The sequence below is a fragment of the Ornithorhynchus anatinus genome, chromosome 6 (assembly GCF_004115215.2).
Source record: "Ornithorhynchus anatinus isolate Pmale09 chromosome 6, mOrnAna1.pri.v4, whole genome shotgun sequence".
NCBI lineage: Eukaryota > Metazoa > Chordata > Mammalia > Monotremata > Ornithorhynchidae > Ornithorhynchus > Ornithorhynchus anatinus.
This window is the reverse complement of record NC_041733.1, coordinates 11,519,130-11,588,452: the sequence shown is the minus strand read 5'-3', so window position 1 is coordinate 11,588,452 and position 69,323 is coordinate 11,519,130. Positions and strand designations below refer to the sequence as shown.

At 48.9% G+C, this 69,323-nt stretch overlaps 3 protein-coding genes and 1 non-coding gene across 4 annotated transcripts; 3 read left to right on the top strand and 1 right to left on the bottom strand.

Annotated features, from left to right (window-relative positions):
- Positions 1–18,448: 18,448 nt before the first annotated feature.
- PRPS1 (phosphoribosyl pyrophosphate synthetase 1) lies at positions 18,449–27,511 on the top strand. The gene is made up of 7 exons (XM_029067673.2): positions 18,449–18,629; positions 23,551–23,734; positions 24,103–24,201; positions 24,450–24,574; positions 25,528–25,701; positions 26,499–26,658; positions 27,319–27,511. The coding sequence occupies exons 1-7, from the start codon at positions 18,508–18,510 to the stop codon at positions 27,409–27,411; spliced, it is 957 nt and encodes a 318-aa protein (XP_028923506.1). The 5' UTR covers positions 18,449–18,507; the 3' UTR covers positions 27,412–27,511.
- Positions 27,512–29,247: 1,736 nt separating this feature from the next.
- Positions 29,248–42,802, top strand: SLC25A53 (solute carrier family 25 member 53). The gene is made up of 2 exons (XM_029067861.1): positions 29,248–29,310; positions 41,703–42,802. Exon 2 carries the CDS (start codon positions 41,764–41,766, stop codon positions 42,670–42,672), a length of 909 nt encoding a protein of 302 aa, XP_028923694.1. The 5' UTR covers positions 29,248–29,310; positions 41,703–41,763; the 3' UTR covers positions 42,673–42,802.
- LOC114812981 lies at positions 37,333–37,470 on the bottom strand. The gene has a single exon (XR_003760594.1). It is a non-coding gene; the product is annotated as a small nucleolar RNA SNORA7 (small nucleolar RNA).
- A 9,112-nt stretch (positions 42,803–51,914) lies between the features above and the next one.
- TMSB15B (thymosin beta 15B) lies at positions 51,915–56,158 on the top strand. Its single transcript, XM_001513731.5, has 3 exons — positions 51,915–52,012; positions 53,914–54,018; positions 55,676–56,158. The coding sequence occupies exons 2-3, from the start codon at positions 53,919–53,921 to the stop codon at positions 55,711–55,713; spliced, it is 138 nt and encodes a 45-aa protein (XP_001513781.2). The 5' UTR covers positions 51,915–52,012; positions 53,914–53,918; the 3' UTR covers positions 55,714–56,158.
- The last annotated feature ends 13,165 nt before the right edge of the window (positions 56,159–69,323 follow it).

The window sequence follows — 69,323 nt, the reverse complement described above, 5'->3', positions numbered from 1 at the left end:
CCTGATTTCCAATATGTCCAGCCCGCACATTTTACTCTTCTAATGCCAACCTCCTCACTGAACCTCAAGCTCAACTGTTTTGCCACTGACCCCTAACCCATGTACTGCCTCTGGCCTGAAACCCTCTCCTTCTTTGTATCATATATACAATCACTCTACCCAACTTCAAAGTCTTATTGAAGGCACATCTCCAAGAGGCCTTCCCCAACTAAATCCTCATTTCCTCTTCTCCCACTCCCTTCTACATCACCCTTGCCCTGGGATTTTCACCCACTCTCAGCCCCGCAGCAATAATGTACATACCTATAACATTTATTTCTATTAACGTCTGTCTCCCCCTTTAGACGATAAGCTTGTTTTAGCCAGGAAATGTGCTAACTCTGTTAGCGCTCTACCAAGCACTTATTACAGCATTCTGCCCACAGTAAACAGTCAATAAATACAACCGAATGATAATAATAATAACTGTGGTATTTGTTAAGCATTTACAAGGTGAGTAGCACTTTACTAAACGGTGGATTAGATTCAAGATAATCGCATCAGGCAGTTCCTGTCCCCTATAGAGTTCTCAGTCTAAGTAGGAGAGATAAATAGGTCATTCGCTCTTCTAAGCACCGGGGAAGATACAATATAAACAGATTGGACACAGTTACTGTTCCACTTAAAGCACAGTAACAGAGTATCTAAAGTTTGAATCCCCTGACCATTTGAAATGGGCACTTCTTGGATCAGCCTGTGGTTTGTGGCCAAATCTCTGCTAGACTGTAAACTCCTTGAGACCTTAGAAGCTTTGTGCTCTCAGTCGAAGCCTAATGAATACTCCTCATTGAGTCAATAATAAAAGCAAAGGGACTAGTCCAAGCTACATATCAAACCAGATATATGCACCAGCTTTCTTATGGTCAAGGATTGATTTAAGCTCCGCCGCTAATAGACCTCAGGGAACTGAGCCCTGAAGCCGTGTTACAGAACTGGGTCCAGCTGAAGTGAGTTGCTTGTAATCACAATTATATAAAATGGGTGCAGAAGGAGAGTTGTTTTTACTTTTTATGACTTGAGAGTCACAGGGCGATTGGTTGCTCTCTGGGAGCTAGTGGCTGACTTGTGGTTTTTCTCACAAGACACATGGTGTTGCTTTCTGGCAGGATGTTGAGAGGTAAGGTCAAAGATCTTTTGATTCACAGTGATGGTATTTTTTTAAGTGCTTATTATGTGTCAAGCACTGTCTGAGCACCGGGGTAGATGCTCAATTTGGACACTGTTTCTATTCCTCAAGGGGCTTGCAGGCTTAATCCCCACTTTACAGAAGAAGTAACTGAGGCCCAGAGAAGTTAAGAGATTTGCCTAAAGTAACTCAGCAGAGAAGTAGTAAAGCTGGGATTAGAACCCAGGTCCTTATTTATGTTCCCTCTCAAACCTGTCTTCCCCCTGACTTTTTACTGTAGATGGCACCACCATCCTTCCTCTCTCAAGCCTGTAATGTTGGTGTTATCCTTGACTCTCTGTCTCTCTCTGTCTCTCTCTCCATATTCACTTTATCACTAAATCCTGTTGGTTCTATCTTCAAAACAGCACTAAAGTCTGCCCTGCCCTTTCCATTCAAATTGCAGCCATGTTAGTATAATCACTTATCCTCTCCTTGATTATTGTATCAGCTTCCTTGCTGAGCTCCCTGCCTGTCTCCCCACTCCAGTCCATACTTCACTCTGCTGCCCATTCCTACAGAAATATTCAGAACATGTTTCCCCAGTCCTCAAGAAACTCCAGTGGTTGCCCATCCATCTCTGCATCAAAAAGAACCCCTCACCATTGGCTTTAAAACACTCAATCATCTTGCCCCCACCTAACTCATCTTGCTACTCTCCTTCTACAACCAAGTCCACACCCTTTGCTCCTCTAAAAACTAACCTTCTCAATGTATCTCGATCTCACATCTTACCACTGATCCCTCGCCCACTTCCTGCCTCTGGCCTGGAATGCTCGGCCTCCTCAAATCCAACCGACAATTATTCCCTGTGCCTCATTACACCCTCCGCCCCTCCCCCCCCCCCAGCCAACCCATTCAAAATCTTATTGAAGGCATTTCTTCTCCAAGAGGCCTTCCCTGAAGGAAGACCCCACCCCCCTCCTCTCCCCCTTCCTTTTGCCTCACCCTGACTTGCTCCCTTTATTCATTCTCCTGCTCTCAGCCCCAGAGCACTTATGTACCTATCTGAAACCTATTAATGCCTGTCTCCCCCTTTAGACTGTAAGCTCATTGTTGGCAGGGAACATATGTTTATTGCTATATTGTGCTCTCTCAAGCACTTAGTACAGTACTCTGCACACAGAAAGTGCTCAATAAATATGATTGAATGCATGAAAGATCCTTCTGACACCCAGGCTCATGTTCTTGTGCCCACTTTGTTATTAATAGGGTTTCTTTTGTTATCTTCCCCTAATTTTTAGTATGACAGTGAAAAAGGCCACCCCCTACCTCATCTTACCCATACTTATTAAGTTACTGTGTACTGTGCTTAACAATAGCTTATAAAGTGGGTGAGGTTTGCTGTTTTATTTTGGGATCACAGGTTGTATCCATTCTCTCTCCCTGTTGACTCGTAATGCGTGTCGCTGGTCCTAGTAGGGATGGATGAGAGTGTGGATGGCTCAGAGCAAGCCCTCACTGCTACTGCAGAAACAGCTCCAACCTGTGTCCTGCTAGTGTTGACATACTTGGCTTAGCTACTTGGTGGCTGTAAGCTTGTTGTGGGGAGGGAGTGTTTCAGTTTATTGTTGTACTCTCCCAAGCATGTACAGTGCTCTGCATACAGTAAGCACTCAATAAATATGAACAGAGGAGTTTGAATAATGTTCTATAACCGAATGACAGTTGTTGGGGGCAGCTGGCAAAGATGCATTATGGAGTCTTCATGGAAATGTCCCAGAGAACCTCTCAGTGAGGCAATCCCTACACCAAAGACACAACCTCATCATTTGCAGAGTTGCCTATGACACCTTTATGTATAGTGGGTGTCTGAGTGGAGTTCAAAATGATACCGGTTCATGAGAATGACGTTCCTGCCTCTGTAGCAGTGACCCACATCCTCCTCTTATACCCCTTGTGGGTTAGCTAGCAAGCACCTTCTGCCTTTAGGGTGTGTTTCTAAGCCACCGTTCGTAGATCTGAGAGGGACCTTTACTTATCTCATCTGAATTAAACTCTTCCTTGCCCATCGGTATGACATAATGGTGCCCAAGGGCAAACAGAACTCTTCTCTATTCCCATCCTCCTCACCCACCTAAATCTGTCATAATAATAGTAATAATAATAATGGCGGCATTTTTAAAGTGCTTACTATGTACCACCCTGCGAAGCAGTGTGCCTTAGTGGAAAGAGCACGGGCTTGGGAGTCAGAGGTCATAGGTTCTAATCCCAGCTCCGCCACTTATCAGCTGTGTGACTTTGGGCAAGTCTCTGTGGCACAGTTACCTCATCTGTAAAATGGGGATTAAGACTGTGAGCCCCATGTGGGACAACCTGATTACCTTGTACCAACCCTAGCGGTTAGAACAGTGCTTTGCAAATAAGTGCTTAACAAATACCATAATTTATAATAATTATCATTATTACAAAAATTGTTCTAAGTGCTGGGGTAAATAAAAGGTAATCAGGTTATCCCATGTGGGGCTCACAGTCTTAATCCCCATTGTATAGATGAGGTAACTGAGGCCCAGAGAAGTGAAGTGACTTTCCCAAGGTCACACAGCAGACAAGTGGTGGAGCTGGGATTAGAACCCACATCCTCCGACTCCCAAGTCCATGCTCTTTCCACTAAGCCATGCTGCTTCTTGGGTCATGGGTCAGGGACAGTGGATTTGGAAGGCAGACATCATTAACTCTGAGCCCCGTCTGATCTGGTTATCTTGTATCTACCCCCATATAGTACTTGGCACATAGTAAGTGCTTAATAAATACCATAATTACTCTTATTAGGTCCCACACCATGCTGAGGTTTTTTTTTTCCTGATTAATTTTTCTTCTCTTCAGGTTCATTTGTAATTACTGAGCACTTACTGTGTGCAGAGCACTGTACTAAGCGTTTGGAAAGTACAATTCAGCAGTAGAGAGAGACAATCCCTGCCCACACCAGATTTGCAATCTAGAGGGGGGAGAGACAGACATCAAAACAAGTAGCAAGTAAAAACAAGTAACAATACAGACAAGCAACAAATTTAAAAAAAAAACAAAACCCAAAAACCTCTATCATCTCAGTGCTTGTGTACTCTAAGTGGTTATTCATTCTGTTGTGACCCTCTCCTCTATTGGATTGCAAACTTCTTGAGGGCAGGGATCCTTTCCTATGTTTATTGTGCTCCCCTAAGCACTTAGTACACGGCTTACAATCAGCTCTCCCAGTAGCAGCTTTTCAGTTTTTCCAAAAAAGGCATTGTTTATATCTGCTCACTTCTGGCCTCCCAACTCCATTTCGTTTGCAATCAACCTTACTTATTGAGTGCTTACTGTGTCCAGAGCATTTGGGAGACTACAATTAGAATAGAGGTTCCCTGCCCACAGTGGGTTTACAGTCTTGAGGGGAAGGTAGAGATTAATAAAATAAACTACAAATAATAATGGCATTTTAAGCACTTACTATGTGCCAAGCACTGTGGCTCACTGCAAAGAGCCTGGGCTTGGGAGTCATAGGTCATGGGTTCTAATCCTGTCTCTGCCGCTTGTCTGTGTGACCTTGGACAAGTCACTTAACTTTTCTGTGCCTGTTACCTCATCTGTAAAATGGGGATGAAGACTGTGAGTCCTACGTGGGACAACCTGATTACCTTGCATCTACCTCAGCGCTTAGAACAGTGCTTGGCACATAGTAAGCACTTAAAGACCAACATTATTATTATTATTATTAAACATGGGGCTCACAGTCTTAATTCCCATTTTACAGATGAAGTTAAGTGACTTGCCCCAAGTCACACAGCTGACAAGTGGCAGAGCTGGGATTAGAATCCATGATCTCAGACTCCCAATCCCATGCTCTTTCCACTGAGCCATGCTGCTTCTCTACCTACGTAAGTGCTGTGGGGTTGAGGGAGAGGTGAATAAAGGGAGCAAATCAGGCTATGCAGAAGGAGTAGGAGAAGAGGAAATAAGGGTTTAGTCAGGGAGGGCTTTTTGGAGATGTGCCTTCAGGAAGGCTTTGAAGGTGGGGAGAGTAATTGTCGGATATGAAGAGGGAGGGTGTGCCACGACATGGGTGAGAGGCCAGCAGTGAGATAGATGAGATGGAGGTACTCCAAGTGGCCCATTTATCTTCAATCAGGAATAATGATGCTACTTAAGCACTATATGCCAAGCACTGTCCTAAATGCTGGTGTAGATGAAAAATAATCAGATTGGACAAAATCCCTGTCTACATGGGCTAACAGTCTAGGGGGGAGTAGAACTTAATTCCCATTATTAAAAATGAGAACTCAAGGAGAGTTCCACTCATAATAAATAAGTGCACAACTACCCTATTAAAGGGTGGGAAAGGAAATGAACTGGAGCAGACACTATAAATCACTTCATAATACAAAAGAAAGATGATATATTACATGACATGGATGTGAGACACTCACCTGGGCTGTACAGTTGCACTACACAGAGATACCAGGATCTTCCAGCTGCCCTGTTCCCAAGTAATGGGCTCTAAGGCTCAGATCCCTAGTCTTTTCTTTGTAATAATAATAATTGTGGTATCTATTAAGCACTATGTGCTAAGCACTGTACTAAGCGCGGGGGCGGGATGGGAGATGGGGGTAACAAGCAAATCGGGTTGGACATAGTCCCTGTCCCATTTGGGGCTCACAGTCTCATTCTCCATTTACAGATGAGGGAACTGAGGCCCGAGACGTGAAGTGACTTGCCCAAGGTCACACAGCTGACAAAGTGGCAGAGCTGGGATTAGAACCCATGACCCCCTGTCTCCCAAGCCTGTGCTCTAGCCACTATGCCATGCTGTTCCCACCCTCAGTGCCAGCCGAAGACATGTGTTCAGCCCCTGTGCTTAATTATTATCAAATGAGGGCTGAATTAATGAAAATGATAATTGTAGTATTGCTTACTACAATTGCATCAAACCCTGTTTTAAGCGCTGGGGTCTTATGCTATCGAGTCATTTCTGACCAATAGCGACTCCTTGGACACATCTCTCCCAGAACGCCCCACCTCCATCTACAATCACTGTGGTAGTGGATCCATAGAGTTTTCTTGGTAAAAATATGGAAGTGGTTTACCAATGTTTCCTTCCACCCAGTAAACTTGAGTCTCTGTCCTCGACTCTCTCCCGTGCCGCTGCTGCCAGCACAATTGAGTTTTGACTTGTAATAGGTTGCCTTCCACTTGTTAGCCACTGCCCAAGCCAGGAAGGGAAATTCATTCATTCATTCAATCATATTTATCGAGCGCTAATTGTGTGCAGAGCTTCTGCTTGATTCTTCCTTCCATAGCCAAGACTGGTAGACTCCTGGAAACTCTCCAGGAGCGATCCTGAGAAGGGTAGATAGAAGATAATCAAATCAGACACAGTCCCTGTGCCTCATGGGGCTCACAGTCTTGATCCCCCATTTTACAGATGAGGTAAACTGAGGCTCAGTGAAGTGACTTGCCCAAGGTCACACAGCAGAAATGTAGCAGAGCTGGGATTTAGAACCCTTATCCTCTGACTCCCAGGCCCATGCTCTTTCCACTAGGCCATGGAGCCGACTGGTGTAGGTCCCAGTCAAGCTGGAGTCCCAGGAGCTGCACAAATCCCCCACTGATACCTCTGGGCCACTGACTTGTTTACACCATCCTAGGGAGGGGACTGGGGGAGGTCTGGGGGGGGGGGGGGGGGTAGCGAGGGTCTGCCTCCACTGTATCTCTAACACTGGTTACCAGGTGGCTCGAGAAAGGGGGAAACAAGGCTAGAACTCCTGCAGCCCTTCATTACTATTGTTATTTTGATGGCATTAATCAATCAGTGATCATCTTTGAGCACTTGATCTGACCTCCTACGAAGAGCTGTCTACAGAGGGAATTGATTAAGTGTTTACTGTGTGCTAAGCACAGAGGAAGTGACATCAGGTAAAGACCCTGCCCCACAGGGCCTCATAGCCCACCATCTTTTACCGATGAGTTCAAGTAATGCAGAAGACCAGTGTGAGAGCTGGACTTGAACCCAGGCCTCCTGACTCCTTGTCCTGTACTCTTTTTACTAGCCTCCACTGCTTCACTATCATCTTAGAGGGGAGGACTGGGGGAAGAGAAACTTTTTAACCTTATTGAACTCCAGTGAGGCTTGGGATTTTTGTTCAAACCGAGGACAGTGGGGTTTGTTTTTTTTTTTTTTGAGGGGGGGTCCTTAAAATCTGGTGGTGGTGAGCTCCTTGTGGGTAGGGAATGCATTGTGTCTGCACTTCAATCACTGGTATACATTAAGCAGTGTGAGAAGCAGCATTCCTTAGTAGAAAGAGCACGGGCTTGAGAGTCAGAGGTTGTAGGTTCTAATCCTGGTTCTGCCAATTGTCAGCTGAGTGACTTTGGGCAAGTCACTTAGCTTCTCTGTGCCTCAGTTACCTCATCTGTAAAATGGGGATTAAGACTGGGAGCCCCACCTGGGACAACCTGCTTACCTTGTATCTACCCCAGTGCTTAGAACAGTGCTTGGCACAAAGCGCTTAACAATACCATTATTATTATTATTGAGTACTTATTGTGTGCAGAGCACTATACTGAGTGCTTGGAACAGCATGATACAACAGAGTTGATAGACATTCCCTGACCACAGTGAGTTTGCAGTCCAGAGGAGGAGACAGACATTAATATAAACTCTATTTCCCATGTGCTTAAGTAATATCCACTGTACTCAATAATTACTATTCCCACAGGCCTGGAAGTCAAGGGACCTGATTCCTAATCCTGGCCCCACCCCTTGTCATCTGTGGGACCTTGGATAAATCACCCAACTTCCCTATGCTGCGGTTTCCTCATCTGTACAATGGAATTAATAAAATAATTATGGTATTTAAGCACTTACCATGTGCCAAGCACTGTTCTATTAATTAAAATACCTGTTCCCCATCATCTAGGCTGAGAGCCCCCAGTGGACAAGGATTGGGTCTGACTGATTAATCTGTACGTACCCCAGAGCTCAATGTAGTGTTTGGCATATACTAAAGTCTTAACAAATGTTGTAATTACTATTATTACAAATGACCGGTTTCTGCTGAGGATGGTGGGAAATGATGCTGTGTAGACAGTAGCGTGCTTAATGAATAATGGATGAGGCCCCTTCATTATCCTCCTGTCCCCTAAGGGAACACATCCAGTTGATTATTTCACTTAATTAAATCTAGCACCCTTTTATGCATTTGTGTCGGTGCCTGTTCAGATTATAAACTTCAAGCTTTGTACATTGCTTGGCCCCTAGATAACAATAATAATAATAATAATTATGGTATTTAAGTGCTTATTATGTGCCAAGCACTGTTCTAAGCTCTGGGGTAGATATAAGGTAATCATGTTGCCTCCCCGTAGGGCTCACAGTCTTAATCCCCATTTTACAGATGAGGTAACTGAGGCACAAAGTGAAGGGACTTGCCCAAAGTCACGCAGCTGACAAGTGGTGGAGCCGGAATTAGAACCCACGACCTCTGAGTCCCAAGCCCGGGCTCTTTCCATTGAGCCATAAAGCCAGTGGTAAGGAGTTTGTGCTTTTCTGCACTTGGATCTGTCACCTTTGGACATTTTATATTTGCCCCAACCCCACAATGCTTATATACCTAGCTTTAAATTATGTATTATAAATTCATTTCTATTATCTGTCTCCCCTTCTATACTGGAAGTATGTTATATGCAGGGAATGTCTACTAATTCTGTTATATCCTCCCAAATGCTTAGTACAGTGCTCAGGAAATACCGTTGAATGAAGTGGATGGGCAACCACTGGAAGTTCATTCAGTGGGAAAACATGGACTGAACCTTATGTTGAGAAAAATAATCTGGGCATCAGAGTGACTGTAAACGCCTTGTGGGCAGGGATCGTGTCTACCAACTCTATTGTCATCTCCCAAGAGATTAATACTGTGCTCCTCTTTCCCCCACCCCCTACGCATAGCTCAATAAAAACCGTTAACTGATTGACTGCCACTTGTAAATAAATAGTGGAATAGGATGGGAAGGTAGTGCGGTTTACTGGAAAGAGCACAGGCTTGGGAGTCAGAGGACATGGGTTCTAACTCTGGCTCTGCCACTTTTCTGCTGTGTGACCTTGGGCAAATCACTTAACTTCTCTGTGCCTCAGTTCCCTCATCTGTAAAATGGGGACTAAGACTGTGAGCCCCACGTGGGACAACCTGATTACCTTGTATCTACCCCAGCGCTTAGAACAGTGCTTGCCATAGAGTAAACGCTTAACAAATGCCATCATTATTATTATTCTGCCAATTGCTTGCTGTGTGATCTTGGGCAAATCACCTAACCTCTCTGGGCTTCAGTTCTCTAGTTCGCCGCCCTCTTTAGACTGTGAGCCCCATGTGGGACAGGGACTGTATCCAACCTAATTTACTTGTCTACTAGCGCCTGGAACAAACTTAAGATCATAGAGCTTTCCCAAAACCCCACTTTTCTCCTGACCCCTTTGACTGCATTTCTGGAGCAAAGCCACAATCGGGACATAGGAGTTAAAGGAAAAAGAACCCTTATCCCTCTTGCACTCTTCTGCTGCCTGAACAGTGTACTTCTATGTTTATTCATGTTATTTACCCAGCGCTTAGCACAGGAGAAGGACTACACGGAACGCTGGGTTAAGGATCTTGATTCTTAAGGAAGCCCACCGAAGTCCACGGGGGCAGGAGAGGACAGATCTCCTGGCTGAGAAATACTGGGAGGAATTGAGAGTGGAGGGAAGAAACCTTACAAAGCCATCTCCTGCAAAGTCTTTCATCTCTCCTCACCACCACAAAGGCTGGGAGTCCCAGGACTGAAAGAACAGTGCTTTGCACATAGTAAGCGCTTAAACACCATCATTATCATCAAATAATTACTCCAGTAAACGCTCACAAGAATACTGATGGTAATAATAATGATGGCATTTGTTAAGCACTTACTATGTGCAAAGCACTGTTGTAAGCGCTGGGGTAAGCAAGGTCATCAGGTTGTCCCACGTGGGGCTCAAAGTTTTAATCCCCATTGTACAGTTGAGGGAACTGAGGCACAGAGAAGTTGTGACTTGACCAAAGTCACACAGCTGACAAGCGGTGGAGCTGGAATTTGAATCCATGACCTCTGGGTCCCCAGCCCGTGTTCTTTCCACTGAGCCATGCTGCTTCTCTGATTGCCCATTTCCTTGTTCACCTGAGAAGCAGCGTGGCTCAGTGGAAAGAGCACGGGCTTTGGAGTCAGAGTTCATGGGTTCGAATCCCGGCTCGGCCACTTGTCTGCTGTGTGACTTTGGGCAAGTCACTTAACTTCTCTGTGCCTCAGTTCCCTCATCTGTAAAATGGGGATTAAGACTGTGAGCCCCACGTGGGACAACCTGATTCCCCTGTGTCTACCCCAGCGCTTAGAACAGTGCTCGGCACCTAGTAAGCGCTTAACAAATACCAACATTATTATTATTATTGTTCGGGTGCATGAGACATTTCAGCTCTAACGAATGTTCTTACCCTCCCTCTTCATTTCCTTTAAGTCTCTTCCTCTGCATCTTCACTACAAATCATTTATTTTTCTCTTGCCCGCCTCCTCCACCCCCACCCAACCTTTTCCTCACTTCCTCCTTAATCTATACTACCCATTGAGAGCCGAGGTGGAAGCCAAAACTCTTGTTTAAAGAATTATAATAATAATAACGGTGGTATTTAAGTGCTTACTATGTGCAAAGCACTGTTCTAAGCGCTGTGGGGGGGGGCGGGAATAGGTGATCAGGTTGCCCTAGGTGGGGTTCACAGTCTTACTCGAGAAGCAGCGTGGCTCAGTGGAAAGAGCCCGGGCTTGGGAGTCAGAGGTCATGGGTTCGAATCCCTATCTGTCACTTGTCAGCTGTGTGACTGTGGGCAAGTCACTTAACTTCTCTGGGCCCCAGTTTCCTCACCTGAAAATGGGGATGAAGACTGTGAGCCTCACGTGGGACAACCTGATTACCCTGTATCTCCCCCAGTGCTTAGAACAGTGTTCTGCACATAGTAAGCACTTAACAAATACCAACATTAATCCCCATTTTACAGATGAGGTAACAGGCACAGAGAAGTGAACTGACTTGCCCAAAGTCAACTTTCCCTTCCCTTCTTTTAATTTTGGGCTTTATTTAACGACTAGATTAATGGCGACGTGGTGTCAAAGTACTCTTTAGGAGTTTACGGATATAATAATAATAATAATGTTGGTATTTAAGCGCTTATTATGTGCAGAGCACTGTTCTAAGCGCTGGGGTAGATTTACAGGGTAATCAGGTTGTCCCACGTGAGGCTGTCTTTATCCCCATTTTACAGATGAGGTAACTGAGGCACAGAGACATAACTTGCCCACAGTCACACAGCTAAGTGGCAGAGCAGAGATTCGAACCCATGACCTCTGACTCCCAAGCCCGTGCTCTTTTCACTGAGCACGCTGTTGTACTCTCCTAAGCGCTTAGTACAGTGCTCTGCACATAGTAAGCACTCAATAAATACCATTGATTAGTAAGAGTGGGTCGTCTGCATTTGTACCTCCAGGCGAAACTGTTTCTGAACGGGGAAGCAGGTGAACTGGGCCTATTGTTGCCTAGTTGGAGAAGCAGTGTGGCTCAGTGGAAAGAGCACGGGCTTTGGAGTCAGAAGGCATGGGTTCGAATCCCGCTCTGCCACTTGTCAGCTGTGTGACTGTGGGCAAGTCACTTCACTTCTCTGGGCCTCAGTGACCTCATCTGTAAAATGGGGATGAAGACTGTGAGCCCCACGTGGGACAACCTGATTCCCCTGTGTCTACCCCAGCGCTTAGAACAGTGCTCTGCACATAGCAAGCGCTTAACAAATACCGACATTATTAGTTAGAAAACTCTCACTTCTTTCAAGTGGCTATCAGACTGCCCCTAGGCTAATTTCGGGAAGAGGAAGCAAGATTCTTCAGGATTAGTATTTTCCCAAAGCTTTCTCTGGTGCTTAGACGCCGCTTTGAACCTGAGGAGCGGGTGGGGCTCTCCTCTCCTCCTCAGCTTCACGTCACAACCTTCCCCTCCGCGTTGTGCTAATGCGAAGAGGCTGAGCAGATGTCGAAAACGGATCAGAACAACAAAGCACATTTGGTTCAAAGGCTGTTTAGATCCAGACGGGCTCCGAATTGAGTGCCAACTCCCGTCTTGAAACTGACCTCCTTGCCTTCATGGTTCAGCTTCGAGAGGCTTCTTGTATTCTGTCCGGCTTCTCTGATGTTGAGACTTCAAAGCGTGGCTGAAATTGGAGCCTGGGAGATTTAGGCAAGACCGAAATGGTACAAGTTGTTGTTGTTTTCGTTTAATCATTTATTCTACGGTTGGTTAAATCCCTGGCAGTCAGAAGCCAATAAAATTAGCTCTTGAATGTTATTGTTGGCTCTAACCTAGGTCTGATGTTCTAATGGCTACACGTTACCTGGTTGCTATTTTTTAAATGGTGTTTAAGCAGGTACAGTGCCAAGCACTGTTCTGAGCGCTGGGGTAGATGCAAGGTTATCAGGTTGGACACATTCCCTTTCCCACATGGGGCTCACAGTCTGGTAAGAGGGAGTAGGGTTTAATTCCCACTAAAGCTTCAGCCTTCGTGGGTCATTTTGACCTTTTTAATTTACTCTCCCTCACCGTCCCAAGGTTGAAGTCTGGAAAGATTTCCCAGGATTTCAGGTGCAGGGCCACTTTAGGGGCATTTGAAGTTAAGGAACCTCTCCATGCCTCAAATGGTCAAGGTAAAAAGGTGGCCTAATGGAAAGGGCACGGGCCTGGGGGTTAGATGACCCGCGTTCGAATCCAGCTCTACTACTTGTCTGCTGTGTGACCTTGAGCAAGTCACTTTTCTGCCTCAGTTCCCTCATCTGCAAATGGAATACCTGTTTTTCTTACTTAAACTGTTGGTCAGCTGTGGCACTGATTACCTTGTATCTACCCCAGTGGTTAATACAGTGTTTGGCACATTTCATTCAATAGTATTTATTGAGAGCTTACTATGTGCAGAGCACTGTACTGAGCGATGGAATAGTAAGCACTTAACCAGTACCGCAATTATGACATATCTACCGTGCGGTACTTTCTCAAGCACTTAGTACAGTACTCGGCACACAGTTCTTAAATATCATTGATTTATTATTGGTGTTGAATTTAAGTGACTCAAAGGTCATAGCATGGGAGGGCAGGGATTAGAAGCCAGGACCTGACTCCCTACTTTTTTCAATAGGCATCGCTGCTCAATTATGCCGTGATTAAACTGTATATGGGAGTTCTCTATGTTTTGGTTTTTTGTTTTTTTTTTAAAAAAAAACATTTACACGGTACTTTGCATTGTGATGACCCATTTTACCACTCGACTGGCGGGAAGAGAAAGTGAGCAGTCTAGTGCAAATTATTGGCTTTAAAATCAATTCCTTTTTATAAATTCTCCGGAGACTCAATTAGGTGGGATTAGTGAAGGTGACAAAGAGAATTCACCAATCCCTCCCCATCCCCCTTTAGATCCAGTTTTGTCCCTCATTGTATATCTCAGATTGGGGTGCTAGATCCTTCTTTGTTTAACTGTCAAATTTATTACCAGGTGCAGTCTTTAATGCTGAAGATAAAATGGGTCACTTCGCCTCTCTGCAGGGCTGCCCAGAACCCTCCACTTTCTTCCCAAACCACCTCTCTGCCCCCTGCCCATGTAATAATAATAATAATAAAATAATAATGTTGGTATTTGTCAAGCGCTTACTATGTGCAGAGCACTGTTCTAAGCGCTGGGGTAGACACAGGGGAATCAGGTTGTCCCACGTGGGGCTCACAGTCTTAATCCTTATTCCTTAAGGATTCCTTAAGAATTCCTTAACTCCCATTCTCTCCTAGACCCCCTCCAATCTGGCTTCCGTCCCCTCCACTCTACCGAGACTGCTCTAAGGTCACCCGTGACCTCCTTCTTGCCAGATCCAATGGCTCCTACTCCATTCTGATCCTCCTTGACCTCTCTGCTGCCTTTGACACTGTCGACCATCCCCTCCTCCTCCATACCTTATCTCACCTTGGCTTCACGGACTCCGTCCTCTCCTGATTCTCCTCTCACCTCTCTGGCCGGTCATTCTCGGTCTCCTTCGCCGGAGCCTCCTCCCCCTCCCATCCTTTAACTGTTGGAGTTCCTCAAGGGTCAGTTCTCGGCCCTCTTCTGTTCTCCATTTACACTCACTCCCTCGGTGAACTCATCCGCTCTCACGGCTTTGACTACCATCTCTACGCAGATGACACGCAGATCTACATCTCCGCCCCTGTCCTCTCCCCCTCCCTTCGGGCTCGCATCTCCTCCCGCCTCCAGAATGTCTCCACCTGGATGTCCGCCCACCACCTAAAACTCAACATGAGCGAGACTGAGCTCCTCATCTTCCCTCCCAAACCCGGTCCTCTCCCAGACTTCTCTATCACCGTGGATGGCACGACCATCCTTCCCGTCTCTCGGGCCCGCGATCTCGGTGTCGTCCTTGATTCGTCCCTCTCGTTCACCCCACACATCCTATCCGTTACCGAGACCTGCCGGTTTCACCTCTACGATATCGCCAAGATCCGCCCTTTCCTCTCCACCCAAACGGCTACCTTACTGTTACAGGCTCTCGTTATATCCCGGCTAGACTACTGTGTCAGCCTTCTCTCTGACCTCCCTTCCTCTGCTCTCGCCCCGCTCCAGTCTATTCTTCACTCCGCTGCCCGGCTCATCTTCCTGCAGAAACGATCTGGGCCTGTCACTCCCCTTAAACAACTCCAGTGGTTGCCTATCGACCTCCGCTCCAAACAAAAACTTCTCACTCTAGGCTTCGAGGCTCTCCATCACCTCGCCCCTTCCTACCTCTCCTCCCTTCTCTCTTTCTACCGTCCACCCCACACGCTCCGCTCCTCTGCCGCCCACCTCCTCGCCGTCCCTCGGTCTCGCCTATCCCGCCGTCGACCCCCGGGTCACGTCCTCCCGCGGTCCTGGAACGCCCTCCCTCCTCACCTCCGCCAGACTGATTCTCTTTCCCTCTTCAAAACCCTACTTAAAACTCACCTCCTCCCAGACTGAGCTCCTCTTCTCCCTCTACTCCCTCTGCCACCCCCGCTTTACCTCTCCGCAGCTAAACCCCCTTTTTCCCTCTGCTCCTCCACCTCTCCCTTCCCATCCCCACAGCACCGTACTCGTCCGCTGAACTGTATATATCTTCGTTACCCTATTTATTTTGTTAATGAATTGTACATCGCCTCGATTCTATTTAGTTGCCATTGTTTTTACGAGATGTTCTTCCCCTGGACTCTATTTATTGCCATCGTTCTCGTCTGTCCATCTCCCCCGATTAGACCGTAAGCCCGTCAAACGGCAGGGACTGTCTCTATCTGTTGCCGACTTGTTCATCCCAAGCGCTTAGTACAGTGCTCTGCACATAGTAAGCGCTCAATAAATACTATTGAATGAATGAATGAATAATCCCCATTTTACAGATGAGGTAACTAAGGCACAGAGAAGTTAAGTGACTTGCCCACAGTCACACAGCTGACAAGTGGCAGAGCTGGGATTTGAACCCATCACTCTGAATCCAAAGCCCAGGCTCTTTCCACTGAGCCACGCTGTAATAATAATGTTGTTTTTTGTTAAGCGCTTACTATGTGCCGAGCACTGTTTTACACGCTGGGGGAGATAAAGGGTCATCAGGTTGTCCCACCTGAGGCTCACAGTTAATCACCATTTTGCAGATGAGGGAACTGAGACAGAGAAGTGAAGTGACTCGCCCACAGTCACACAGCTGACAAGTGGCAGTGGCAGAGCCAGGATTTGAACTCATGACCTCTGACTCCCATTATTATTATTATTATTATTTGTTAAATGCTTACTATGTGCCAAGCACTGTTCTAAGCGCTGGGGTAGATTCAAGGTAATCAGGTTGTCCCACCAGGGGCTAACAGTCTTAATCCCCATTTTACAGATGTAAAACTGTAAACCCCACAGATTAATAATGGTGATATTTAAGTGCTTTCTGTGTGCCAAGCACTGTTCTGAGCGCGGGGGGCGTGGGAAATACAAGGTGATCAGGTTGTCCCACATGGGGTTCCCAGTCTTCATCCCCATTTTACAGATGAGGGACTGAAGCCCAGAGAAGTGAAGTGAATTAAGCCAGTAAGCCCCACGTGGGCAACCTGATTCCTTGGCATTTTCCCCAGCACTTAGAACCGTGCTTGGCACGTAGTAAGGGCTTCATAAACACCATTACTATTAATAATAATGATAAAAATCATGTCACCTTATCTACCACTGCTTTGACTTCACCCCAACTTTTCTGCTGGTGCACCTTTTCTTATTAGGTGCAGTGTCCTGCACCTCATAAGCAGAGAAAAGCAGCGTGGCTCAGTGGAAAGAGCCCGGGCTTGGGAGTCAGAGGTCATGGGTTCAAATCCCCGTTCTGCCACTTGTCAGCTGTGTGACTTTGGTCAAGCCACTTCACTTCTCTGTGCCTCAGTTCCCTCATCTGGAAAATGGGGATGAAGACTGTGAGCCCCGGGTGGGACCTGATTACCCTATATCTACCCCAGCACTTAGAATAGTGCTCGGCACATAGTAAGCGCTTAACAAATACCCACATTATTATTGTTATTCATTCAATAGTATTTATTGAGCGCTTCCTATGTGAGAAGCAGAGTGGCTCAGTGGAACGAGCCCGGGCTTGGGAGTCAGAGGTCACGGGTTTGAATCCCAACTCTGCCACTTGTCAGCTGTGTGACGGTGGGTAAGTCACTTCTTCTCTGTGCCTCAGGTCCCTCATCTGTAAAATGGGGATTAAGACTGTGAGCCTCACATGGGACGACCCGATTACCCTGTATCTCCCCCAGCGCTTAGAACAGTGCCCTGCACATAGTAAGTGCTTAAATACCAAAATTATTATTATGTGCCAAGCACTGTTGGAATGTACAGTAACTCTGGGCCTCAGTTCCCTCATCTGTAAAATGGGGATGAAGACTGGGAGCCCCACGTGGGACCACCTCATCACCTTGTATTCATGCAATATTGAATAGTATTCAATTGTCTCCTCTCCAGCGCTTAGAACAGTGCTCTGCACATAGTAAGCGCTTAATAAATACCAACATTGTTATTATTATTATTATGTGCCAAGCACTGTTGGAATGTATAGGAACTCGGCCTCAGTTCCCTCATCGGTAAAATGGGGATGAAGACTGGGAGCCCCACGTGGGACAACGTGATGACCCTGTATTCTATACTGAATAGTATTCAATTGTCTCCTCCCCAGCGCTTAGAACAGTGCTCTGCACATAGTAAACACTTAAATACCAAAATTATGTGCCGAGCACTGTTGGAATGTACAGTAACTCTGGGCCTCAGTTCCCTCATCTGTAAAATGGGGATGAAGATTGGGAGCCTCACGTGGGACAACCTGATGACCCTGTATTCAATATTGAATAGTATTCAATTGTCTCCTCCCCAGTGCTTAGAACAGTGCTCTGCACATAGTAAGCGCTTAACACACACCAACATTATTATTATTATTATGGGCCGAGCGCTGTTGGAATGTACAGAAACTCTGGGCCTCAGTTCCCTCATCTGTAAAATGGGGATGAAGATTGGGAGGCTCACGTGGGACAACCTGATGACCCTGTATTCAATATTGACTAGTATTCAATTGTCTCCTCCCCAGCGCTTAGAACAGTGCTCTGCACATAGTAAGCGCTTAACACATACCAAACATAGTAAGCGCTTAACACATACCAAGATTATTATTATGGGCCGAGCGCTGTTGGAATGTACAGGAACTCTGGGCCTCAGTTCCCTCATCTGTAAAATGGGGATGAAGACTGGGAGCCCCATGTGGGACCACCTCATCACCTTGTATTCATGCAATATTGACTAGTATTCAATTGTCTCCTCCCCAGCGCTTAGAACAGTGCTCTGCACATAGTGAGCGCTTAATAAATGCCTTCATCATTATTATTCTGCTCCCTCTGGAGGGGCGGGGGGGGGGGGTCCTCTCGGGGAGGCCCCGCCCCCTCCGGCCGCAGCAGCCAATCATCTCCCGAGCCACCGCCCCCCCTCCGGAGCGCAGCCAATCAGCGCGGGCGGAGGGCGGGCCTCGAGGGGAAGCCCCGCCCCCCGGGCCGGTGGCTATTTAAGGGTGGGCGCGGGGCGGGCGGGGGAAGATGGCGGCGTAGCGAGGCCGAGCGGTCCCTTCTCGCCCCCCCCCCTCCCCCCCCTCCAGCGCCACAGCGGCTCGTGTGGCGGCGGCCGGAGGTGGCGGCGGCGGCCATCGCGGAGCGCGCGGCCCGCGGCGACGCGGCGGAGATGCCGAACATCAAGATCTTCAGCGGCAGCTCCCACCAGGACCTGTCGCAGAAAATCGCCGATCGCCTGGGCCTGGAACTGGGCAAGGTGGTGACCAAGAAGTTCAGCAACCAGGAGACCTGGTGAGGGGGCGGGGGGGGGGGGGAGGGGGGTGGGGAGCGGTCCTCGCGGCCGCCTCCCGCCTGGGCCGCCGAAGGGGCTGCCGGGACTTGTAGTCCCGGGCCCGTGGGGGGGGAGCCGCGGCGGCGGGGCTGGGGACTACGATTCCCGGCGTGCCCCGCGCGGCGGGCTGGCCGGACCGAGGCCCGCGCGGGCGCGCGGGGACGCGCTCACTCGGACCCGAGGCGCGGGGGGAGATAGAGACCCTCGGCGGGACGTACCAAGGGCCGCCCCTTGCGGGGGGGGCATCGCCATTATTATTCTGTTCTGCTGGATAGTAATAAGAGTGATGGTGTTGCTTAAGCGCATGCTATGTGCTAAGCGCTGGGGGGAAGGAATACAAGGGGATGAGGTTGTCCCACGTGGGGCTCCCAGTCTTCATCCCCATTTTCCAGATGAGGTCCCTGAGGCCCAGAGAAGTCAAGTGACTTAAGCCCGTGAGCCCCACGTGGGGCCACCTGATTCCCTTGCATCTCCCCCAGCACTGTTCTAAGCACAGCTAATACATGCTAATGAGGTTGTCCCACTTATTTAGATGGGGTCTCATTCTTCATCCCCATTTTCCAGATGAGGTCCCTGAGGCCCAGAGAAGTCAAGTGACTTAAGCCCGTGAGCTCCACGTGGGGCCATCTGATTCCCTTGCATCTCCCCCAGCACTATTCTAAGCAATGCTAATCGGCTAATGAGGTTGTCCCACTTATTAAGGTGGGATCACATTCTCCATTCCCATTCTCCAGACGAGGTTACTGAGGCCCAGAGAAGTCAAATGACTTAAGCCCGTGAGCCCCACGTGGGGCCATCTGATTCCCTTGCATCTCCCCCGGCACCGTTCTAAGCACTGGGGTAGATACAAGCTAATCAGGTTGTCCCACTTACTAAGGTGGGATCACATTCTTCATTCCCATTTTCCAGATGAGGTCACTGAGGCCCAGTGAAGTGACTTACCCAAAGTCACACAGCTGACAGGCGGCGGAGCCGGGATTAGAACCCACGACCTCTGACTCCCCAGCCCGGGCTCGTTCCACCGAGCCACGCTGCGGGACACGTGGCCTTGTGCAGCCCCCATCTCCCCTTCGGGCCTGGGGTTCTCAGCCATTGACCTTTCGAAGGGGGGTGGGGGGACATCAGAAATGGACGCAGTGACTGGATTTCCAGGAGCTCCCCTGCTTTGGGATGATGATGGCATCTTTTAAACACTTACTATGTGCGAAGCACTGTTCTAAGCAGTGGGGAGGATACAAGGTGAGCAGGTTGTCCCACGTGGGGCTCACAGTGGGAGCCGGCAGAGGGATGTGGGGGGGCAGGTAAATAATCCCTTGATTTAAATAATTTAAGGATTTAGAGAAGCAGCGTGGCTCAGTGGAGAGCCCGGGCTTGGGAGTCAGAGGTTCTAATCCCGGCTCCGCCGCTTGCCAGCTGTGTGACTTTGGGCAAGTCGCGTCACTTTTCCGTGCCCCAGTGACCTCATCTGGAAAATGGGGATTAAAACTGGGGACAACCTGATCACCTTGAATCCCCCCAGCGCTTAGAACAGTGCTTTGCACGTAGTAAGCGTTTAACAAATGCCACCATTATTATTAAATATCCCTTGATATATATTGGATACGAGGTAATCAGGTCGTCCCAAGTGGGGTTCACGGGCTTAAGTCACTTGACTTCTCTGGGCCTCAGTAACCTCGTCTGGAAAATGGGAATGGGGCTTCGTATTCTTTCGTATTTGAGCGCTTACTATGTGCAGAGCACTGTACATTCCAAGCACTTAGTCTAGTGCTCTGCACTAAATACGACTGAATGAATGTACACTATACCGAGTGCTTGGAGCGCTACATTAAGCGCTCATTAAAATACCATCAAATGAACGATTAGGGAGTGATCCTCCTTAGCCCTGCAGGCCGTGCTCAATTGGAAGGTACAGTTTGGCAACAGATAGAGACAATGCGTGCCCAACAACGGGCTCACAGTCTAAAAGGGGGAGATAGACAGCAAAACAAGTAGTCAGGCATCAGTACTATCAAAATAGATCAAAAGAATCATAGATATATACACTTTATTAATAAAATAGAGAAATATATACACAAGTGCTGTGGGGCAGGGAGGGAGTTGGGCGATGGGGAGAAGGAGCAGAGGAAAAGCAGAGGAGCATGATGTAGCTGGTAGGTGTGATTCGTGCCCTCAAGGAATTGAGGAAACAGACCCAGCAGCCAAACTGCAGCAAATATTAAGGAAAAATTCACTAGTTTGTCCAAATAGGTGCTGTTAACAAGGGGTGGATTTAGTGCTGTAGGTGATGGAGCAGACTAGTTATTCGGAGGATCTGATCGTGTCTCGTTTCACTGTTTCTTTTGATACTTGTTCCAAATTGTAGCAACTCAGTTGCTGATGGCTGGAGATTTTGGCGTGGTATACCTGCCTATTTTGCCAGAAGGTTAGCACTTCCAGAAATGGAGGACTCGAAAGCTGGCTGAGTGCTGAGATTTGTTGCCAGAGCCTATAGGACTTGAAAGGTGGCTGAAAGATTGAGGAAGAAGTACTAATATAATAAAAGAGCACATCCTTAACATTAATGCAAGACCCTTTAGTGTCTGTTGAGCACTTACTGTATGCGGAGAACTGTACTATGCTCTTGAGAGAGTAGGGAAGGAGCATGGTTTAGTGGAAAGAGCACAGCTTGGGTTCATTCATTCAGTTGTATTAAGTGCTTACTATGTGCAGAGCACTGGACTAAGCACCTGGAAAGTACAGTTTGGCAACAGAGACAACCCCTACCCAACAATGGGCTCACAGTCTAGAAGGGGGAGACAGACAACAAAACAAGTAGGCGTCAATAGCATCAAAATAGATTAATAGAATTATAAATATATACACATCTAATCCCAGCTCCGCCACTTAGCTGTGTGACTTTGGGCAAGTCACTTCTCTGTGCCTCAGTAACCTCACCTGGAAAGTGGGGATTAAGACTGAGCCCCACGTGGGGCAACCTGATGACCTTGTATCTACTCCAGCGTTTAGAACAGTACTTGGCACACAGTAAGCGCTTAACAGATATCATCAACACACTACAGCAGTTGGGAGACATGTTCCCTGCCTGCAGCAAGCTTAAGTGAGGTATGTGGAGTCTCCTGAAAAATTACCTGTGCAATCAGGGTGTCCTGTATAAGATGGTGTCTCTTGCTAATAACTATGTTGATAAACTCCCCTCACCTCCACTAGAAGACAGAGTATAGTATCCAGTGGAGAGTTTGGTGGTAAATGCTGTATCTTCAGTGACATCCCTGTCTAAAGTACCATTTCTGAAGGGAACCCCTCCCTCAATTCCCAGCGCCTTGTAGAGGTGTGTTCACTGTAAACTAGGAGTTAAGTAGCCCTGTTAAATCTCAAAATGGCAATTACCAGCCCTTTCAGGAAACTGCCCCTTTAGCCCCTTCTAGCATCAGGACTCCTTTTCATCAAGGTAAATGTTTGTAGTGAATCGTCCTGCACATCCTGTTCTCCAGTAGTGCCAGGTAATGTCTCAGAACAGACAAATAAAATTGCTGAAAGGCCAACGTTCCGATCACAGAGCAGGAAGCCAAGTTCGCTCGTCTGTTTGTACTCAGGTGTTCTAGGGCTCAGCAGCATTTAAAACTGCTGGACAGCAACACGTAGTGTCAAAAAATAAAGCTGAGTTGATAGTACTAGTAGGTGCTAACTAAATGGGCTTCTTGCCCAGCAGTTCTGTGGTACTGCAGTAGCAGTCTGATTTATTTATTTTTTTTTGTGTGTGTAAGCAATTGTGGTTACTGTCTGATCGTCCAATCTCATGTGGCACATTGCATAAAATCTACAATGTCTCCCTGGGAAACTTTGGGTTCTTCAAGGTGAGGGATGGTAACGTAGAGTCAACTTTTGGAGGCTTGCAGATAAGAGGCTAGTTGAGCAGGGGGGAGTTCATGACATAAATCTGTGAATGCAGCAGTTTGGCACTAGCTTGGCAGGCCCTGTGCAGTTGATGCTGAAGCTCTGGCAGAGTGGCTTCTGAGATCATTATCTTTGTTTCCAATTGTATGAGTTTTTATTCTGTTTGGCCTAGGGTTCCCGCTGTTCCCAGAGCTCCCTAAAGCCCTCAGCCTCAGAGGGCAACCCCTGCCCCCCATCGAGAGGAAAAGCAATTATTAGATTTTGGGGTTTGTTTTTTTTTTTTTCAATGATCTCAGAATCTTCCTGAGCCTAAAGTTGGGTGTCAGGGGCCATCTACAAATCCCTAACATCAGAAATGTAGAGCTGGAAAGGATTGGGGGGAGGGTAGGCAGCGCAGTAGGGTGGGACGGGGGAGGGGTGGGAGAGAGGTACAGACCGCTCTCCCTGCCAGGCAGCGGAGTCCAACTTGAGCAATAGACGGCTGGCATTTATGCCCTACGTCAGCTTCTGTCACCAACCCACACCTTATTGGGCCTTCCAGTGATGGTGTGAAATGAGCCCTGGTTTTTAGAGGCCCACAATTCCTTGCTGAAAAGCCTGTTCCAAACAGCATGACCAGGGAAAAAAAGACATCTGAAAAAAGGAAAAAAAAAACAGGGTTAGGCTTGGACAAGCAGAGGCAATGGGCCTTTAGTAAACATTGCTCTTTGACTTCAAGAGGAGAGACTTCGGAAAACTGTAGCCTTGTACATCTAGTGGAGTAACGTTTGGGCGTAGATCCTATGTGCCTGATAATCTAATTTCCCTTTTTAAATCTTGGACAGATGGGACACTAGGAATGCTAAGCAAGCTTGCCCTTATCCCGGCATTGGGTAGACATGAATTCAGTCAAAAAAAATCTGATCATTTTAAGCATAAGGCACTTGTTGGGGAACAGGTGTTCATCATTTCAGCGTGTCTTCACTTTTACACTCTCCTTTCATACAGCGTGGAAATTGGTGAGAGCGTCCGTGGCGAGGATGTGTACATTGTGCAGAGTGGCTGCGGAGAGATCAACGACAACCTGATGGAGCTCCTCATCATGATCAATGCCTGCAAGATCGCTTCAGCGAGCCGTGTCACTGCAGTCATCCCCTGCTTCCCGTATGCCCGCCAGGACAAGAAAGATAAGGTAGGCAAGAGAGGGGCATGGCAGCTGTGGTTTGCCCACATAACCTCAGAGTTGCCCACTGATGAGAAGCAGCGTGGCTTAATGGAAAGAGATTGGGTGTGGGAGTGAGAGGTTGTGGGTTCTAATCCCAGCTCTGCCACTTGTCAGCTGTGTGACTTTGGGCAAGGCACTCAACTTCTCTGTGCCTGTTACCTCATCTGTAAAATGGGGATTAAGATTGTAAGCCCCTCATGGGACAACCTGATTACCTTGGATATATCCCAGTGCTTAGAAGAGTGCTTGGCACATGGTAAGCACTTAACAAATACCATCATCAGGTGTTTGCGAACTCTAATGGACACTCTTCTCCCCTTCTCTCCCATCTTTAGAGTCGAGCCCCGATCTCTGCCAAGCTTGTGGCCAATATGTTGTCTGTAGCAGGGGCAGACCACATAATCACCATGGACTTACATGCTTCTCAAATCCAGGTATGAATGAACCGCAAAGCTTGCCGAGGATGATGGATGCTAAGACTTTCGAGGGGAGAGGGCGGGGAAGCAAACGAGAGCCCAGTGCCTCACAAGCTGGAAAGCACTACCAAGACTGGTGATATGGAGGTGTGATGAATGTTGGTCATCGGAGGGTCCTAACTGTCCCCAGTTTGTGAGGAAGAGTGAGATCAGCCATCTGGAGCTGACAGCGTGTATGCTCATTTTGTCCCTGCCCTTTTTCTCAGGGTTTCTTTGATATTCCTGTGGATAATTTATATGCTGAGCCAGCTGTCCTGAAATGGATCAGAGAGAACATTGTCGAATGGAAGAACTGCACTATTGTTTCACCTGATGCTGGTGGAGCTAAAAGGTAGGCTTGATTTTGGCAATTTCAATATCTCCGTCCCTGCTAGGCCCCTGAGTTGTGTTGGCCCTTTTACAGCTACTCAGTCGGAACTTCTGTCATGGATGCCTTAGTCTATGCTCCAAGCAACTTTAGTTGGAGTTGGGTATACAGCAAGCTTAGGATGTTTTCAGATCTCATCTGGTTGGGTATGTCCGTCTATGCTTGCTCTGACTCGAATGTAGGTTTGTAACTTGGAGTATGTTAGGAGTCCCATCGTCGCCGCTCCCCCCACCTCCCCACCCCCTGAGTCACAGCCACCCAGTCTTCCCTGAGAGATGGTTGTCAGCCAAGTTGGTCCCGAACAGGTATTCAGTCACCACTTCCAGATGAGGTAACTGAAGCACCAAAAAGTTGTGACTTGCCCCAGGTCACAGAGTAGACAGTTGACGGACCTGGGATTATAACCAAGGTCCTCTGACTCCTAGGCTCTTTCCATTAGGCCGTGCTGCTTTTAATGACACCGAGGAGCATGTTGATCCATGTGATAGAACCACAAGCAACAAGCAGAGCAGGAGTAAATTGACATCCCCAAATTCCAGGTTATCAATCAGTTGCTCCCAGTTTAAACTTTGTTGCTTCTTGCAGAGAAGTCACTCCCTGAACACTTGAAAGATTGACTTGTCTGGGAAGTTTAAAAGTCTCGGTGGAAACAGTCCATAATAAGGTTCTCGGGGTGTACATGTACCAAGTGTTATTTGTCCCTACTGAGTTTAGATTGTTAATGGATTGAGGATGTGGAGTGGGGAGGTCAGAATCAATCCCAAATGGCTCGGATCTAAATTAGGATAGTCAAGAAATCAAGGGATAAGTCTACAAACCTGGTGACACTCCTTACTGTACTCTTGGGAGTGGGTTCCCATCTGGAGGGGCTTGCAATGCCATACTGGTATTTACCTCTAAATCCCCTTGTCTTCCAGGGTCACCTCTATTGCTGACCGGTTGAATGTGGACTTTGCACTGATACACAAGGAGCGGAAGAAGGCCAATGAAGTGGACCGGATGGTGCTGGTGGGTGATGTGAAGGACCGAGTGGCCATTCTAGTAGATGACATGGCTGACACGTGTGGCACCATCTGCCATGCAGCTGATAAGTGAGTAGGGGTGGGCGGTTCTAAGACGATGGTTTGAAGCATACAGCTTTGATTCCCTCTTCCCCCATCACCTCCCCTCAGCTGAGCCCCCTTTCCCTCTGCTCCTCCCCCTCCCTCGTTCCCCTCCCCTCGGCACTGTGCTAATTTGTATATATTACTACCCTATTTATTTTGTTAATGAGGTGTACATCCCCTTGATTCTATTGTGATAATGTGGTCTTGTTTTTGTTTTGTTCTGTTTTGCTCTGCTGCCTGTCTCCCCAGATTAGACTGTTAGCCCGTCATTGGGCAGGGATTGTCTCTACCTGTTGCTGAATCGTACATTCCAAGCGCTTAATACAGTGCTCTGCACATAGCGCTCAATAAATACTACTGAATGAATGATTTTACAAAAAGATCCACGTGGGTGGCATTCCTTTGCACTTGTTACACAGAGTTTCCAAATGCCCCCACAGCAAATCCGAGGGTTGCATGTGGCAGCAATATTTTACCCAGAGAAACAACCACCTTACAGAACCGTTGAGGCTATTGGTGACAATATAAATGGGAAACACATCTGTGTCATTGAATAGACCCTCATTTTGAAGGCATTTTCTACCTTGGGCTTGGTTTAAGGAAATTTAAAGGCTCTAACCAGTGGCGAGCATGAGGAGTTAATGTCATTGTTCCCTAAAACTTTTATACATCTTTCTTTTTTTTTTTAGTTTGAGGAGTTGTTTCCCCGTGACAGTCATACAGCCCAAGGGTCTCCAAGGGGACCAGTGTGACTGATTATTTTGTTCATGTCCACATTCTAGACTCTTATCAGCTGGAGCCACCAAAGTTTATGCTATCCTAACACATGGAATCTTCTCTGGACCTGCCATTTCTCGAATCAACAATGCTTGCTTTGAGGCTGTAGTGGTTACAAACACAATACCTCAGGAGGACAAGATGAAGCACTGCCCTAAAATCCAGGTGAGATTATAGTCTTGATTAAATCTGGCCTCATAGACTGAAACTTGGAAGTGAAGGGGCTGGGAGTGGGCCAGATGCTGAATCTTCATTCCCCAGCATAATAATAATAATTATAGTATTTGTTAAACACTGTGCCAAGCACTGTTCTAAGCACTGGGGTGGATACAAGGAAATCAAGTTGTCCCATATGGGGTTCACACTCAATCCCCATTTTACAGATGAGAGACACTGAGAAGTGAAGTGAGTTGCCCAAGGTCACACAGCAGACAAGTGACAGAGTTGGGATTAGAATCCACGCCTTTGACTCCGTGCTCTTGCCATCCTGCTTCTCCTGTCTCCAGGGAGGTGGACCCTGGGTTTGGGGCTGGGATCTTAGTGTTGTTTAATCTTTTTTGACAAGGCTCTTCAGCCTTTCAAATGTACATTATGATGTCAGGCAGCACAGGCTGTGCTGTAGTTACCTAACAAATCTCAATTTTGGGTACAGTAGTATACCTGAAGAGTCATTCTCAAAGTGGGGGGGGTCAACTAAAAATTTCACGTTCCAAGGGATATAAGATGCTGATGCTGATGTTCCTATGAACCGTTGTCTTTGATACTTGCAGCTCAGCCTAGGTGACCCCAACTAACATGGCTCTTCTCTATTCTCTCCCTATCCAGGTGATTGACATCTCCATGATCCTCGCAGAGGCCATCCGGAGGACACACAATGGAGAATCTGTGTCCTATCTGTTCAGCCATGTCCCTTTATAACAGATTCCCATGTGCAACTTCTGTGGCTTTTTTTTTTTAAAAAAAAAAACAAACCAAAAGTGATTTGGTGTATTATAAAAGGTTCAGTAGCTTTGTTCCAGTGCTGTTATCCACACTTGCTCCATAATGATCGGGCTTACTGAAGCTGACCTAAGACCTAGAAGGAATTGCTGGGATGCTCTCATTAGTATGTGAAATAAGCCTGCAGCTCTTAACTAGATCCGTGGAGAGCAGAACTGACACAAGCAGCTGGTGCAATGAAGGCTGGGGAGGGGTTTGGGGGGGTGGATGAATTATTTGGGGGGGTGGGGGAGGGAGAGTAGATTACTATGCATGCAAACCCTGCAGCATTTATTTTTTAAACGTAAATGAGTTCTCCAAAGACTACAGTCAGAGCCTCAGGCTACCTCTATCCTACCATTCTGCCTACTGCAGAGTTCCCTGGAAGACCACCATGGGGCTCTTCCTTTAAATCCCTGAAGATTGGTTGGCGCCACTGAACGATGGGGCAACAATCCTTTTGGAAGAGGGCCTGGGGAGCCTTGAAGTCACACATTTTTGGACTGTGAAGTATTGGCCCTCATAGCTTTTGGTTTTAAAACTCCCATGCTAGATGTTCTTGGGAGATCCAAATGACTGGGTTTTTTGAGAAATCAAAATATCTCTCTGAAGCAAGGCAAATGTGCCTGCATTTCATCTCTTTTCTCTGAAAATCATACTCATCCCCTGTTCTTAAGCCCTCATCTCTGGCTGACTTGACTTTGATTTGCTGCTAACCAAAGCAAGGAGCTCCACTATTGTGAAGGAGGGTAGTTAGGTTTGTTTTGTTTTTTTGGTTGTTTCCTTCTATAAAATCTTTTCTTGCCCTCAGCTCTCCAAATCTAAATAGTGGAGAAAGCTTAGGTCCCTGCATAGTTACTGGGTAGCAAGAACTGAAAGGGGAGGGTATTCTTACTTCCTTTTGAGGGTGTGGGCTGCGCACTAGGGGTAAGGGAAGGAAACGGTTGAGACTGGTTGCCTTGGCAGGGGTTATTGAAGCTGCTGTTCCCACGGTGGGCTGAGCCCAAAGGCAAGATAGTTCCCCTGGCTTGAAGCCCCCCCATAGGCTGATGTTGGAGGGAGGAGATGCCCAAATTGACTTATACCGTCTTTTGGTGGGAAAATTCTTCACAGGAGATGGAAGGGGATGGGGGAGCTAGGTGGAAATGTGCAAAATATCAAGTCAGGGTTAGGTCAATCTCTGATGGTGCCTTTTTGTTTGAAAACCCTTTTCTCCCTTCACTGGAACTCACCTGTATCAAGTGGGACGACAAGGATGGGTGTTGTCTTTTACAGGAGGCCAGTGACTGTGCAATTCACTGTGGGCTAGGTTCTGCAGGAGGTGGGTCTTGGAGGAGTGACCCCCCCCCTTCTCCAATAAAGCTGTACTGCCAAGCCTGGCCCGACTCCCAACCATCTGCGAGGATTTGGCATTTTGTGTCAAACCACAAAACTTCAATGAAGGAATTAAAAAAAGCCTTTTTAAAAAGCAAACTGGAGTCTCTGCGCTTTGTATGAGGGTCATCAGCTGGTGTGGGTGCACGAGCCTGGGGTGGAGCGAGGCGGGGAAAGAGAGATGGGGCCGTGCGGCAACCGCAGCACGCGGCGCAGCCCCGGAGCGCGTCTGTCCCCGGCCCGGTGACCGCAGCCGCGGCGGCCGCAGACAAAGGCCGTGAGTGGCGGTCGGCGGGGCCAATCGCCTGGTGCCGGGGGTGGGCCTCGGGCTCGCCGTTGCTCGCAGTGGCTGGCCGTGGCCCGCCGGCAGCCTGGTGCTGAGCCCGGCATCCGAGCGGCGAGCGGAGCTCCGCGGGAAGGACCGGCTCGAGAGCCCGCCGGCCGAGGGAGAGGCTGCAGCAGAAGGTAGAACACAAAAGAGCAGCATGTGGAACCACGTGTCTCTCTCTCCCCCTCCCTCCCCAAGTGGTTTGCAATCCCACCTTCTAATAATAATGCTAATAATGGCACTTGTTAAGCACTCACTACTAATAATGATGGCATTCAGGTGCTTACTACTAATAGGGATGGCATTTGTTAAGTGCTTACTACTACTAATGATGGCATCTGTTAAACACTACTAATAATGACTTTTGTTAGCATTTACTACTACTAATGATGGCATTTAAGTGCTTATTACTACTAATGATAGTAATGATGGCACTTGTTAAGCGCTTACTATGTGCCAAGCACTGTTCTAAGCGCTGGGGAAGATACAAGGAAATCAGGTTGTCCCACTTGGGGCTCACAGGCTTCATCCCCATTTTACAGATGAGGGAACTGAGGCCCAGAGAAGTGAAGTGGCTTGCCCAAGGTCACCCAGCAGAATTAGAATCCACATCCCCTGACTCCCACCCTGTGCTCTTTGCACTTAACCACACTGCTTCTCTAAATTCGCTGTAAATTCCTTGGGGCAGGGAGTGCATCCACTAACTCTTGTATGGTATCACTCAAACGCTTAATACAGTGCCCTGCACGCAGTAAGTGCTGAAATTAAGGCCATTGATTGGAAGCAAGTGATTTGCCCAAAGTCACACAGCTAAACTGTGGCAGAGCTGGGATTAGAACCCACGACCTCTGACTCCCAGCCCTTGCTCTTTCCACTATGCTACGCTGCTCCCTCCCCTCCCTTCCTTGAAGGCTCAAAGACATCTTTCAGGTACCCCGCTTCACCCTTCCCACTCCCTCCTTCCCTAAAGCAACGCTGAACAGCGCCGAGCAATTCCCGTGCACATCCCCATCTAAAGTGGCAGGGCCTTGCTCTGGGAAAGCACGGAGTTTGGAGTGAGACGAGCAGGCGGAGAGCAGAAGACCCCAGACTCACAACTGCCTCTAGCTTTGCTTTCCCCTAGACTGCAAAATAATAATAATTTTGGGATTCAAGAGCGTACTAAGTACTGTTCTAAGCCCTGGGTAGATACAAGGTAATCAGGTTGTCCCACATGGGGCTCACAGTTTTCATCCCCATTTTACAGATGAGGTAACTGAGGCCCAGAGAAGTGAAGCGGCTCGCCCAAGGTCACCCAGCTGACAAATGATGGATCTGGGATTAGAATCCACGTCCTCTGACTCCCCAGCCCGTGCTCTTTGCACTGAGCCATGCTGCTTCTCTAAATTATCTGTAAATTCCTCAGGGCAGGGATTGTGTCTACTACCTCTTGCATCTATCGCTCAAATGCTTAGTACAGTGCCCTGCCCATAGTAAGTGATGAAATTAATACCATTGATCAATTTAACTGCGTTCTTTGTCTTACGGAGTCCTGCTGGGATTCCAGTTTCATGAATGGTCTTGGATAGACATTTTGATTCTCAAACTGGCTCTTTGACAGACTGCATTTCAGGACTTCGATAGTTCACAGCAAGATAAATTCTCTGGTTTTGCTTTCAGTTTTGTCTTATTTGAAACTTGCCCCCAGTAATAGTTGTATATTTAAGTGCTTATGATGTTCCAGGGACTGTACTGAGTGCCCGGGTAGATAGAAGATGATCGGGTCGGATGCAGTCCCTGTACTGTATGGGGCACTCAGTCTAAGGATGGGGAACAGATATTGAATCCCTATTGTGCAGATGAGGAAACTGAGGCCCAGACCCAAGATCACAGCAAGCAAGGGGCAGTATCAGGATTAAAACTCAGGTCCTCTGACTCCTAGGCTTCTGCTCTTTTTATTAGACCATGCTGTTTTCCCCTCAACTCGCTTCTCTTTTTTTTAATGGTAAGTGCCACTTAACTTCTCCGTGCCTCAGTTACCTCAACTATACAATGGGAATTAAGACTGTGAGCCACGTATGGCACAACCTGATTACCTTGTATCTACCCTAGCATTTAGAACAGTGTTTGGCAAATAGCACTTAACAAATCTTCTATCATTGTTATTAAAAGACCCCAGGACCCTTATTTTGGTCCTCAGAAAAGGTTCTCCACGTCTGGACAGGAAGAGAACTGGGCCCATGTAATTTATATACCTGTAATTTTATTCGTATTGATGTCTGTCTCCCCAACTCTGGACTGTAAGCCTATTGTGGGCAGGGAATGTGGCTGTTTATTACTGTATTGTACTCCCCCAAGTGTTTAGTACAGTGCTCTGCATACAGTAAATGCTCAATAAATACAATTGAGTGAATAAATGAATTATCTTCTCTAAAATTGATAATAGAGGAGAGATGGGCCCTTCCTACTCTCCCCAGCAGCACAGGATGACTGCCATCCCGGTTGCATTGTGGGGATGTTTATTCCTGACCCAGAGGTTTTAAATCTTGAAAATCAGGCACGTTCATCATGTCCATTAGCTTTTCTACTTTCCATCCCTATCCCTGCTCTAGGTTACTGCCTCCTGTCACCTGAGTCGGAAAGTCAATTCTATTTACTGAGCACGTACCTTGTGCAGAGCACTGTACCGAGCGCTTGGGAGAGTACAGTATAACAGACACATTCTGTGCCCACGACAAGTTTACAATCTAGAAGGGGAGACAGACAGTAAGTGTTGTGGGGCTGGAAGGGGGGGATGAATAAAGGGAGTAAATCAGGGTGACATCTTCTTCTGATTAGTTACGTTGCTATGAACACATCCCTGCAGTTCTAATCACCATCTCTGCAGACCCTAAAGAGGAATCTCTAGTGCTGCCTGATGCATTTAAAAATACAAGCAAGGATGGCGATCTAACGTGTCTGAGCTATTAGCCTGAGAATAAATGGAAGCTAAGTGAAACCGGGAATAGGATCATCTAGTTTGCTCAGGAATTTACTGTGATGCCCCACCTCCACCCTGCAGGCGAAGCTGGCAGCACAAAGCTGGACAGTCCATCCCCAATGAGTGGCCTGGAAAAAGTGGTCTTAGCTGAATGTGGCCCTTGTGGCCTTCGATAGGAAAAGGGTCCCCGAACCTGGGTGGGTTTGTGCCTTTGAGGCCAAAATGTAGTCCCCGGGAATGGTTCGTGCCCAACTGAGCTATGCAGCCAAAGAGCATCTTTCGGAACGTGGTTAATGAGGACGGGGGCGCTGGGCCGTCCTGTGGTCCGAAGCGTTCAGCCATCCCGCCACACACACATTTCCCGTGACCACAGAAGGGCCCGATGACCACCCCCGGCAGCTTTCAGTAGCCCTAATGGAAGTGAAATGTGATAATAGAAATGAGACGTAGTTCCCAAACTGCATTTGGTCTTAGTTCCCGGCTGGCCGGGCCAAATTAATGCTCTTTCTTCCAGAACAGAATTGATCCGGAGGCCAGCGCCGGGTTGGGGTGGAGTAAGAACGGGTTGGCGAGAGGAAAGGCGGTTGGCGGGGGGTGGGGGTGGCATGGAAAGCACTCTGCCAGAGGGTGGGGCTGGCTCCCTTTCCAGGCCCTGTCAAACAATTATTTATTGAGTGTTTACTGTGTGCAGAGCACTATACTAAGTGCCCGGGCGAGTACATTACATCAGAATTGGTAGACACATATCCCTCCTATAATGAATTTACAGCCTAGAGTTGGAGAAAGAGGGTATAAATAATTTATAATATATAATTTATAAATGCATACATAAGTTCTGTGCAGTCGAGGATGGGGCGACTATTAAATCCCCAAAGTTCACGGATATGGAAAAACCGTGTTGCCCCTCCGGAACAGAGCAGAGAAAGCAGACGCTTTCACAGCGTTTAGAATTTTGAGAAGAGAGCGGCCGCTGAACCCCATACCACTCCTGATTAGCTCCTCGTGTTTTTTGTTTTTCTTTTAGAAGTAGTGTTTGTGAAGAACTTTCTGCCAGGCACTGTGGTAAACGCTGGGGTAGATACGAGATAATCAAGTTGTACACGGTCCCTGTGCCACATAGGGCTCACAGTCTTAATCCCCATTTACAGATGAGGTAACCAAGGGACAGAGAAGCTAAGTGACTTGCCCATGGTCACACAGCAGAGAAGTGGCCGAACGGGGATTAGAACCCAGGTCCTTAGGATTCTCAGGTCCGTGCTCTATCCGCTAGGCACACACAACTCTGCCCACAAACCCTCCACACCCCTACCCCTCCTTGCTTCCCCACCCATTGTCCTCCCCTCCAACTCCCTCTCCCACCCCACACAATGCCACTGTGATCTGTGGAATCCCTGCTTCATTAGGGGCACACTCCTCTTCATCCATGACCTGTTCCTGACCTTTCATTCATCCATCCGTTCATTCAATAGTATTTATTGAGCACTTACTATGTGCAGAGCACTGGACTAAGCGCTTGGAATGGACAAATCGGTAACAGAGACAGTCCCTGCCCTTTGACGGGCTTACGGTCTAATCGGGGGAGACGGACAGACAAGAACAATAGCAATAAATAGAATCGAGGGGATGAAGATCTCATTAAAACAATAGCAAATAAATAGAATCAAGGCGATGTACATTTCCTTAACAAAATAAATAGGGTGATGTAGATATATACAGTTGAGCCGTCGAGTACGGTGCTGAGGGGATGGGAAGGGAGAGGGGGAGGAGCAGAGGGAAATGGGGGAAAAAGAGGGTTTAGCTGCAGAGAGGTGAAGGGGGGCGGTAGAAGGAGCAGAGGGAGAAGGGGAGCTCAGTGTGGGAAGGCCTCTTGGAGGAGGTGAGCTGTAAGTAGGGTTTTGAAGAGGGGAAGAGAATGAGTTTGGCGGAGGTGAGGAGGGAGGGCATTCCGGGACCGCGGGAGGGCGTGGCCCAGGGCTCGACGGTGGGATAGGCGAGCGCGGGGGACGGTGAGGAGGTGGGCGGTAGACCTGTTCACCATTCACTCCTTCTCCCCATCACCTGATGACACTGACACCCCGCTTCTCTCGAAGAGAGGAGGAAGGGGTCTCCTCTCCTTTTCCCTCTCTCACAGGTGGAACATGGAAAAAGTCATTCCATTATTCTATACTTACCCAGTTTCTATTAAAGTGCACTGCACCTATTAGGCGCTCAAAAAATACTATTTCTGGTATCACAGCACCGTACTTGGAGGTTGGGAGCATTCAACCTAAGAACAGTGGTACCCGTTAAGCACTTCATTCAATAGTATTTATTGAGCGCTTACTATGTGCAGAGCACTGTACTAAGCGCTTGGGATGAACAAGTCGGCAACAGATAGAGACAGTCCCTGCCGTTTGACGGGCTTACAGTCTAATCGGGGGAGACGGACAGACAAGAACAATGGCACTAAACAGCGTCAAGGGGAAGAACATCTCGTAAAAACCGATGGCAACTAAATAGAATCAAGGCGATGTACAATTCATTAACAAAATAAATAGGGTAACGAAAATATATACAGTTGAGCGGACGAGTACAGTGCTGTGGGGATGGGAAGGGAGAGGTGGAGGAGCAGAGGGAAAAGGGGAAAATGAGGCTTTAGCTGCGGAGAGGTAAAGGGGGGATGGCAGAGGGAGTAGAGGGGGAAGAGGAGCTCAGTCTGGGAAGGCCTCTTGGAGGAGGTGATTTTTAAGTAAGGTTTTGAAGAGGGAAAGAGAATCAGTTTGGCGGAGGTGAGGAGGGAGGGCGTTCCAGGACCGCGGGAGGACGTGACCCAGGGGTCGACGGCGGGATAGGCGAGACCGAGGGACGGCGAGGAGGTGGGCGGCAGAGGAGCGGAGCGTGCGGGGTGGGCGGTAGAAAGAGAGAAGGGAGGAGAGGTAGGAAGGGGCAAGGTGACGGAGAGCCTCGAAGCCTAGAGTGAGGAGTTTTTTGTTTGGAGCGGAGGTCGATAGGCAACCACTGGAGTTGTTTAAGAAGGGGAGTGACATGCCCAGATCGTTTCTGCAGGAAGATGAGCCGGGCAGCGGAGTGAAGAATAGACCGGAGCGGGGCGAGAGAGGAGGAAGGGAGGTCAGAGAGAAGGCTGACACAGTAGTCTAGCCGGGATATAACGAGAGCCCGTAATAGTAAGGTAGCCGTTTGGGTGGAGAGGAAAGGGCGGATCTTGGCGATATTGTAGAGGTGAAACCGGCAGGTCTTGGTAACGGATAGGATGTGTGGGGTGAACGAGAGGGACGAGTCAAGGATGACACCGAGATTGCGGGCCTGCGGGACGGGAAGGATGGTCGTGCCATCCACGGTGATGGAGAAGTCTGGGAGCGGACCGGGCTTGGGAGGGAAGATGAGGAGCTCAGTCTTGCTCATGTTGAGTTTTAGGTGGCGGGCCGACATCCAGGTGGAGACGTCCCGGAGGCAGGAGGAGATGCGAGCCTGAAGGGAGGGGGAGAGGACAGGGGCGGAGATGTAGATCTGCGTGTCATCTGCGTAGAGATGGTAGTCAAAGCCTTGAGAGCGGATGAGTTCACCGAGGGAGTGAGTGTAAATGGAGAACAGAAGAGGGCCAAGAACTGACCCTTGAGGAACTCCAACAGTTAAAGGATGGGAGGGGGAGGAGGCTCCAGCGTAGGAGACCGAGAATGATCGGCCAGAGAGGTAAGAGGAGAACCGGGAGAGGACAGAGTCCGTGAAGCCAAGGTGAGATAAGGTATGGAGGAGGAGGGGATGGTCGACAGTGTCAAAGGCAGCAGAGAGGTCAAGGAGGATCAGAATGGAGTAGGAGCCATTGGATTTGGCAAGAAGGAGGTCACGGGTGACCTTAGAGAGAGCAGTCTCGGTAGAGTGGAGGGGACGGAAGCCAGATCGGAGGGGGTCTAGGAGAGAATGGGAGTTAAGGAATTCTAGGCATCGATTGTAGACGACTCGTTCTAAGATTTTGGAAAGGAAGGGTAGTAGGGAGATAGGACGATAACTGGAGGGGGAAGTGGGGTCAAGAGCGGGTTTTTTTAGGATGGGGGAGACGTGGGCGTGTTTGAAGGCAGAGGGGAAGGAGCCCTTGGAGATTGAGTGGTTAAAAATAGAAGTTAAGGAAGGGAGGAGGGCAGGGGCGATGGTTTTAAGAAGGTGAGAGGGAATGGGGTCCGAGGCGCAGGTGGAGGGGGTGGCACTTGCGAGGAGGGAGGAGATCTCCTCTGAGGATACTGCAGGGAAGGATGGGAAAGTAGGGGAGGGGGTTGCAAGCACTTTATTAAAGAAGAAGAAGCAGCGTGGCTCGGTGGAAAGATCCGGGGCTTCGGAGTCAGAGGTCATGGGTTCCACTCCCGGCTCTGCCACCTGTCGGCTGTGTGACTGTGGGCAAGTCACTTAACTTCTCTGTGCCTCAGTTACCTCATCTGTAAAATGGGGATTAACTGTGAGCCCCCCGTGGGACAACCTGATTACCCTGTATCTCCCCCAGCACTTAGAACAGTGCTCTGCACATAGTAAGCGCTTAACAAATGCCAACGTTATTATTATTATTAAACCCTAGAATCAATACAAGATAATCAGGTCAAGGCTCCCAATCTACATAAGAGGACGAACATGTTTTTAATCCCCATTTTACAGATGAGGAAACTGAGGTACAGAGAAGTGAGGTGAACCGCAGCCTAGCTGGGATTAAAATGCGGGTTCTCTAACTCCCAGGCCCGTGCCCTTTGTGTCTAAGTAGAAGGGAGAGCAGGAATAGTGACTGCAATTAGAATCCAAACCTCTTGACTCCCAGACCTTTTTTTGTTTGTTTGCTTGCTTTATGGTATTTGGTATGTGCTTACTCTGTATGCTGCTTTTTTCATTTTTTTATTGGTATTTAAGTGCTTACTCTGTGCCAGGCACAGAACTAAGCACTGGAATAGATACAAGCAAATCAGAGTGGAAACAGTCCAAGTCCTACATGGGGTTCACGGTCTTAATCGCCATTTTGTCTTGTCTTATGCTGTCAAGTCGTCTCCGACCCGTAGCGACAACGTGGACACATCTCTCCCAGAACACCCTGCCTCCACCTGCAGTCGTTCCGGTAGTGTGTCCATAGAGTTTTCTTCGGAAAAATACAGAAGTGGTTTACCATCGCCTCCTTCCACCCTCGACTCTCTTCCTTGCCGCTGCTGCCCAGCACAGGGGAGTTTTGACTTGTAGCAGGTTGCCTTCCACTCGTTAGCCATTGGACAAGCTAGCAATGGAATGGTTATGCATCTACTCGACTCTCCCTCCTGTAGTCGAGACTGGTAGAGTACTGGAAACTCTCCAGGTGCGACCCTGGGAGGAAAGTCCCCATTAGACAGAAAAGGTAATTGAAGTAAGTGAAGTAACTTTCTCAAGGTCACACAACAGACAAGTGGCAGAGCTTGGGGTTAGAACTAGGTCCTCTGACTCCCAGGCCACACTGCCTTCAACAGAGGTAAAACATGGCTCCTGCGTTCATGCAGAATTTATATTAACCCCAGGCGCGGTTTAGGATTGTTCTTGAGGCTTCCTTGGCCCTTCCCTCAGACGAAACCTGCCCAGGCATCAGTTTCAGTTTGATGAAAGTTTACTTGACAGTATGTACAGGAAGTAGGATCCTGTGTGCACACCTGCTAGTCCTTGAAAGTCCATGAGAATAATTTTAAAAAATCACCAAAGCTCAAATTTCTTCCTCAAATTTGGATTGCTCCCAAAGTCTAGCTTTTTAAAAGGCTATTTGGGCAGCTCAAGGGGCAGAAATCTGCAGAGTTCCTATTGCTAGGTGGGTACAAGGTGGAAGGGAAAATCGGAAAGGCTCTTTCTTCTCCCCTTGTAGAAGATGCTGGAGCTGGGGTTGTCAGTCAGTCAGTCGTATTTATTGAGCACTTAGTGTGTGCAGAGCATCGTACTATGGGCTTGGGAGAGTACAATATAAACGACAATATAAACGAGCTTACATTCTTGTTCAAGTGAGCAGTTATTCCTTGGTCTAAAAAGATGAAGAAATGGGTTCCCCTCCAAGCCTGCTAAGGATCCTGAAACCCAGCACAAAACACCAGGAAACCCTTTTAGCACCTGGGGAAGGTCAGAGGAGGTCAGAAAGCCAAAGGTTTCAGGATCCAGGAAGGGTTGGAGAAATAACTGGGAAGCTAATGATCCAGTCATACTGAAAGGAGACTGAGTCCCTGCCCACAACCCCTAGACCAGATGTGTCTGGCGTTCCAAGGTGCAAATGCTCCGGTCCTCCGGCTTTTTATGAGGTGCCAACATCAGGGGACTTCGGACGATGCCGGAGTATAAACGCTGGGTGGTTGTGAGTGTGTGTGGGTGTTGAAGAGAAGAGGAGCTTGCTACCATTTGGGAGGGTGTCAGCACCCAGGGGCTTCCTGGGTTCTGCTGTGGTGACTTGGAGAGGTAAGCCTCCTTTTTCAGGGGTTTCTTGGGCTGTAGCCTGATCTTCCGGGAAACTATAGCCAGGAAGGGTGGTTTGCCATCCAGTGGTTGTCTCAGGCTGAATGCCCGTGGGTAATTCGTGGTGGGGGTTTCTAGAACTTACAATAAGCAGCAAGGTCTAGTGGGAAGCGCATAGACCTGGGAATCAGAGGACCTGGATTCTAGTCCCAACTCTGCCACTTGCCTGCTGCGTGTCCTTGGGCCTCAGTGTCCTCATCTATAAAATGGAAATTCAGTAGCTGTGGCCCAGGGACTGTGTCCAACCTGGTGGTCTCCTATCTATTCCGGCGCTTAGTGCGGTGCTTGGCACATAGGAGGTGCTTAACAAATACCACAGTTATTACTAGATGTTATAGTTACTACTACTTTTATAGACCTCGAGCTGGGCTGTGGTGGAGCCAGGGTTTGGTGAGCTCCCGAAAAGCGTCGTACTAGTTCAGCGCTTACTATGTGCCAAGAACTATTCTAAGCGCTGGGGTAGCGACAAGTTAATCAGGTTGGACACAGCCCCTGTCTCACATGATGCTCACACTCTAAGTAGGAGGGAGTAGGATTGAATCCCCATTTTACAGTTGAGGTTTTACAGTTGAGGTAACTGAGGTACAGAGAAGTTAAGTTCATTCATTCATTCAGTATTTACTCAGTATTTACTGAGCACTTACTATGTGCAGAGCACTGTACTAAGCTCTTAGAATGTACAATTCAGCAACAGATAAAGACAATCCCTGCCCAATGACGGGCTAACAGTCTAAATGGGGGAGATAGCAAAGCAAAACAGAACAAAACAAAAACAAGACAAAATCATCAAGATTAATAGACTCCTGGGGATGTACACCTCATTAACAAAATAAATAGGGTAATAAATAATATATACAAATGAGCACAGTGCTGGGGGGAGGGGAAGGAGCGGAGGGTGGGGGGCAGGGGGAGCAGAGGGAAAGGGGGGCTCAGTCTGGGAAGGCGTTTTGGAGGAGGTGGGCTCTCAGTAGGGCTTTGAAGAGGGGGAGAGAGTTAGTTTGGTGGACGTGAGGAGAGAGGGCATTCCGGGCCAGAGGTAGGATGTGGGCCGGGATTGACGACGGGATAGGCGGGAATGGGGGGAAAAGAGGAGGTGAGCTGCAGAGGAGCACAGCGTATGGGGTGGGCAGTAGAAAGAGAGAAGGGAGGTGAGGTAGGAGGGGGCAAGGTGATGGAGAGCTTTGAAGCCAAGAGTGAGTTTTTGTTTCACGCGAAGGTCGATAGGCAACCACTGGAGTTTTTTGAAAAGGGGAGTGACAGGACCAGAGCGTTTCTGCAGGAAGATGATCCAGGCAGCGGAATGAAGAATAGACTGGAGCGGGGAGAGACAGGAGGAAGGGAGATCCGAGAGGAGGCTGACACAATAATCCAGTCGGGCTATTAAGCCTGTCAGTGGGCAGGGATCGTCTCTATCTGTTGCCGAATTGTACATTCCAAGTGCTTAGTACAGTGCTCTGCAAATAGTAAGCGCTCAATAAATACTGTTGAATGAAAATACTATTGAATGAATTATGAGAGCTTGTACCAGCACAATAGCCATTTGGATGGAGAGGAAAGGGCGGATCTTGGCGATATTGTAAAGGTGAGGCACGTAGGCCTTGGTGACGGATTGGATGCGTGAGGTGAATGAGAGAGTTGAGTCAAGGATGACACCGAGGTTGCGGGCCTGTGAGACGGGAAGGATGATCGTGCCATCCGCGGTGACAGGGAAGTCAGGGAGAAGACAGGGTTTGGGAGGGAAGATAAGGAGCTCAGTTTTAGACATGTGACTTGTCCAAGGTCACACAGCAGACACATGGCAGAGCCGGGATTAGAACCCAGATCCTTTGACTCCAAGGTCCATGCTCTTTCCACTAGGCCACGTTGTTTCTCTGTGTAAGTGCTCAATAAATATCATTGATTAATTAATTGAGTGGTTCTCATTTGGGAGCTTGTAGTTTGGGGGCCGGCAGCTCCCCGAAATGTGGGTTCCCTGCTGGGTGAAAAATTACTGAACCCCTCTGATAGATGCCTGCTGAATTTGAGTGTGTGGAGTGCTGCTGGTCATGGGGTCCTTCACCCCTCAGAGGAGGTCAGACTGATGAGCACTGTGGTAGCTACAACATAAGCAGATCAAACACAGTCTCTGTCCCATGTGGGGCCATCAGTCTAAGTAGGAGAGAGAGCAGGAATAGTGACTGCAATTAGAATCCAGGCCCCGATTCCCAGCCCTCTTTTTTGGTTTGTTTTAAGGTGTTTGTTCAGTGCTTACTATGTGTCACAAACACTCTTATAAGTGCTGGGGTAGATTTACAAGTTAATCAAGATGGACACTGTCTTTGTCCCACATGGGGCTCACAATCTAAGTAGGAGGGAGAACGGGTATTTAATCTCCGTTTTACAGTTGAGGAAACTGAGGCACAGAGAAGTTGTGACTCACTGAAGGTCATGCAGCAAGCAATTGGCAAAGCCAGGATTGGAACCCAGGTCTTCTGACTTCCAGGCTTGGGCTCTGTCCACTAGGCAACTCTGCTTTCCTTGCCTCCCTGGGACATGCAGTTGGCACCTATCTCTGGCTCTTGGGTACATAAGAAGCTGGGGTTACCTGGGATTGCTTCTTCTAGGCCCAGCCTCCTAACGTTATCTGTCCATGGTGGCATCTCAGTGGTAGTTATGATAAGGTAGAGATATTTCTTGAGGAGCAGCATGGCCTAGTGGCAAGAGCACGGGCTTGGGGGTCAGAGGTCCTGTGTCCTAATCCCGGTTCTGCCACTCGTCTGCTGTGCGACCTCGGGAAAGTCACTTAACTTCTCTGTCCCTCAGTTACCTCATCTGTAAAATGGGGATTGAGACTGTGAGCCCCACGTGGGACAACCTGATTACCTTATATTTACCCCAATGCTTAGAAAAGTGGCACAAAGTAAGCACTTAACAAATAGCACAATATTTATTTACTGAGCACACGTGTGGCACCTGGGATGTGTGAAATAAAGAGGCAATCAATTGCCTGCCCCCAAGGTGACCGCCCCCTTTCATCCATATAGGTGTTGGAGGCCTCGTGAGTTGGGACCCAGCCAAACCATCCTTGTTTTCTGCTTTTTCTAGTCAACAGATTCTTCTTTCCTAATCTCATCACCTGCGGGCTAAGAAAGAGTCCACCTGAAGCATGGCGGGAGAGACCCGAGGACTGCCAGAGAAGCGGAGAGAAGGGGGAGTGGAAGGGAAAGCTAGCTGTCTCTCTTGGAGTGGTGCCTTGTCCAGTTTCCTGACCACCATCGTGACCTTCCCCATTTACAAGTTGGTGTTCCGGCAGCAGATCCACGCCGTGCCCGTGCCCAAGGCCGTAGGCCAGCTTCGCCGTGAGGGCCTGCGCCGCTTCTACCGAGGCGTCTACCCGCCCCTGCTGACCAAGACCATGCAGGGCGCCCTGCAATTCGGGGCCTACAACAGATGTCTCCAGCTCCTCTCTCCAGCCACTGAGCCACCGCTGCTCAAGCACCGCTGGGCGGCCGGGTTCGCGTCCGGGGTCCTGGAAGCTGTCGTGCTGAGTCCCTTCGAGCGGGTGCAGAACGTGCTCCAGGATGGGCGTAAGGACGTCCGCTTCCCCAGCACTCTCAACATCCTCAGGGAATTCAACTCCTACGGCCCCTGGGGACGGCTGACCCTCGGCTACTACCGGGGTTTCTGCCCCATCCTGCTGCGGAACAGCCTGGGCACCGCCCTCTACTTCTCCTTCAAGGACCCCATCCGGGACCGCCTGGCAGGGCAAGGAGGTCTGCCCCTCTGGGTGCCCGCCCTGGTGTCCGGCAGCATCAACGGCACCGTCATCAGCCTCGTGCTCTACCCGCTCAGCGTCCTCGGGGCCAACATGCAGTCCCAGGTGGGCTCGCAGAACGTCCCCGGCCTGTGGGCCTCGGCCAGGGCCGTGTGGGAGGCCAGGGGTCGGAAGCTGCTGTTGATCTACCGGGGCGGCTCGCTGGTCATCCTTCGCTCCGGCGTAACCTGGGGCCTCACCACCGCCATCCATGACTTCCTGCAGGATAAGCCCAGCCTCGGGCCCGGAAAGAGTCACTGACCACCCGTGGAGCGGGCAGAGGGGACACCCCGGCAAGGAGGCCTGGGGGGCAGTGTTGGGGACGCGTGCCTGGCGTCCGACAGAATCTTTATCATCGACAATAAAATGTTCAGTGTGCTTTCTTCATTCATTCAGTCGTATTTATTGAGCACTTACTGTGTGCAAAGCACTGTACAAAGCACTTGGGAGAGAACAATGCAACAATAAATAGACACCTTCCCTACCCACAGTGACCTCACGGTCTAGAGGGGGAAACAGACATATTAATATACCTAAATAAGTAAATAAACAAGTTATATATATATATGTACGGTGGGGATATATGGGTCAAGCACTGTGCTTAGCCCCGTCCTGGGCACCAGGGAATCGATCAGCTTGGCCCCAGACCCTGCCCCACAGGGGGCTCACTGTCCTAGAAGCTCTGTGGATTCACAGAAGTTTAACTTCCTTATTATCCAAACCACTGTCTCTTCCTGTCTGCAGCCTGAGACCCCAGCAGGCTGACCACCGGTCTTTTGAATCGTAACCGTGTCCAACCTGCAGGATGTTGAGGAACTAACCCAGCTGCAGTGGTGGCTCGTAGGAACCTTCTGTCTGCCAGAGGCCTTCAACCGCTCTTAAATTGGGGAGCACCAGTTGAACTTTAAAATCCCTCTCGGGTGTCCGGACTCACAGGGATACTGGATCCCCTGAGCGGCAGGGTCTTGGCCCGGGAAGCAGGGCCGTAGCCATGGTCTTGGGGGTCGGCCCCCCGGGAAGCAGGGCTGCCGTCGCGGGCTCGAGATTTGGCCAGCGGGGATCGACAGGAAGGCGTACAGACCGGGGGCCGGGTCCTCTGCCGGACGCTGCCTCCTCGGTGCTCCGCTCTGGGGGTTAAGGCCAAATTGGATTCTGGCTACCTGTACTCCCGTTTTGCTCACCGCACCCCACCTGATCCCCAGTATCCCGCCTCCCTCGGCTGACCTCTCCCTGGCCCCCTGCTGCCATTTAAGCCCCCAACAGAAATCTTGAGGCGCCTAAATAAATCTACTTAGTAAACAAACTGGCACTTTTATTGCTGGAGAAAGCAGGAGGAGTGACTAATGAAAAGGAAACGGGGACCACCCTGCATCATAATAATGATGGTATTTATTAAGTGCTTCTTACGTGCTAAGTCGTGGGGTAGAACAGGATAATCTGAGTGGGACACAGTCACTGACCCACCCGGGGCTCATAATAAAAGAGAGGAAGAGGTATTTGATCCCTGTTTCACAGGAGGGGAAACTGAGGCACCGAGAAGGTAAGTGACTTGTCCCGAGGTCCCAGAGCAGGCAAGTGGCAGAGCCAGAACTAGACAAGGGTCTAGGACTTGGGTCTCCCGATTTACAGTTCTGTACCCTCAGTCTACGAGGCCTCGCTGCCTCCCCTGGCAGAGAGAGGGGGCGAGGCACACATGCGCAATAGCATAGGAGGTGCGGAGGGGATCCTGCCATCTTGATTAGGATTCTGGATTGGGGGCCATTTTGAATAGCCCAAGAAGTGGGCATTTTTAGTGCCTCAGGAGACACTTTCCTTCCCCTGCCCTGTGCCGCCCTGGAGCTGGCCTACCCGGGTATAGCACTCTGTTGCACAAAGTAGGCACTGAGTGAAATAACTTATACCCGCCCAAATTAAAGTGCTTCTCCGGGGGGACCCCTGACCTGCCAGAGCTTTGGTGTTCCCCACCCTCCTGTCTCCGGCCACCGTTCTCACAGATGCTGGTCCAATTGGCAGGGGCTTCCAAATCATTAACGGCCACTGTGGCCCCGGGACTACCCACCACCCCTACCAACCACATGTCCCGGAGCAATTGCTTTACTGACTTACCGACTGAAGTTGGCCACCCTTCTCCTGCCTGGGTCCAGGTAGGAGAAGAAGGGCCAGCAGGCTGAGGGGGTGGGGTGATGGGTAGAATCAATCAATCCATCAATTAATGGTATTAATTGAGCACTCACTCGATGCAGAGCACTTTACTAAGCTCTCGGAAGAGTAAGATACAATAGAGTTGGTAGACGCATTCCCTGCCCTAAGTGAACTTACAGTCTAGAGGGACGATAAAAAGGGATCAGAGGTGGGGGAAAGGAAATAGGGGAATGCTAATGTCTGTCTCCTCCTCTAGACTGTAAATTCATTATAGGCAGTTTATTGTTATACTGTAGTCTCCCAAGAGCTTAGTACAGTGCTCTGCATACATTAAGTGCTCAATAAAAACTATCGACCGACTGCCCGAAGAGTAATAATAATAACTGTGGTATTTGTTAAGGTGGGGGAAAGAAGTAGGGGAATATTAATGTCTGTCTCCTCCTCTAGACTTTAAACTCATTGTGAGCAGGTAATTGTTATATTGTACTCTCCCAACAGCTCAGTACAGTGCTCTGCATACAGTAAGTGCTCAATAAAAACGATCGACCGACTGCCTGAAGAGCGATAGTAATAATAATGATTGTGGTATTTGTTAAGCGCTTACTATGTGCCCAGCTCTGTACTAAGAGCTGAAGTGGATACAAGCAAATCGTGTTGGACACGGTCCCTGTCCCAGGTGGGGCTCACATTCTCAATCCCCATTTTACAGATGAGGTAACTGAGGCCCAGAAAAGTGAAGTGACTTGCCCACGTTCTCAAGAGCAAGTAGGGAGATGGAGAGCTAAGGCGAGAGGGGTTTTGATTGATTGATTGATTGGAATGAGAGAGGCCACCAGGTCACAGTCTAAAAAGAAAAATCAGGGGTATTTATTGAGCACTTACTGTGTGTAGAGCACTGCACCCTCCCAAGTACAATAAAACACGTTCCCTGCCCACAAGGAGCTTACAGTCTGGAGTTTTCAGTCTGCAAACCCATGTTTGAGTTTCTGAACCTTCCAGTGAGAATTTTATGGTGGTTCCAGACAATCGGGGGAGGAGGAGAGGGGGGTGGTCACCCATGGCAGAAAAGTCAGTGCTTGGCATATAGAAGGCACTTAATAAATACCATTAAAACAAAGTAATCACCCTCTGGAGTGCAAGTTCATTGTAGGCAGGAAATGACTCTCTTTAGTGTTATACTGTACTCTACCAAGCGCTTAATACAACGCCCTGCACACAGTAAGTGCTCAGTACATACTACTGAATGAATGAATGAACTAAAGTTCCCGCAGATAGGTGGAGGCTCCAGGAGAGTGTCTGGAAGGCCGTCCTGTGATTGCAAACTCCTCGAGAGCAGGGAGAGTGTCTATTAACTCTAGTGTGCTCTCCCAAGTGCTTACAATAGTGTTGATTCGTTCTATACAGTCTACATAAAACCCTTCCCTTGACCTCACAGTTCCACCCCATTTCCCCATTAGAAGCAGGATGGCCTAGTGGAAAGAGCACGGGCCTGGGAGTCAGAGGTCGTGGGTTCTAATCGCGACTCTGCCACGTGTCTGCTGTGTGACCTTGGGCAAGTCGCTTAACTTTTCTGCGCCTCAGTTACTTCATCTGTAAAATGAGGATCAAGTCTGTGAGCCCCATGAGGGACAGGGACTGTGTCCAACCTGATTACCTTGTATCTACCCCAGGGCTTAGAACAGTTCTCGGCACATAGTAAATGCTTAACAAGTACCACAGTTATTATTATCGTTTCCCTCCTGCCATTCCTCTCCCAACTCCTCGGGCACGTTGCCTACACCTGCTGCCTCCCACTTTCCTCCAATATTCTCCTTGATCCCCTCCAATCTGGCTTCCACCCCCTTCCCTCCACGGAAACTACCCCTTCAAAGGTCACCGATGATCTCTTTGCCAAATCCAACAGCCTCCACCTCCGTCCTAATCCCCCCCAACCTCTCGGCTGCCTTAGACGCTGTCGGCCACCTCCTTCTCCTGATAATATGGGGGACGGGGACTGTCAAACCTGATCAGCTTGTATCCACCCCAGCCCTCAGTACAGTGCCCGGCACGTAGTAAGCACTTAACAAATACCATAATAATTAATTGTACATTCCAAGCGCGGAGTACGGTGCTTCGCACACAGCAAGCGCTCAATAAATACTTACTATTGAATGAATAATAGCCAACCTTGGCCTTACTGACACTGCCCTCTCCTGGTTCTCCTCCGAGCTCTCGGGCCGCTCATTCTCGCTCTGTTTCTCCTGATCCTCTGCTTCCCAACTTCCCATCCGTTGGAGTTCTGCAAGGCTCAGTTCTGGGTCTCCTTCTATTCTCCATCTACACTCTCTCCCTTTGAGGACTCATTGTCTCGCGTGACTCAGTGGCAAGAGCACGGGCTTGGGAGTCAGATAGCTTGGGTTCTAATCCGGGGACCGCCACTTGTCTGCTTTGTGACCTTGGGCAAGTCAATTCACTTCTCTGTGCCTCAGTTACCTCATCTGTAAAATGGGGATGAAGACTGTGAGCCCCCACGGGGGACAACCTGATTATCCTATATCTACCCCCACGCTTAGAACAGTGCTTGGCACGTAGTAGGCTTTTAACAAATACTATTATTATTATTTTCTCACATGGCTTTCACTACCATCTCTACATGGGTGATTCCCAAATCTACATCTCCAGCCCTGATCTTTCTCTTTCTCTGCAGTCTGGTATTTTTCTTGCCTTCAGGACACTTCTATTTTGGACATCCCGCTGACTGCTCAAACTTAACATGCGCAAAACAGAACTCCTCATCTCTTCCCACCCCACCCCTGTCCTTCCGCTGCCTTTCCCATCACTGTAGACACGACCGCCCTCACTGCGTCCAACCTGATTAGTATATCTACCCCAGCACTCAGTACAGTGCCTGGCATAGAGTATGTGCTTGACAAATATCATTTTTTAAAAAGATGGACACAATCCCTGTCCCACATGGGGCTCACAGTCTAAATAGGAAGGAGGACCAGTATTTAATGCCCATTTCACAGTTGAGGCAAAGAGAAGCTAAGTGACTTGTCCAAGGTCACAAAGCAGACAAGTGGCGGTCCCCGCATTAGAACCCAGGTCCTCTGACTCCCAGGCCTGTGTTCTTTCCATTAAGCCACTCTCCCTTGTTAATAATAACGATAATAACAATTATGGTATATCTGAAGCGCTTTATTATGTGCCGGGAGACTGCGAGCCCGTTGTTGGGCAGGGATCGTCTCTGTCTGTTGCCGAATTGTACATTCCAAGCGCTTAGCACAGTGGTCCGCAAATGGTAAACGCTCAATAAATACGATTGAATGAATATTCTAAGCGTTGGGGCGGTTAGGAGCAAATTGGGTTGGACATGTCTGTCATTCATTCATTCAACAGCATTTATTGGGCGCTCACTATGTGCAGAGCACTGTACTAAGCTCTTGGAATTCATTCATTCATTCAATAGTATTTATTGAGCGCTTACTATGTGCAGAGCACCGTACTAAGCGCTTGGAATATACAAATGGGCAACAGATAGAGACAGTCCCTGCCCTTTACGGGCTTACAGTCTAATCGGGGGAGACGCACAGACAAGAACAGTGGCAATAAATAAAATCAAGACATCGTTGTCTGCATCAAGACAAGAGGTATTGTCAGTCAATCAAAAATAGAATCATTCCTTCTAGACAGAGAACTTGTCTACCAAGACTGTTATACTGTACCCTCTCCAGCGCTCAGTAGAGTACTCTGCAGTCAGGAAGTGCTCCAAAAATACGACAGATGGATTGATTTTGGGGTTATTCGATTCGAGGAGATTTCTCCCACTTTCTCCGAGTGAGCTCTTGGCACTAGGGGGTGGTGTCGTCATGGAAATGGTGCCAGGTGTCAGGTTTTTTTTTTTGCCGCGGATCCCGTGACTCTCAGCAGATCGATGCTTTGCATAAACCTGACTTTAGAGTACGTTCGACCGCTGAGAAATGCCAAATTGTCAGGCCGGCACAATCTTGCCAATCAGATGTCGGCGGGGAAGCCTCCCGCCTCCACCGCGCACCCCGTTAAGCCTCCTCCGTTCGAGAGCGGGATTTTCTCAGGCTAGAGATCACCCGTTGGCCATTTGACGTTCCAAACGGACATCCTGGCTGCAAGACCTTCTGTTTGTCAAACCTCAAACCCGTTCGCTCGGCGCCGAAAAGCAGCAGCAGCAGGCCGCGGGAGAACAGGCATCTGGCCTGGTCCCAGCTCTGGGAGCTGACACGGTGCTTTGTGCCAGAGCGGGTTAGAAGCCATATTGAGGAGCCACTTCCCTTCTGAAGCTTGATTCCCCCCCCCCCAAAAAAAAACTTCCCTTAGGTGGTGGGTGTTTGCAGTGGGGAGGGGGGTGGGAAATGCAAGATTGGGTGGGGCCGGGTGTTGAGGTGCTTGGGGTCTGGAGGTGAGTCTGCTGCTTTGGGGGAGCTGGAAAGGGCGGGGGGGCTGCATGTCGGAGAAGAGGGCGAGGCATTCCAGGGGAGAAACCGTGCCCTGTGAATGTGGGGAAGGGAAGAATGAGGAATCTGGGAGCTGTAAGGGAGGATTAGGGGCCAAACTGATCGGGAATTGTTTTTGATTTTTTTTTTTTTAAGATAGCGTGGATTTATCTTTTCCCATGGGTGTAGGCGTCGAGGCAACGCCTCCTTGGTGGAGGAATGGAATGGGGTGGGGCGGAGACCTGCAGCCTTAATTCCCATTCAGTAGGATTTAGAGAGCGCTTACTATAATAATAATAATAATGTTGGTGTTTGTTAAGCGCTTACTATGTGCCGAGCACTGTTCTAAGCGCTGGGGGAGATACAGGGTCATCAGGTTGTCCCACGTGAGGCTCACAGTTAATCCCCATTGTACAGATGAGGTCACTGAGGCACAGAGAAATGAAGTGACTCGCCCACAGTCACACAGCTGACAAGTGGCAGAGCGGGGATTCGAACTCATGACCTCTGACTCCCAAGCCCGGGCTCTTTCCACTGAGCCACGCACTGGACTAAGCGCTTGGAATGGAGAATTCGGCCGCAGAGAGAGACCATCCCTGCCCAATAAGGGGGTCACCGTCCAAACCTACGGCCCTTGGCGGGGAAGGGGACCAGCGAGGTGACCCTTTGCAGCTGTCCCCGCATCGCCCACCCCATCCCGCCCTCCCCAGCCCCCGCTGGGGGCTTCTCCACCAGACAGGGGGAGGGGTGCCTTGCTGGGTTGGACTTTCCCAAGCGCTTAGTACAGTGCCCTGCACCGTTTAGACTGTGAGCCCCTTATTGGGCAGGGGTCGCCTCTGTTGCCGAATTGTCCATTCCAAGCGCTTCGTACAGTGCTCTGCACATAGTAAGCGCTCAATAAATACGATTGAATGAAAGAACGAACGATAAGCGCTCAGTAAGTACGAACGAATGAGCGGATGGGGCCGTCGAGCTGGGGAGGAAGAGGAGGCCCCCGTTACCTTCAACCGTGCCCTTGTCTCCCCTAACCTCTATATATCTGTTATTTATTCATCTATTTATATCAATGTCTGTCCCCCCTCTAGACTGTGAGCACGTTGTGGGTAGGAAACGGATAGAGGACTCTCCGAAGCGCTTAATACAGTGCTTTGCACCTAGTCTTCATTCTTCTATTTAATGTCTGCCCCCCCTCGCCCCAGACTGTGAGCTCGTTGTGGGCAGGAAATGGATAGTGTACTCTCCCAAGCGCTTAATACGGGGCTCTGCACATAGTCTTCATTCAGTCCTTCCTTCAATCGTATTTATTGAGCTCCTACTGTGTGCAGAGCCCTGGCCTAAGCGCTTGGAATGTACAATTCGGCAACAGATGGAGACAATTCCCACCCAACATCGGGCTCACGGTCTAGACGGGGGGAGACGGACAACAAAACAAGTAGAGACATCCAGAGCATCAAAATAGAGAAATAGGATTATAACTCTATAGGCATCATTAATAAAATAGAATTCTAAATCTGTACAGATATACACAAGTGCTGCGATGGGCAGGGGAGGAGGGGCAGAGGAAAAGGGAGGGCTCAGTCTGGGAAGGCCTCCTGGAGGAGGTGAGCTTTCAAGTAAGTAGTACGAGCTCAATAAATTCGTTCATTCAGTTCAATACTGTGTGCATTCGTTCGTTCAATCGTATCTGTGTGTAGAGCGCTGTACTAAGCGCTTGGAAAGTACACTGTGGCTTAGTAGAAAGAGCCCGGGCTTGGGAGTCAGAGGTCATGGGTTCTAATTCTGGCTCCGCCGCTTGTCAGCTGTGTGGCCTGGGGCAAGTCACTGAGCTTCTCTGTGCCTCAGTTACCTCATCTGTAAAATGGGGATTAAGAGTGGGACCACCTGATCACCTTGTATCCCCCCCCAGCGCTTAGAACAGTGCTTTGCACATAGTAAGCGCTTAACGAAATGCCATCATCATCATTATTATTATTACACCTCTGTGCCTCAGTCACCCCATCTGTAAAATGGGGATGAAGACTGAGAGCCCCACGTGGGACCACCTGATCACCTTGTATTCCCCCACAGCGCTTAGAACAGTGCTCGGCACGTAGTAAGCGCTTAACAAAATGCCATCAGTATTAATATCATTATTACTTTTCTGTGCCTCAGGTTCCCCATCTGTAAAGCGCTTAACAAATTGCCACCATTATCATAATTCTTATTATATCTCTGTGCCCCAGTTACCCCATCTGTAAAATGGGGATGAAGACCGGGAGCCCCACGTGGGACCACCCGATCACCTTGTATCCCCCCCAGCGCTTAGAACGGTGCGTTGCACAAAAATTATTATTATTAATAATGTTGGCATTTGTTAAGCGCTTACTACGTGCCGAGCACTGTTCTAAGCGCTGGGGTAGACACAGGGGAATCAGGTTGTCCCACGGGGGGCTCACAGACTTAATCCCCATTTTACGGATGAGGTAACTGAGGCACTGCGAAGATAAGTGACTTGCCCGAAGTCCCACAGCTGACAAGTGGCGGAGCCGGGATTCGAACCCATGACCTCCGACTCCAAAGCCCGGGCTCTTTCCCCTGAGCCACGCTGCTTCTCTATACTCTGCTGTGCCTCAGTCACCCCATCTGTAAAACGGGGATGAAGACCCGGGAGCCCCACGGGGGACCACCCGCCCTTAGAAGAGTGCTTTGCACATAGGAAGCGCTTCCCCAAGGCCATCGTCCGTTTAGCGGAGCGCTCTGCACATAGGAAGCGCTCACTAAATGCGAGTGAATGAAAAGCCCATTGAATGAGAATGGAGGAGGAGGAGGAGGAAGGAGGCGGTGGGCGGGGCCTCGGCTGGGCCGGGGCCTGTCAGCCAATGGGAGGGGAGGGGCGGGGCCTGAGGGGGCGGGGCCAGGCCGGGCCTATATAAGGAGCCGCCCCACGCGGCGGGCTGCCACTCCTTTCTGCCGTCTTGCAGCTGTACGCACCTCCGTCTTCGCACCCGTCGCGCCCTTTGCCGCCCTCGCAGGTGAGCCCCCTGTGCACCCACCGGGGGGGCCCGGTGATGCCTTCCGCGTCTGCAGGGGAGGGGGCATCACCTCCTCCCAGCCCCCCCCCCCCCCCCGGCTGCGAGGAAGGAGGGGCCCCCCAGCTCCCTGCGGTGGGAAGGGGCGGCACCCTCAGGCCTGCAGCCTTGTGACCTTTGCCCCCTCCCCCCCTATAGGGGAGTGCGGGCCGCCCCCCACGCGGGGGACTGGGGTCGGTTGGGCGGGAGGAGCTTCTGGCCTTGTTCTGTGTCGCTCCCCGTCTCCCCCGTTTGGACTGCGGGCCCCTTATTGGGCAGGGATGGTCCTTATCGGGTGCCCGGTTGTCTGTTCCAAGCGCTTAGTCCAGTGCTCTGCACTTAGTAAGCGCTCAATAAATCCGATGGAACGAATGCATGAATGACCCGTCTCCGTCCACGCACCGGCCCCGCACACACCTGTCCGGACGCCTAACGGGCCCATCCCGCAGGCCGATTGCCGGAGCCTGCCCGAGGAGCCGGGAGTTGGGGCTCCACCCGTCTCTCTCCAGACAAAGGCGGACAAAGGGGGGGGGGGGCGTGATCAGCGCCTCCTTTCCTTCCGCCCTCCTCCTCCTTGTCCTCCACGCAGTTCCTCCCCCTGCCCCAGTCTCCTGCTCTTTGCAGGAGACCCTCCCCACCCTGCTGCGCTGCTGCCTTTTGCCCTGGGGGTCCTGCGGTGGGGCGACCCTCCGTCCGGGCGGTTGCTGGGGTTGAGGAAGGGAAGGTGTGGCGGGTTGAGGGTTTGCCTGCCCTGCAGGCGACGGAGGTTCAAACCGGGGTCGATGGGCCGGCCGCAGGGAGCAGGTGGGATGGGGCAGGGTCTTCCAGGAGCCGAGGCTAAGGATGGAAGGTGGCTCCCGTTGGTTTTCCTCGGTCCAAGGAGGAGGCCTGGGCTAGCAGGGTGTGGCCACGGTGCCTCCTATCTGGCTTAGTATGCAGCCATAAGGAGGGGTGGCGCTCTGCTGCTGAAGAAGTCCTCCCATTGTCTCGATGGACCGCTTTTCTCGGACAGCTTTATTAGCATGCCCCAAACCACCTCTGTCTGCCACCCAGAGAACACACCGCCTCTTCACTGCCAAAAGCCCCGCTCCCTTCTCATCATCTCACCCGAAGCCGTAAGGCAAAATAGAGGCCCGTGCCCCGTCCCACTCGACTTAACGTTGGCAATCTGTCCTTAGCTTAATTAGGCCCCGCAAAAGAACAGTTTTTCTAAATGTCTGAGCTACGTGTGAACCTCCCGCTCTTCCTGGGGATCTCAGCAGCCCTCCTGGTTCTTCCTCCTTCTTTCGAGACCGCGTGCGAGAAGCTAGCTCGCTTCAGGTTTGAAATTCCCCATGGAGTCCCTATCTTGGCCATAGAGGTAGTAGGAAAAAAAAACACTGAGTGAGGGATCTGAAGAGAAGTATTTGAGACCATATTATCCCTGAATGCGTGGTGCTCAAAGGAGGGCCTTCATTATAAAAGCAAAGTAATGCCCTCTTGTAGTTTGGCGATTCTTCCACCACCATCTTAGCAGGGAGCCCGGTGTCCTGATTATCCGCTTCTTTCTAGATTTGCGACTGTAGTGTCCTCAGAGTACTTCCAGCTTGTCGACCGGCAGGGATGAAACACTTTTTATCATAGACGTAGTGGGATTTATTAAAGGCTTACTTTGTGTCCGGCACTGTTCCGAGCACTGAAGTATAATTGTGCTCTCCCAAACACGTGGTACAGTGCTCTGCGCATAATGAGTGCTAAATACTGTCGATTACTACGCGTCTACTCGTGTTGGTTTCCGTGTGGATTTTGGCAAATAGCTTGTAAGGATGTTGGGGACTCTTCTGCCATATGGGTGTTAAATTTCTCTCCCTTTTTTTTTTTTCCAGTCAAGATGTGTGACAAGCCTGATCTGTCTGAAGTCGAGAAGTTCGACAAGAAGAAACTGAAAAAGACCAACACGGAGGAGAAGAACACACTCCCCTCGAAGGAGAGTAAGTGTCATTGTGGTGGGTCGGGGTGGGGTGGAAACTGATTAATAGCTTTTTTTTTTTTTTGGTCTCACCACTCTTCTCCCCTCCCCCTCATGTTTAAATTTTTCTTTTGTCTCAATGCAAGAAATATACCAAGCCACCTCCCAACTTTAGCAAGTGCGCGTTCTTGGAAAGAGGTAGAAGTTGCCTTCCAAATTGCCGTTCTATTGCATTGTAGCCGTTACCTTCCTGACGTGACATAAGAGTAGCGGGATAATTGTCCCACAATCCAGGTGGGAAGACAGCTGTAGGACAAATTAGTGCCTAGTCAAAAGGAAGCAACTACTAGTTTCCAAAATAAGAATTACGACCATGACTCAAAGCAACCTTATTTTTGGAGGCTTCCTGGACTAGGACTTCAGAAAGGCAACTGTTTTCTTCGCACCGACTTAGCTGGCATTTTGCTGAAATGCTGAGATTTCCAATTTCGGCTGGATGTGTAGGAGTGTGTCAAGTGGGAGCAAATGTGTTCTGTGTTCTCATCACTGAGGAATCTGGCCAACTCTGGAATTTTGGCCTTCTTTCCCTTACACCAATAAGCAGTATTGTTGTCAGCTGGGGATCAGGATCCAGTTTCTGCAATGTTAGAGAAACGAAAACTTTCAGCCATCCTGCCCCTGGGGGATCCTGGCCATGCATTCAACACTGTGTGGTTTAGGAAAAGTCTTGGGCTGATCTGGGCTTATTGTGGTCCAGCAGGTGCAATAAAGTGCTGCTCATGCCTTTTCTTAGTAACTCCAGCATGATTGCCTATTCAGTTGCCATTTCCCGTAAGTGAGGTTGTGCCCCCTTTTTAAAAAAAAATATGTATTCAAGTGCTTACTACGAGCCAGGCGCTTTACTAAGCACTGGAGTAGGTAAAAGATAATCAGGTTGGACACCATCTGTGTCCTATATGGAGCTCACAATCTTAAGCCCCATTTTTCAGGCACAGTGCAGTGACTTGCCCAGGGTCTCACAGCAGCCAGGTGATGGAACAGGGTTTAGAAGGACGCAGGTCCTTCTGACTCTCAGGCCCCTCCCCGGCAGGCAACACGAACGACCCCTTGAAAGTAATCGTCAACTGACCGACCACAATTAAGGGGCTGGAAATACAGGCCAATCAGTTTGAAGCGTTATGGAGGAAATGCTGGTTGGGGGGTTGTGGTTTTTGGTTTGGTTTTTGGTTTGATTAATCAATAGAAACGTTTGGAGGGAGATCTTTGACTTGCTCATCAAGTCTTTTTGGGAATAACCTGCTGAAGGGGGAAATGGTGGGAAAGAGATGCAAAGCCCAAATGGATTCCGTGGCCTGACTGCTGGGGATCATCATCATCATCAATGGTATTTGAGTGCGTCTTGTGTGCAGAGCACTGTTCTAAGCATAAGGGAGAGTATAACAGAGTTGGTAGACATGTTCTCTACCCACAGTGAGTTTACAGTCCAGAGAATTCCATCTTTAACATCTCTATAGAGACAGGAAGCATGAAGCAACATGAAAACTGTTTGAAAATGGGTTCGGGGAGACAGAGCCTAGTAATCCAGTGGGAAAGCCCTTTGCAGCTAAGAGCACCTGGAAGACAAACTTGAACTTGGGTTTATAGGGTAATTCTGTAATCTTTTTCATTTTCTGTTTCAGCCATTGAGCAGGAGAAGGAATGTGTCAAGTCTTCATAGGAGGGGAAGAACCCCCTCCTTAAAGCAAGAGTCAACGCTTCCTGAATTTTTTTTTTTTTGCTTTGAATTACATTGTCCTTTTTTAAACTATTCATGTGTATAGAAATCGCTGCAATTTCTAATCATTCCCTAATTCATCATGTCTGCTTCAGAAGACAGAAAGAAGCGGCCCTCTTGTGTGTCCTCCACCTTGACACGCTTTCTTTTGCCTATTCACCTCCTGCTCTTTGGGGTTGAACAGCAGCAGAGGAGAAGATGGGAGAAGGGGGCTGGTGGGTTCAGGGATCCCATGGGTTGAAAGGGAGCTGTCCCCCCAAAATTAGAGGCTATGATCTGCCCTACACTTTACTCACCATGGTATATTATTTTCTGCAGCCTCTCACAAAGTTTAATTTGTCTTCCAAAATGGAAAAATTTATTATAAAAATAAAAATATAATGAACTATTTTGGGGTCCTGTGACTTATTTCTGTAATGTCTTTTTGCAGTGATGTTTTAAGGGGCAATAGTAAGATAGGCTTTCTGGTGATACTCCCTTTCCCTTCTTTGTTTCTGTGGAGGCTGTTCCTAAACTTCTCAAAAATTGAACCCAGAATTTTGCTGGAGTGTAGAGAGGACTCCTACATCTAATCATTTGGTGAGATTTATTGAGCACTTAGCTATGTGCAGAGCACTGATCCAAGTGTTTGGAAGAGAATAGAACAACAGAATTGGTTGACACATTCCCTGCCCACAGTGAATTTATAGTCGAGGGACGTATAACTTCCCAAATCCAGCTGAAGCTTATTTCAGGAAGCTGAAGTAGTTGAGGGCCGTGACTTGAACTCGACCAACTGGGTCCAAAGAAAGCATGTGGTAATAGATAACCTCACTTTTAGGTATGTGAAAGTACTGGGGCACTGTGCTAGTCATTTTGTTCCTGTATCCGGGGTGAGAAGTAAGGAAGAGAAACCATTCCAAATAAAGGTAAATGGGAACTTCCTGCTTCTGCCCCTCAGCTGCCTGCCGAGAATGATCATGATCGATGTTTCAGGGGGAGGACTCCCCGAAGCAGCCGGTAAACTGCCATGGCTACCTTGTAGATGTTTTTCGTGCCCAGGGGTGGTCTTCAGGATGGGGTATTACTCTAGGTGGGAGATACCAGAGTTAAATCCGGTCCAGCCCCAGAAGGCTCTATCTCAGAGATGGGGGGTGTGCACCTGGGGTGTGCGCGGAAGCTTGGCTGAATGTCACAAATGTTGACCGGGGCCTCGAAAGTTGAGCGTGAGGGTAAGTAAGTGGGGCATCGTCAGAGGAAGCAAGCCGGTCTTCCAAAGAAAGTTGTTGGGGTTGTTGCATCTGTTGCCGGGCCCTGACCACATCGCAAGGTTGGCTTTGTGCCTGTGGAAACTTGTCCCCACCTGTCACGGGCCGTAGCAGCATTGAGTTACGGAAGCATGTTGTGAAAAGGAAACCAAGCAGACCTCTGTCGTATGTACAGGATGCCAGTTGGAGGTTTTGATTAGTTTTTCTTTTTTTCTTTCTGCATGGGTAACCCAGCTTCTTAGATTTATGGTAAAGTAGCTCAGCATTTAAATCAAGACTGGGGTCCCTCTGACTGGATCCTCACGTTGGGAGTCTCAGGGTCCGGTCCTCTTCAATAGGTAGGTCTTTATTCTGGCCCTTCTCTCCAGTTTAGGCTCAGAACGGCAGACTGTGATTAAATGTAAGTTAAGTGCTTTAAGATAGAAAATGTGTGAAGTGCACTGGGGGATCCTTTCAAGTGAGCCCCAGGCTCCAGGGAAAGAGCTCTCCAGTGAGGTAGTATCTTGGCCTGAAACTCCTGTGTATCTTCTCTCTGAAACAGAGGTTAAAATGGGAATGGGACGGAAGGGGACTTCCCATTGGACTAGAGAGCAAGACTGCTACTCTGCTGCTTGCTGATGCTGTCTACAAAGTGACTGAGATCTTTGAATGAGGGGGTTACCTCATTTAGGTAAAGCGAGAAAAGCAGTGTAGCCTAGTGGAAAGAGGGCATGGGCCAAGGAGCCTGGATTCTAACTGAAGCTCTACCACTTGCCTGCTGTGTGACCTTGGGCAAGTCACTTCATTTCTCTGGACCTCAATTTCCTCATCTGTAAAATGGGGACTTGAAACTTGTTCTCTCTCTCCCCTTGAGGCTGAGAGCCCCGTGTGTGTCTGGCTTTACTGTCTTATAGCTCGGCAGTCCTTAGTACAGTGTTTAGCATTTAGTAAGTGCTGCATACTATTATTTTTATTAGTAGTAGTGTGAAATTTGCTTGAAGGCTTTTCTTTCCAGGCCCATTGAGGAGAAGGTCTCGTTGGGAAAGACTCAATAATCCAAGGGAATTCTGGGAAGAAAGAACTTCAATTGCTCAGGACTCTAGTCTGGTTTGCTACCTGGATGGGTTTTTGTTCTTTTTTTCTTTAATATTTAATTCAAAACCAACCTATAATTTTCTTTGTCTCCCCTTCTAGACTGTAAGCTCTGTGTGGGCAGAGAACGTCCATACTCTCCCAAGTGCTTAGTACAGTGCTCTGCACACAGTAAGTGCTCAAATATGACTGATTTAATGTCTGTCTTCTCCTGCTAGATTGTAAACCCTTTGAGGATGGGGATCATGCCAAATAACTGTTGAACTCTCTAACTGCTTAGTACAATGCTCAGCAAGAGCTCAGGTGCTCAATAAGTATTATTGATTTGATTTTTAGAAATATTAGAAGGCGTGTTCCTCTCTATACCACCTCACCTGAGTGCCTCACAACTTCAGTGCAGTAGGTAGTCTCCCCAATTCACTTGGTGTGAATTTTATAACATTACTGATGCCAGTTTATTGTTTTGAAGTCTGTCTTCCTACTTCTACACTGTAAGCCCATTGTGGGCAAGGATTGTTTCTATTTATTGCTGAATTGTATTTCCCAAGCGCTTGGTACAGTGCTCTGCACACAGTAAGTGCTCAAATACAATTGAATGGACAACAGTGCGTTAACTGGTAAGTTTTTTGTCAAAAGCCCACTGCCCAGAGCTTCTGCCTTGGTCTGAGTTTGGCAAGATTGAGTGGAATTGAGCAGGGAAGAGGGGGGAAAAGTAATTGTATGAAGCATTTACTATGTGTCAAGCACTGTACTAAGTGCTGGGGTAGATACAAGTTCATCAGGTCAGACAGTCCCTGTCCCACATGGAGCTCTCAATCTAAAGTAGGAGTGAGAACAGGTTTTTAAACTCCCAGTAGGCCCAGCTCAATTTCACAAAAGGTCAGGGATCTTCTGGCTTTATCACTTCAACCCTGTAGGAAATAACCCAACCAAGTGATGTCTTATGATTAAAAAGTATGTTAGACTCTGATACAGTCTCGAATAACGCTCTGGGCATGTCACTCCCCGCCTTAAAAACCTCCAGTGGTTGCCCATCAACCTCCGCACAAAACAAAAACTCCGCACCCTGGGCTTCAAGGCTCTCTATCCCCTTGCCCCCTCCTACCTCACCTCCCTTCTCTCTTTCTACCGCCCACCCCGCACGCTCCGCTCCTCTGCCGCCCCTCCTCACCATCCCCCGTTAACGCCTATCCCGCTGTTGACCTCTGGCCCACCTCCTACCGCTGTCCCGGAATGCCCTCCCTCCTCACATCTGCCAAACTAACTCTCTTCCCCTCTTCAAAGCCCTACTGAGAACTCACCTCCTCCAAGAGGCCTTCCCAGACTGAGCTTCCCCTTTTCCCTCTGCTCCCTCTCTGCTCCCCTTCCGCCGTCTGCTCCTTCCTCCTTCCCCCTTCACCTCCCCTCAGCTAAGCCCCCTTTCCCTCTGCTCCTCCCCCTCTCCCTTCCCCCTCCCCTCAGCACTGTGCTCATTTGCTCATTTGTATTTACTTTTATTACCCTATTTATTTTGTTAATGAGGTGTACATCCCCTTGATTCTATTTATTGTGATTGTTTTCTTGTTTTTGTCCATCTGTCTCCTCCGATTAGACTGTAAGCCCTTCATTGGGCAGGGATTTTCTCTATCTGTTGCCAAATTGTACATTCCAAGTGCTTAGTACAGGCTCTGCACATAGTAAGCGCTCAATAAATACTATTGAATGAATCATAATAGGGCCATGTCCCAGGTCTCCAAACAACTTTGCAAATGACTGCTGCCAGGACTGTTAGTGCTGCTCTAGTTTTCAGACCCTCAACCCTTCTCTGATATTCAATCAATTAATCAATTATAAATATTGAGCACTTACTGTATGCGGAGCACAGTACTAAACGCTTGGTATAACAGAGTTGGTAGACATGTGGTTGAAATGCCCATTTAAAAAAAATGGTATCTATTGAGCATTTACTATGGGAAAACATTGGAGTAATATAATAATGATGGCATTTGTTTAAGCACTTATATGTGCCGAACACTGTTCTAAGCACTGGGGTAGATACAAGGTTATCAGGTTGTCCCATGTGGGGCTCACAGTCTTAATCCCCATTTTACAGATGAGGCAACTGAGGCACAGAGAAGTTAAGTGACTTGCCCAAGGTCACACAGCAGACAAGTGGTGGTACAAGGATTAGAACTCATGTCCTCTGACTCCCAAGCCCGTGCTCTTTCCAATAAGCCACACTGCTTCTCTGAGTAGGTATGAGCTAACAGATCAGAGGCAGTCCCCGTCCTTCCTTGGGCTCACAGTCTAAGTGAGAGGAAGAGCAGCTATTGAGCCCCCATTTTACAGATGAGGAAATCAAGGCTCAGAGAAGTGAAGTGACTTGCCTAAAATGAGTGGTGAAGCAGGGATTAGAACCCACGTTCTCTGGTTTCCAGGCCCGTGCCCCTTCCACTAGGACACCTTGCTTCCCAACGATTCCATCGAACTGCATGGAGACAGAAGCTCTGGGCCTAACTGGGTCACCGTGCCCATCTGAATTTATAACCCTGCTTGTGTGGCAGGACTGAGGATGGCTGGACACCTCTCTCTGCTCCAAGCAGCGAGCGATTCCAGGTCTCTCCACCCTGTGGTATTTTTTTGATTCTACTGGCTGGTGGATCGTCTAGCTGCTGTCCTGAAAGTGTGAAGGGTTTGGTCTCATCTGAAGCCAGCGTAAGAAAAAGGAAGTCAACGGGGGAAGTTTAGAGTTGGTAATAGCTCCTCAGAATTAAACTTGCCCATCTCCTCCGGTTGCACAAGCAAATCAGGTTAATTTTGTACTCTGGGGGCTAAAACCCGGATGTGTGTTCTTTGCTTGCTTCAGGGCAAATCGTTCTGTGTTAGGGAAGAAGAGGTGTGTTTCTCAGAGTCCATCTGGAGTAAGGTATTTCTTAGGCAGTCAATCGGATTTATTGAGTGCTTACTGTGTGCAGAGCACTATACTAAGCACTTGGGAGAGTACAATATAACAATAAACAGAAACATTCCTTGCTCACAACAAGCTTACAGTCTACATGGAGAGACAGACATTAATATAAATAAATAAATTACAGATATGTACACAAGTTCTGTGGGGCTGGGAAGGGGGATGTATACCTTTTGCTGTATTCAGAGGTTAATTAACTTACCTCTTCCCAGTAACCCAAATTAGTTTGATCCATCATGGTGGAGTTATTTTCTTACTCTGTGAGAGCTGTCGGTCTTCTGCGAATGATTCTTTAGAAGGCACTGTGGCCCGGTGGAAAGAGCATGGGGCTAAGGGTCACAGGACCTGGGTTCTAGCCCTGGCAGTGCCACTCACCTGCTGAGTGACCTGGGGCCAGATTCTTATTGTCTGTGTGCCTCAGTTTCTTCATCTGTAAAATGGGGATTAAATAATAGTAGTATTAAGTCCTTGCTAAGTGTTAAGCATTGTTCTAAGTGCTAGAGTAGATATAGGTTAATCACATTTGGCACAGTCTCTATCTCACAACAAGGCTCACAGTCTAAATAGGGAGAGCAGGCAAAGAATCCCTATTTTGCAGTTGAGGAAACTGAGGCACAGAGATGTGAAGTGACTTGCCCAAGGTCACATTGCATTGATTCTATTTATTGCCATTGTTCTTGTCTGTCTGTCTCTCCCCCGATTAGACCGTAAGCCCGTCAAAGGGCAGGGACTGTCTTTGTTACCGATTTGTACATTCCAAGCGCTTAGTACAGTGCTCTGCACATAGTAAGCGCTCAATAAATACTATTGAGTGAATGAATGAATTGCAGGCAATCTGTAGAGCTGGGATTGGAACCCAACCCCTTCAACTCCCAGGAGCATACTCTTTCTATTGGGCCACACTGCTTCTCTTAAATGCTTTCTCCACCCTCTTTGACTGAGCCCCATGTGGAACAGGGACCGTGTCTGATCTGATTATCTCGTATCTACTCCAGTCCGTGGCACGTAGTAAGCACATAAGTATCATCATGATAATTTTAGGGACTAGTAGTAAGTGATAGTAAGTAGACTAGGAGGAGGAAAGCAGGAAGTCCCGTCTCCGCCTGCTTTGCCATCCTGGTGGAGAGCTCTCAGGAACCATTGTCCCACTTAAGTCTGTGATGGAGAAAGCTCTCGCTTCCTCAGTTGAAACGGTGCCAGACTGATCTTGTGAGTTTATGGAAAGGTGGAGAGGAAGTCATCCCAGCGCCCACTTCCCCCACTCACTAGCCCTCTTTCTTAGAGACCCGAATTCCTCTTTTTATGTGACCGAATGCTCCCCCGCCTCCCTCCCAGAGGAGGGGAGCTGCCTCCAGCTGAAAGTTGAGCCTATGTTTTAGCTCTTGCCTGGCTTGGCTTCAGGGGACGAGTGCTGGTTCCCCAGTGAGTGCATGGGTTCAAGGCCTTGGATGCGGGCCTGGTGGGGAAGGTTTTCTAAACTAGGAAGGACTGTCATTCCGGGACATTCTCTTCCTTATTTTTCAAACAGCCAGATGCCTGAGGGAAGGGGGTGAATAGTGCAGAGATGCAGCGTGGCCTAATGGAAAGAGTTTGGCCCTGGTTGCCAGAGGACCTGGGTTCTAATCCTGACTCCACCTCTTGCCTGGTGTTTGACCTTGGGCAAGTCACCTCACTTCTCTGGGTGTCAGTTTCCTCATCTATAAAATGGGGACTCCAACCCCGGCCTCCCTCCTACTTAGGTGGTGAACCCCATGTGGGACAGGCACCGTCTGACCTGATTATCTCTCCTCTACTAATAATAATGGCATCTGTTAAGCACTTACTATGTGCAAAGCACTGTTCCAAGCGCTGGGGAGGATACAAGGTGATCAGGTTGTCCCACGTGGAGCTCACATTCTCAATCCCCATTTTACAGATGAGGTAACTGAGGTCAGAGAAGTTAAGTGACTTGCCCAAAGTCACACAGCTGACAAGCGGCAGAGCTGAGATATGAACCCATGACTCTACAACAGTGCTTCCTGTCCTCCTAACCTTCTGTCTCTCCCCACTCCAGTCATTCATTATTCAATTGTATTTATTGAGCACTTACTGTGTACAGAGCACATACCAACACTGATTAGTGCATACCCGTGAAATGTCTTTCCGTGGGCAGAGGGAAGCTTATCTCTTGGGTCAGGTTTTTCTGAGGTGGAAAGACCCATCCACAAGGTCCTCAGGATCGTCGCATTAGGCCGGGGATGCAGTTACATCAGCTCAACTTAAGCCAGTCCTCTGAGATCGAGCGACCAACCAGTCAATCCCTTTGAGATCAGAGCTTCCATTTGGAAAGAGGAGGGCACCTCGGGAGAGGGTCTGCAGAGTGAGGAATAGTGAATGAGCCCCTGGGTGTCAGTTAATCGGTAATATTTATTGAATATTTCCTCTCTGCAGAGCCCTGAACTAAGTGCTTGGGAGAGTACATTAGTAGTCACGATTCCTGTCCCCAAGGAGCTTACAGTCTAGCCGGCATGACAGAAACACGAATAAATTTCAGAAAGGAGAAAGTAACAGAGTTTATGGATATGTACATCAATGCTGGTGAGGGAGAGGAGTTCATCCCAGTGCTTAGTTCAGTGCCTGGCACATAGTAAGCTCTTAACAAAAACCATTAAAAAATTTTGAGTGCTGGAGTGGCAGTAGGATGTAGAAATAAGCAGTTAGGGGATGTGATTTGAGAAAGGCACGGAAAATGGGGAAAGCAGAGGTCTGCCAAATGTGAAGGGATAGGGAGAAAAGATGAGTGTGGCCTAGTGGAAAGAGCAAGAGGCTGGGATACAGGGGACCTGGTACTAAGCCCAGCTCTGCCACTTGTCTGCTGTGTGCCTTTGGGCAAGTCCCTTTACTTCTCTGTAACTCAGTTTCCTCGACTGCAAAATGGGGGTTAAATCCTACTCCCTCAAACTTAAACTGAAAGTCCCATGTCAGGTAGGGACCGTGTCCACCCTGATTATCTTATATCTACCCCAGCACCCTGTAATACTAATACTAATAATGATAGTATTTGCTAAGCGATTACTATGTGCCAAGCACTGTTCTGATCGCTGGGGTAGATGCAAAGTAATCAGATTGTCCCAGATGGGGTAAGTGAGGCACAGAGAAATGAAGTGACTTATCCAAAGTCACTCAGCTGGCAAGTGGCAGAGCCAGGATTGGAACTCACGACCTCTGACCCCCAAGCCAGTGCTTTTTCCACTAAGCCACCATCTTTACAAGTACCATAATATTTAAAATATATATGTAAAACTATGGGATGCTTCACTAGTCTGTGAGCCTGTTATTGGGCAGGGATTGTTTCTACCTGTTGGTGAATTGTACATTCCAAGCACTTAGTACAGTGCTCTGCACATAGTAAGCGCTCAATAAATACTACTGAATGAATGAATGCGTGTGTGATGATCCCAGCCTTGCCCTCCTCTCCCCTTCCACCAAAGGTGGGGTTGGCCCTGCCGCTGTAGGCCAAGCTTGAGAGAAGGGTAGCCCAGAGGGGCATTATGGGTTCAACCCTACCCAACCTGGGGTAGACCTGGAAGGCACGAAGAAGGGGGAGCCAGATTGCTGGGAGCTGTTGGGTGCCTTGAGCCAGCTTGCCTCCTCGTGTCTCCTCCTCCTCTAGCCTCCTCTTCTGGCTGAGCTCAGACCGTAGACTGTAAGCTCGGTTTGGGCGGGGGCTATGTCTGTTCATTGTTATATTGTACTCTCCCAAGTGCTTAGTACAGTGCTCTGCTCACAGTAAGCACTCAAAAAATAAGATTGACCGACGGACTGCGCCCCATCCACGAATGGGCATGACAGTTTCTCTAGTAGCCAGAGGCCAAGCCAGGGCGCTCCACACAGGCTGCCTGGGGCTGGCGTGTCTAGGCCCGTTTCAGGGTCCATGACCTAGGTGTGCCCAGAATCTTCTCCCACCGTAGGGCCCTCCGGCTCTGAGAGACTAGTGAACTTGTAACCCAAGTTTATCAGCCCCTGCTCCTCCCAGAGCCTGGGGCCTCAGGCTTGTGGGGACAGAGGTGCCGGATAGGAAGGAGAGAAGGAAACAAAGATATTTGGGGAGACAGTTTGGCCTAGTGGAAAGAGCAGGGAACTGGGAGTCAGAGGACCTGGCTCCTAATCCTGGATCCATCACTTGTCTGTTAAGGGTGTGACCTTGGGCAAATCACTAAACTCTGTGTCTTAGTTTCTTCGTCGGAAAAATTGGGAATAAAATGCATGTTCTCTATCTCAGACTCTGAGCATCGTGTGGGAGAAGGGACTGTGTCTGATCCGCTTATCTTGTACTTAGCACAGTGCTTGGCACGTAGAAAATGAATACCATCAGTATTACTATTTCTTCTGATCATTATGTGGGGACTTCTTGTGGGAGAAGGGGAACTAGGCAGGCCCCATCAATCATTTGATAGTTTTTACCGAGAACCTACACCGTGCGGACCACTGTACTAGGTGCTTGCCACTGTGCTAGGCTACCAGGAGAGGGGTGAGATGTGGTTAGGGAAGCAGTGTGGTCTGGTGGAAAGAGCAAGGGCCTGGAGTCAGAGGAAGTGGGTTCTAATTCTGGTTCTGCTACATGTCTTCTGCTTGACCTTGGGCAAGTCACTTCCCTTCTCAATTACCTCATCGGTAAAATGGAGATTAGAAGTGTGAGCGCCGTGTGGGATATGGACTATGTCCAACCTGATTATCTTGTAACTACCCCAGTGCTTAGATCATAATAAGTGCTTAACAAATACCATAATTATTATTACTATTGTTCAGGAGGGAAGCTGAGAAACTTCACAAGACTACTGCTGGGTAGGCCAGGGGCAAAAGCTAGCATGGTTGTCAGACCTAGGCAAGCCCATTTAAGGTTCTTCTCCTCCTCTTCCTCCTCCTGGAGCTGAGGGGACTGAAATGGTCAGCAGAGCCCTTGGCCCAAGAGAGGAAGAGGAGGGAAGCTGGTCCCTAAGAGCCCCAGCCCCAGCTCTCCAGGACCCAGTCATTTGCCAGGCAGGGAGGGGGGAGGGGCAGGACCAGTCCGCCCCAGTGAACGGCGGCTCACAATGGTGCAAGGTGACGTCATCGGGCCCTGCTGGCCCAGGGCTTCACTTTCCCTGTAAACAACTCCCAAGGAGGAAGGGGGCAGGCCGTCCCAAGCAGCTGCAGCCAGGAGACATTTCCTGCAAAACTCCATTGTGGAATTTCCCCAGGCTGTTGCCTCCTCCTCACCCTCCTCCTCCATGGGAGCGAGGCGCCCAGCTTCTGAGCAGAGGCTGTCCGGCCTGATGGGGAACACTAAGACAGAGAAAGATGAGGCTGAGGCCTGCCTGGTTGGGTGGGGAGGCGGCTGCCTGGATCCCCCTCCCGTAACCTCCATAGCCTGGGCGGGGCCCAGTTGTTTGAGAGCGGGCAGCGGCAGCCGCAGCACCCAAGGCAGCATCACTTTCCCATTCGGGTTTCCTCACAATTCCTCTCTAGCTTTCTATCATCACGAGTAGCCACTCCCCGACAGGGTTGGTTGGCCCTGTCCTTGTCTCCATCCACCCAGTGCCAACCAGGTCGGAAGGGCCCGATCTTGGTGTGTGTGGCTTTCGAGATTGTTGTAAATATTTGACTAGGAGGACAGGGCCAGATAGGAAAGGGCAAACAATAAAAGTGGAGCGAGAAAAAGATGCCCCGATTCAGTCTGCTGTGGCCTAGTAACCTGGCTTCAGCCGGATCCGTTGGACTGGGGGTGGTCAAGGATCCTGGCCTTGGTTCAAATACTCCATTAATCAATCAATGGCATTTATTAAGTGCTTACTGGGTGTAGAGCACTGTACGAAGCAAGCCCTACCCTGGACTAGTCACCAAGATTTGATTCCATCTCTTAGAGCTCCAAGAGTCTGGAAACAAGGGGCCCATTCCACGGTGGCAGGGGAGGCGGAGAGGAATTGCAATCTGTGTGAGCCGGACTTCTAGCCGCCCTTATTCCAGCCCTTTGACCAGATTGAGAGTTTCCAGTTGGGGCTGAGAAGATCACGGATGGAAGCTTCCTGATCAGGGAGAGCTCGAAACCCATCTTCTCCATTTCTTATCCTCCCTCCAATCCTAGTTCCCTCTGTGCATCACATCTTGCTCAAAATAAGAAGTTGGCAATTCTAGCAGGTGGGAGGGAGTGGACCTGGACTCTCTAGGCCAGGGGAGTTTCTGGGCTCAGGTGGGTGCAAAGAGAAACAGCGTGCCCTACTGGAAAGAGTGGGCCTGGGAGTCAGAGGACCTGGGTTCTAATCCAGACCCTATCACTTGGCTGCTATGTGACCTTGAGCAAGTCACTTCACTTCACTGTGCCTCAGTTACCTCATTTGTAAAATGGAGATTAAAACTGTGAGCCCCAGGTGGGACATAATAATAATTGTAATTAGGGTATTTAAGTGTTTATTATGTGCCAAGCACTATTCTAAGTGCTGGGGTTGATACAGTGTTCTGTAAGTAGGTAAACACTGTTGAATGAATACAGGGTAATCAGGCTGTTCCATGTGGAGCTCACGCTTTTAATCCCCATTTTACAGATGAAGACACCATCCAACCTGATTATCTTGTATGTACCCCAGTCCTTAGTGTAATGCCTGGAATTCAGTAAGCACTTAACAAATACCATTATTAAAAAAAATAAATTTTAAAACAGGGAGAGGACAAGCTGAAGGGCTGTTTGGAACATCTAGGCTCCAGGAAGCAGAGTGACAGTGTCTCACATGGGCATTCCAAGTCTGTGTGCAGCCATCTGTGGCTGCTTTTCCAACCTCCTCCTTCCCCCCTTCCCCCCTCTCCCCCTGTCCCAGCAAAGAGACTATTCCCAACAGTATTTAGTAACAGAAGATTGAAATAGAAATGTTTGCTAAATATGTTTATTTCTTCGAAGCGATTTTCACTGCCTCCTTGGGGTATTGGCTGAAGAAGCATGAGACAGCCCAGCTGGCTGGGATTTGGGAAACATGGATTTCCCTAACGGTTCACTGTCAGATCTCACAGCCCCATGCTCTGGCTGCTGTTGGTCTGAGTTCAGTGATAGTAATTGTGGTAACCCCTGTGCCAAGCACGATGGGTAGATTCAAAACAATCAGGTCAGACACAGACCTTGCCCCACGTGGAACTAACAGTCTAAGAGGGAGGGATAACAGATATTCTAACCCCACTTTACAGTAGAGGAAACTAAAGGCAAAGAGAGGGTTAAGAGGTTTGCCCAAGGTCACCTAGCAGGTAAATGGCAGAGACGGGATTGGAACCCAAGTCACCTGACTTCCAGTCCTGGGTTCTTTCTACCAGGCCATGCCGTTTACCCAGTCAGTGTCATCTCAGCAGCCCGGCTTCTTTACCAGAGGCTGAAGCTCAAAGGAGATCTAACCCTGCCTCAGGCCTGACCTTTGGTTTTGATTTGAAGGAAAAGCCTCAAGTTTTCTTCTCTAGGCTGTTCCCCCCAGCCTGCTCTCTCTGGCTTGGTCCCGTCGCAGAGAATTGCTGGCTTCCTGCTTGTGTTTTAGGCTCTGATTTTGGGGAAGTCAATATTATAGCTCTCTCTGAGGTCCATGGAAAGCCATTCCCCAATTAGGAGCTGCAACTTTTTGAATAATAATGATAATAATGTTGGTATTTGTTAAGCGCTTACTACGCGCAGAGCACCGTTCTAAGCGCTGGGGTAGATACAGGGGAATGAGGTTGTCCCACGTGAGGCTCACAGTCTTCATCCCCATTTTACAGATGAGGGAACTGTAAAGAGAAGTGAGTGACTTGAAGCCCAGAAATGTGTGAAGAGAAAGGCACCCCTGGAGGGGGATCAGAATCTCCTCTACTCTAAAACACAACTCAAATTTGAGAGGAGGGAACAGTCCTCAACCTCCCCAAGATGCTGAAGGGAGAAATGCTATGGATTAGCTGCAGTTGCGACATGTTTAACCAATGCCCCCAACCCTCCATTTACAAGGATGGCTTTTTCACTAGTTGGGAAACTCAGCAACTGTCCTTGAAAACACCTCGAGATGTCAGGATCCGTCTCCTGATCAGACTCCGGGGTCTCCTAGGGTCTAATTCTATGCCTTATTCTCTTCCTCCCAGATTCTGCTGCTCAGCTTTATAGTGTGCAGGCAGGGTAATGTCCCTTCACCGGACAAGGCTGTGGCCAGTGCAATCTCAGCCCCCTAGACTGTAAGCTCGTCTTGGGCAGAGAAGGTGTCTGTTATGTTGTCATACCATATAGTCCCAAGAGCTCAGTACAGCGCTCTGCACACGGTAAATGTTCAGAT

Coding starts and splice junctions, on each gene's coding strand:
- SLC25A53 (XM_029067861.1), top strand. CDS start 41,764: ATGGCGGGAGAGACCCGAGGACTGCCAGAGAAGCGGAGAGAAGGGGGA.
- PRPS1 (XM_029067673.2), top strand. CDS start 18,508: ATGCCGAACATCAAGATCTTCAGCGGCAGCTCCCACCAGGACCTGTCG. Junction 25,702..26,498: donor ATCTGCCATGCAGCTGATAA/GTGAGTAGGGGT, acceptor TCCACATTCTAG/ACTCTTATCAGCTGGAGCCA. Junction 26,659..27,318: donor AGCACTGCCCTAAAATCCAG/GTGAGATTATAG, acceptor CTCCCTATCCAG/GTGATTGACATCTCCATGAT.
- TMSB15B (XM_001513731.5), top strand. CDS start 53,919: ATGTGTGACAAGCCTGATCTGTCTGAAGTCGAGAAGTTCGACAAGAAG. Junction 54,019..55,675: donor CACACTCCCCTCGAAGGAGA/GTAAGTGTCATT, acceptor TTTCTGTTTCAG/CCATTGAGCAGGAGAAGGAA.